The following is a 72089-nucleotide window of genomic DNA, read 5'->3' as shown; positions in this document are numbered from 1 at the left end:
ACCAGGATGCTGCCTGGTTTAGAGTGTATGCCATTATGATCAGAGATTAAGGGAGCTAGGGCTTTACTCTTTGGAGAGGAGGAGGATGAGAAGAGACATGATAGAGGTGTACAAGATAATAAGAGGAATAGATAGAGTGGATAGCCAGCGCCTCTTCCCCAGGGCACCACTGCTCAATCCAAGAGGACATGGCTTTAAGGTAAGGGGTGGGAAGTTCAAGGGGGATATTAGAGGAAGGTTTTTTACTCAGAGAGTGGTTGGTGCGTGGAATGCACTGCCTGAGTCAGTGGTGGAGGCAGATACACTAGTGAAGTTTAAGAGACTACTAGACAGGTATATGGAGGAATTTAAGTTGGGGGCTTATATGGGAGGCAGGGTTTGAGGGTTGGCACAACATTGTGGGCTGAAGGGCCTGTACTGTGCTGTACTATTCTATGTTCTATGTTCTAGATTATGAAAGATAGAGGAGACCCCAGGTAGCCTTCTCCCAGCGAAATGCTAAGACCAGAGGGCATGCATGTAAGGTGAGAGGTGATAAGTTCAAAGGAGATGTGGCGGGGCAAGCTATTTTTTTACAAAAACAGACTGCTGTGTGCCTGGAATGTGCTGTCAAGGGTGGTGTGGAGGCAAATATGGCAGAGGCATTCAAAAGCCTCTTATGCAGGTACATGATATGTAGGACATGAAAGTATATGGACATTGCTTAGGCTTAAGGGATTAGTTTAGTTGGACATTTGATAACTAATTTAATTAATTCAGCACAACATTATGGTCTAAAGGGTCTGTTCTAGTTTTGTACTGCTCTAAATTCTAAAAAAAAATCTTGGGTAATATCTGCATGTCTGCAGGTTCAAGCAGTTCTCAATATTTGAATTTTTCTGTTCTGATCACCTTTCCCAGTACACTGAGCGCCATCATGTGGCCTTTCATTTTATTACATTTGTTTTAAGTGACACATTAGCCAGTGACGAGTTATAAATTAGAAACAAAAGGAAATCTGCAGGGTCTAGAAATCCAAGCAACACACACAAAATGCTGGAGGAACTCAGCAGGACAGGCAGCATCTGTGGAAAAGTGTACAGTTGAGTACAGCCGAGACCCTTCATCAGGACTGATTGATTTAGATATAGATGCAGACTCGAAATCAAAAATAGAACTAAATAATTCAACCCAATTAAGATGACATCTAGCTGAAAATAAAATTATTAAGAGTAGAGAAATATTGCTCCCATTTCTGAGTGCCTCACTGCCCATCAAGAAACTTGTTTCCTCGTTTTCTGGAGATTTCTCATCTCACCAGTCATTTTATCTCTGACAGTACGGTTACGTTTTGTAACTCCAAAACACAAAAACAATCGAAAGAAAAACTAGGGAGCCTGAATGAAGTGCGTAAGCTTCGTTTTTACTTTTAGTGAGGCATGCACTTATGACATGGTTTGGCGTGAAGACGTATGCCATTTGTGTACCTTTACATATAAAATATAATGCATTTTTTAAACAAATACTACTTAATCAAACAATATATTGACAATATTACTCAAATATTACTGAAGTATTAAATACACAAGTACAATTCCAAAATTACGTCAATAGTCATGTAAGAAGCGAGACGAAGTAAGAGTGAGATTTTCGGTTTTATTCCATCTGAAAAATTTATATTTCCTCGTTATGCATAGGGCAAATTTGTCCTATTACCATATCCCTGAAAGCTGTATCGTTTTAGACCATAAGACCATAAGACAAAGGAGCAGAAGTAGGCCATTCGGCTCATCGAGTCTGCTCCGCCATTTTATCATGAACTGATCCATTTTCTCCCATTTAGTCCCACTCCCCCGCCTTCTCACCATAACCTTTGATGCCCTGGCTACTCAGATACCTATCAGTCTCTGCCTTAAATACACCCAATGACTTGGCCTCCACTGCTGCCCGTGGCAACAAATTCCATAGATTCACCACCCTCTGACTAAAAAAATTTCTTCGCGTCTCTGTTCTGAATGGGCGCCCTTCAATCCTTAAGTCTTGCCCTCTCGTACTAGACTCCCCCATCATGGGAAACAACTTTGCCACATCCACTCTGTCCATGCCTTTCAACATTCGAAATGTTTCTATGAGGTCTCCCCGCATCCTTCTAAACTCCAAGGAATACAGCCCAAGAGCGGACAAACATTCCTCATATGTTAACCCTCTCATTCTAGTGAATCTTTTCTGTACCGTCTCCAACGTCAGCACATCCTTTCTTAAAGGACATAGTCGGATTACACTTTTTGGCCTCATTGAGATCTCTGACCTCCTTATACACTTAAGTATAACTTTACCCATGTGTCTTTACTGTTTTGTTCTTGGAAGTCAAAGTCAGGGTCACTCGCCTTGGGATCATTCTAACTCATTATTATTGATCTTTACGGATGTCACATTTTGCTGCTTACCGCTGCATTAAGGAGGTCACCTAACTCCACACTCGAGGAGGCTTCACCATCTATTCCTTCAACCCAGCAGAGTGAGTATTATGGACATAAGCATTTGGACTCATTGCAAGCTTCCCCCAAAAGCAGGCCTATCTTAATCCACTGATAATTTCCTCTCAGGAGCGTTAGGCTGTGGCTCCGAGGGATCTCTCTGGTTCCGGAAGCAAAATATTCCAATTCAGATTTACTTATCACAAGCAACACACACAAAACGCTGGAGGAACTTTGCAGATCAGGCAGCATCTACGGAAATGAATAAGCAGTCGACATTTCAGGTCGCGACCCTTCTTCAGAAGTGGGAAGGAAGGGGGATGATGACAGAACAAAAAGATGGGGGAAGGGAAAGGAGGATAGTTAGAAGGTGATAGGTGAAGCCAGGTAGGTGGGAAGGCAAAGGGCTGGAGAGGAAGAGATCTGATAGAGGAGGAGAGTGAACTATGGGAGGGAAAGGGAAGGAGGGGACCTGGTGGGGGGGGTGATAAGTAGGTAGATGAGATAGGTGATAGGCAGACAGACAAAAAACTCTGGTGATGCTGGTAATCCAAAGTAACGGACACAACATTCTGAAAGAACTCAACAGGTCAGGCAGCATCTTTGAAAATGTATGAGCAGTAGATGTTTTGGGCTGAGATCTTTCTCCAGGACTGGAAAGGAAGGGGGAAGATGCCAGAATAAAAAGGTGGGGGAGGGGAAGGAGGATTGATAGAAGGTGATGGGTGAAGCCAAGTGGATAGGGCAGATAAAGAGCTGGAGAGGAAAGAGTTTCACAGGAGAGGAGAATGGAGCATAGGATTATTGTTTAACACATGTGCATCAAAACATACAGTGAAATGCACTCTTTGTGTTAACAAGCACAACCAAGGGATGCGCTGGGGCCAAGCATCACCACGCCTCCTGGTGCCAGCATAACTTGCCCACAAAGCTCAGCAGAACCACACAGAATGCAACAAGCCACAAAATAATAACAGTAAAACAAGTCCTTTTCCTTTCTCCCGTCCACCTATAAACACGGACAGTCCTCCAACTCCGAGGCAGGTCTCCGGTATTTGACCTTCAGGCTCCAATCTTTGGCATTGACCCCCTCAGATTGGTTATGATGGACCCCAATCTCCCAGCTTGAACTTTAGATGCACTGGCAGACCAGCCGTCCTACCTCCTGATCACATGGCCTTCAAGTGCAGAGCAGAGGTCTGAACTGTGGATGTCCTTTGTCACCTGTCGACATTGGAGGCCTTAGATCATGGGCACAGTTCTCCAACTCACAGGAAGACTCTACACTGTCCATCAATATCAGAGCATTCTTTGACTCATTACCAATGCTCCCACCATTGTTTTGATAGTGATATAGAATGTACCATTCAGAGCTCCATGAATTGATCGCCACTGCTGTGTCACATTTTAACTATGTGAGTGATGTGTTACATCAGTAGAGGAAATTAGGCTGAAGCCACCATATTACACATGTAAACCTGACTCGTGGCCAAGTGGTTAAGGCATTGGACTAGCGACCTGAAGGTCGTGAGTTCAAGCCCCAGCCGAGGCAACATGTTGTATCCTTGAGCAAGGCGCTTAACCACACATTGCTCTGCGACGACACTGGTGCCAAGCTGTATGGGTCATAATGCCCTTCCCTTGGACAACACTGGTGTCGTGGAGAGGGGAGACTTGCAGCATGGGCAACTGCTGGTCTTCCAGACAACCTTGCCCAGGCCTGCGTCCTGGAGAGTGAAGACTTTCCAGGTGCAGGTCCATGGTCTCGCAAGACTATCGGATGCCTTTACTTTGAACCTGACAGCTTTATTCTGTAAACACTGTTCGCTCTAAGCTACCCTGGTGCACAGCCATGCAGTAACCAAAATGCTCCTGTGCACATAGCCTTTATTGCCATGCAGCTGGAGTTTTTTTAATATAATGTTAATGTAATTTTGAAATCTATGTTAATATAATTGTGAACTACTTTGTAATTATGTATTAATGAATATAATCCATAACTTTTCTAAATAATAAACATACCACGACCTTTACTTTGAAGCATCTTACAGCTCCAACATATTTACATTATCAGTGTTTCAAGCTGCGACACTGTTACAAATTGTAACAATAAACACAAAATGGAAGTAGGCAGCTCATTGTTAATAAACCGCCGCCCCGCTGAATGATGACACGTCTACAGAGAAAAAAGATATTTAAAGTGCCTTGCAGTTTCATGGCGGTGTTAAAATTTCTTGCTCAGATCAATGATTGGTTCAAAAGGTTAGAGGAAACGTTGTCTGTCAGCCTTGCTTGTGAAGTTCTCACCTTTATGCAAATGTCACAAAACAGCATTGGAGTGACTCACCATAAGAAATGGAGCAATATCCTGTCCTTTGAACTTTTGTAGGATTTTTCACAACCTCAAGACCTTCCGAAGTCTGTTATTTTCAATAAACTGCTTTTAAAATGTAGTTGCACTTGTTGATTGGGAAACATGGTATCCAATTACAATTCAACAAACTTTCACAATAGCTATGTAGTAACAACCACAGTAGAATTAGTAGTGCTACTAGGACTTGATGTTTCAATCCCCATGGTAAGTCGGCACTCTCGATGTTGGCAGTGGGTTTGGAGTGGTGACAAGGAGGGAGGGCAGGTACATCATCGGGGTCATCAGGTGGGCACCCTCCTTCTTTGACGTTTCGTTGATAAGCCCATGACATCTCCAGAGGGCTCAACGGTGCTACCTGGCATCCCAGATACACCCCACCCCCCAGTTCCATGCCCTCCTGTCTTCATCTTGCAGCCCAGTTGTTGTCTTTCCTTTTAATCCAAATCCAATTGCTGCTTTCTTCTGCTGCGTTTGACAAGGACTTGATTGCTTCTTCGAGGGAGTGACCCCTCACCCCCATCTTCTTCAATAGACTGGTCGTAGATGTAGCAATGAATCCCCTGCATCCCACTTCTACAGGGAAAATCTTGGTCTTCCAGCCATTCTGGGCAGCTTCAGTTGCCAGTTCAAAGTACTTGGTCTTTTTCCTCTCATAAGCTTCTTCGACACCATCTTCCCATGGTACTGTCAATTCCACGACATAAACCCGTTTCAGTGATAATTATCAAGAGATGAGTATTGGCTAGGACTCTTTAGAAAAGTGCCAAAAAGGATCTGCACACAAGTTAAAAAATATATATTTTGGTTCAGGTCAGTTAATAATAACATATGCCCCTGGGTTTAGATGTGTAGTTTGTTAGGATGAGAGAAATTTCTTTTGCATCTCCTTCTAACAGGGTTTGGCACCCACCATGAGTGCTCTGTAAATTGACTAGTTCTGTTGAAGAGGGATTAAGTTTGTCTTTTGCACCAAGCAATAAAAAAATCAGAGAATATTGATCGTTAACTGCCCACATGACCTCCCTTCTTTATATTTTTTTCAGTGGAGCTAATTACCTGCACAAAGGTCACTGAGAGCTAATGGACAAACAGAAAACCTAGTGGTGAAGATTAATGAAAAGCTGGACACATGGCAGTCTTGATGAGTGTTGCTCATGACAATCAGCTGACCAAATTTATTTATTAAGGCATCCGCTAATCTTGCGAGACCATCTCTCCAGGGCTCAGGCCTGGGCAAGGTTGTATGGAAGACCGGCAGTTGCCCATCCTGCAAGTCTCCCCTCTCCACGACACCGATGTTGTCCAAGGGCAAGGGCCAATACAGCTTGGCACCAGTGTCGTCGCAGAGCAATGTGTGGTTAAGTGCCTTGCTGCCTCGGCTGGGGCTCGAACTCACCACCTTCAGATCACTAGTCCAATGCCTTAACCACGTGCCCAGCTGACCAAAATTGTGCCAATATATATACACTAAGCAAGAAGCTGTCCATCGCTAAGCAACCGCCTTCAAAAGGTGAAAGTTTCAGAGAAGGAATAAATTCATGCCCTGACAAATTTAACATAGTGGCGCGGGAGTTATTTGAACTCTGCTTGTTGCTACATTGAAGTATCATTTGAATGTCCATCCTACTGAACAAAAAGTATGAAATGTTTTGGATTGTTTGATAGTGAGTAGTGTCAGCTTACAATGAATCAAGGGTACTCTGAAACTTGGCTGTTAGTTGCATTTATCAGAATCGGATTCGATCGGACACACGTCATGATTTTTTTTATCTTTCAGGCAACAATACATAATATAGAGAAGAAAAAAAACAGGAATTACACTAAGTATATATTAAATTGTTAAATAAAATAAATAGTGCAAAAATAGATATACAAGAAAATAATGAGGTCGTGTCCATGGGTTCAATGTCTACTCAGAAACCAGAGGGCAGAGGGGAAAAGTCTGAATTATTGAGTGTGTGCCTTTAGGGTCCTGGTGGTAGCAAAGAGAGTGAAGCATAACGTGGCTGATGGGGGTCCTTAATGACGGATACCACCTTTTGATACATCGCTCCTTGAAGATGTCCTGGATACTATAGAGGCTAGTGCTCACGATGGAGCTGACTACAAACTAGCAGCTCACTTCGATCCTGCGCAGTAGCCCCCGACCAACCCCCCACCCCCAGAACAGATGGTAATGCAGCCAACTAGAATGCTCTCCATGGTATACCTGTAGAAACTTGAGTGTTTTTGGAGACGTACCAAATCTTCTCAAACTCCTAATGAAATATAGCAGCTGTTGTCCCTATTTTGTAGCTACATTGATGTCTTTATTTCAAGATACAGCACAGAATAAGCCCTTCTACCCCTTTGAGCCCTACTGCCCAGTAACCCCTTCCTCACAACCCAGACTTAACCCTAACCCAATAACGGGACAATATACAGTGACTAATTAACACACCTGATACATCATTAGACTGTGGGAGGAAATTGGATCACCCAGCGTAAGCTCACGCATTCCACGGGAAGGACATACAGTGACTCCTTACAGAGGATGCTGCGATTGAACTCTGAACTCCAACGCCCCGAGCTGTAATAGCATCGCACTAACCACTACACTACAGCGGTGTCCAATGGTGCTAGCTTGGAAAAGTAATGTGCATTATGCAGCCATACTGACAGAGAGGCTTTCATTTGCTGAAAAATGGTAAGAACCTGTCCATCTGCAGTCTGGCCAATGCATATCATTATTGATAATCACAGAGCTCATTATACAGTGAAATCAGCTTGGAGCATCTATTGACATTAGATGAGAAGGGCAATTGTGGGGTTGGGGTCGAGGCGAGAAGACTGCAACTAGCGGGGCACTGTCTACCTGCCAGCCTAGTCATCATATGGGAGCCCAAGCATGGGAGGATGAACCCTGGGCGCCCTCCCAAGACTATGGTCAACACGCTCCTGGAAGACAGCGGCGCGGCTAATGTAGATGAACTGAACATAGAAACATAGAAAATAGGAAAATAGGAAAATAGGTGCAGGAGTAGGCCATTCGGCCCTTCGAGCCTGCACCGCCATTTATTATGATCATGGCTGATCATCCAACTCAGAACCCTGCACCAGCCTTCCCTCCATACCCCCTGATCCCTGTAGCCACAAGGGCCATATCTAACTCCCTCTTAAATATAGCCAATGAACTGGCCTCAACTGTTTCCTGTGGCAGAGAATTCCACAGATTCACCACTCTCTGTGTGAAGAAGTTTTTCCTAATCTCAGTCCTAAAAGGCTTCCCCTTTATCCTCAAACTGTGACCCCTCGTTCTGGACTTCCCCAATATCGGGAACAATCTTCCTGCATCTAGCCTGTCCAATCCCTTTAGGATTTTATACGTTTCAATCAGATCCCCCCTCAATCTTCTAAATTCCAACTAGTACAAGCCCAGTTCATCCAGTCTTTCTTCATATGAAAGTCCTGCCATCCCAGGAATCAATCTGGTGAACCTTCTTTGTACTCCCTTTTTGGCAAGGATGTCTTTTCTCAGATTAGGGGACCAAAACTGCACACAATACTCCAGATGTGGTCTCACCAAGGCCTTGTACAACTGCAGTAGTACCTCCCTGCTCCTGTACTCGAATCCTCTTGCGATAAATGCCAGCATACCATTCGCCTTTTTCACCGCCTGCTGTACCTGCATGCCCACTTTCAATGACTGGTGTATAATGACACCCAGGTCTCGTTGCACCTCCCCTTTTCCTAATCGGCCACCATTTAGATAATAATCTGTTTTCCTATTTTTGCCACCAAAGTGGATAACTTCACATTTATCCACATTAAATTGCACCTGCCATGAATTTGCCCACTCACCCAACCTATCCAAGTCACCCTGCATCCTCTTAGCATCCTCCTCACAGCTAACACTGCCGCCCAGCTTCGTGTCATCCGCAAACTTGGAGACGCTGCATTTAATTCCCTCATCCAAGTCATTAATATATATTGTAAACAACTGGGGTCCCAGCACTGAGCCTTGCGGTACCCCACTAGTCACTGCCTGCCATTCTGAAAAGTTCCCGTTTATTCCCACTCTTTGTTTCCTGTCTGCTAACCAATTCTCTATCCACATCAATACCTTACCCCCAATACCGTGTGCTTTAAGTTTGCACACTAATCTCCTGTGTGGGACCTTGTCAAAAGCCTTTTGAAAATCCAAATATACCACATCCACTGGTTCTCCCCTATCCACTCTACTAGTTACATCCTCAAAAAATTCTATGAGATTCATCAGACATGATTTTCCTTTCACAAATCCATGCTGACTTTGTCCGATGATTTCACCGCTTTTCAAATGTGCTGTTATCACATCTTTGATAACTGACTCCAGCAGTTTCCCCACCACCGACGTTAGGCTAACCGGTCTATAATTCCCCGGTTTCTCTCTCCCTCCTTTTTTAAAAAGTGTGGTTACATTAGCCACCCTCCAATCCTCAGGAACTAGTCCAGAATCTAACGAGTTTTGAAAAATTATCACTAATGCATCCACTATTTCTTGGGCTACTTCCTTAAGCACTCTGGGATGCAGACCATCTGGCCCTGGGGATTTATCTGCCTTTAATCCCTTCAATTTACCCAACACCACTTCCCTACTAACATGTATTTCCCTCAGTTCCTCCATCTCACTGGACCCTCTGTGCCCTACTATTTCTGGAAGATTATTTATGTCCTCCTTAGTGAAGACAGAACCAAAATAATTATTCAATTGGTCTGCCATGTCCTTGCTCCCCATAATCAATTCACCTGTTTCTGTCTGTAGGGGACCTACATTTGTCTTTACCAGTCTTTTCCTTTTCACGTATCTATAAAATCTTTTACAGTCAGTTTTTATATTCCCTGCCAGTTTTCTCTCATAATCTTTTTCCCCTTCCTAATTAAGCCCTGAACACACTGATGAGGGAGAGGGAGAAGGGGAGAGTCCGTCATCGTGCCCAATGCTGGTCCCCTAAGCCTGAGTCGACGTAGTAGTAGTGGTGTCATTGGTTCTGGAGTGGATTGAACTTGCTTTGGAAGCAGCAGACTCTCATCTGCCATCGCCACCACAAGCAAATGTTACACAGGCAGTCTAAAAGTAATAATATTGATTAATTTTACTTCAGTTTTTCTAAACCATTCAATTCATTGGGATATTTATTTCCTGTACTGGAAGCTATTCTCATTCAGATCCCAGCAATCCACACAAAAGTAGACTGCAAAATGCTTGTAAAGTTATATAAGGTTTTGGTAACCTGTTTCATATTGCAATTCCTTCCAGCTGAGGAATCTTTCCTGCAGCCCTGTGTTGCAACAGCACTCAAAATATTGGGTAGTTTCATTGTATCCTTGTCAACGGTGTAAACATGAGAGAACACAGTGAGAACTCATGACACCATAGATGAGAAAAACAAAAATTCAAGATGAAATAGATTTTCTGGTTTTCCATGTTTAAACCATGAGCTGGAAAAACTGATGGCTTTCAATAACCTCAAATGATTCTTCCAATGACACCAATCCAATTTCCTCACATTACTCGATTAAGAGTCTGTCTGAACAGATCTAACCCTTGCCACAACTAATAAAAGACTGGCTTACTGGGCAGCATGGTAGCGTAGTGGTTAGCACAACCAGTGACCGCGGGTTCAATTCCCACTGGGGACTGTAAGGAGTTTGTACGTTCTCCCTGTGACTGCGTGGGTTTCCTCCCACAGTCCAAAGACATACCAGTTGGTAGGTTAATTGGTCATTCTGAATCGGCTAGGATTAAATTGGGGGATTGCTGGGCAGCACGGCTCAAAGGGCCAGAAGGGTCTATTCAGTGGTGTGTCTGAATAAATAAAATTATCAACTGCTGAGACTGCATTTTAATATTTATATTGAGATGTCGGATGGAACAGGCCCTTCCAACCCTTTGAGCCACGCTGCCCAGCAATCCCCTGATTTAATCCTCACCTAATCACGGGACAATTTGCAATGACCAATTAACCTATCAGCTGGTTCATCTGTGGACTGTGGGAGGAAACCAGAGCAGCCGGAGGAAACCCACGCGGTCACAAGGAGAACGTACAAACTCCTTACAGGCAGTGGCGGGAATTGAACCCGGATCATCTGAACTATAAAGTGTTGAGTTGACCACTATGCTGCCATGCTGCCCTAATTTGGCAAATGATAGAGCAATAATTTAGGAATAAAGAAAAATGCCAAAGTTGTCATACAGAAAATTTGGGCAATCAACCTTGATTTAATATTTAAAGTGACAAACTTACTGCATTCTTAAAATGTAAACTAAAGCATCCATTAGTCTTGCGAGACCATGGATCTGCGCCTGGAAGGTCTTCACTCTCCAGGACGCAGGCCTGGGCAAAGTTGTGTGGAAGACCAGCAGGTGCCTATGCTGCAAGTCTCCCCTCTCCACGACACCAATGTTGTCCACAGGAAGGGCATTAGGACCCATACAGCTTGGCACCAGTGTTGTCGCAGAGCAATGTGTGATTAAGTGCCTTGCTCAAGGACACAACATGGTGCCTCGGCTGGGGCTCGAACTCACGACGTTCAGGTCGCTAGTCCAATGCCTTAACTACTTGGCCATGTGCCAAAATGTAAACACATCCAAACATTAAATTGTTCCTTGGTATTCCCCTTTTTGAAGATCTAGAGCCAAACTTTATAATAATGATGCAGACCAGAGGGAGGGAAGTTGAGGAAAAAGACGAAAGCAGACATGACAGATAAGCTAGTAATAAAATCCTGTTTTTTTTAAAAAGCACACAGTTCTGCAGATACTGTATTTATTTAAAAAATGGCAGATCACAAGAAGATTGCTGACATTCCAAACTCCTTTTGTCACGGTTGGCTTGTGCCTTTACCTTCTTGCTGTCTTTTGACAAGGCTGCAAGACAGCAGCTTTAAGGTTATATAAGTGTTACATAACTGTAGTGTTTGTCCTCCAATTAATTGTAGGACTAAAACTGAAATACAATGACATTTTTACAGTCTGAATCCTATGGGTAGGTTTATTTTATGTTTTCCAATCAATTTTGTGCTTGAATATTGAAAGGAGAGCATCTGATACTTGCCAATAATCAGGAAGTCACTTCTTAAAGATTCCCAGATTTCTATGGTCTCTATTGACTTAGTAAAAGTCCTATTGAAGCTTTGATGGTCAAAAAGCTAAAATACAGTTTCAATACCAAATGGATCTCATAATGATAATGTACTTGTTTTTACAAACAACCTCCTGGGCACAAGAACAGCAGCTGCTTTCCATAATGTGCCAATAGTCAAATTCAGAGACTTAATGGTTAGTGACCATGGTGCTCCTCCCCTCTGTTCTTTCTTCCATGGCCTTCTATCTCTTTCACCAATCAACTTCCCAGCACTTCACTTCATCCCCCCCCCTTTCAGACTTCACCTATCACCTTGTGTTTCTTTCACCTCCCTCCCCCCACCCTTTCAAATCTACTCCTCAGTACTTTTTCCTCCAGGCCTGCGGAAGGGTCTCGGCCCAAAACATCAACTGTACGTTTTTTTCCCCAGAGATACTGCCTGGCCTGCTGAGCTCCTCCAGCATTTTGTGTGTATTGCTCTGATTTCCAGCACCTGCAGATTTTCTCTCGTTCATTCTTAATGGTTAGTGACAGGCACTTTGAAAACTTAACAGGGTCAACCACTTGAACTGGATCTGCCCATTTTTTCCCCATTGAATACAAAAGCAGCTGTTATCCAGGAATCTCAGATCCACCTCCCACAAATTAGCCTAGCCACAAGACTATAAGTGATGTACAGCAGAGGTTAAACACACCCATGATGACACCATTCAATGGTTCTCATGTGAATGCAACATCCGAGAGAGAAAGTTAAACTTTTAGAAGTATGTGTGACGCAGTAAGACTGGATATTTACCTCTAGCATCACCTTTGACTGGTTATACTTTTTTCTGTCTTTAGAGGGCCACAACCTTGTTGTGGTTTGGAGGCTTGCATGTCTGAATGACCCAGAGAGCTATGCTTGCTGGAGTCAGGGCTTTATGCTCTGGCTCTTGGTAGGGTCACCCATGCCAAACAGGTCAAAGGGTAGAGGCCAGACTAAGAGTGGTCCACCAGTTCTCCAAGTTCAGGGATTCAGCTCAGGGCTAAAAACCTTGACTGGTCAAACAAAATTGTTACAGAAACAGCAATGAAGAATCCTTCTACATCTGAGTACGGCAGTATTCCTAAGTCTCCACCGGGACTTGCATGACTGAAAACCGAGAGGAAACTACAGTCACGATGAAGGAAGCTATGAATGCCACCGGGGCCCGGTGGCATTTTTTTTTAAATCCTGATAAAAATATAATTGATTGCAAACCCTTACAGGCAGTTGATAGAGAAAAAAAGCCTTAGCCAGAAAGTATTAAGTGTAACCTATAGTAGACATTAATACAAACAAAAAACTTTTTTTCTGGGAGGGGTATTCATTGGAATGTAGGGAGAATGAAAATATTAGTGTCGGACTAGTGTAAGTGGATTCATTGGAATAAAAATGGAAAATGCTAGACGCTTTCACCAAGGAAATGTTGGTAGAAAGTAAGAGAAAATTACAATATTAGGCCTGAACCCCTTCTTCAGGACTGTGGTCCCACAACCGAACCATCTTCTCTGCTTCACTCCACACATGGAATCTGACCCACCTTGCCTGTGCTGCAAGATCCCATTTTTAAGCCAATCCAGGTAAAATTTTCAGCCAACGCACAGAGTTCACCACACAACCAATGAGAGACCTATATCACGATTGAGTTTCTGTAATGACGACCTATCAACTGATCGACAAAGTATATAAAAGCCAAGCATTCTGATGACGCACAAGTGAACAGCGCACTGTTGATGTCTCCTCGTATAGTGATGAAATGTTGGCAAATGGATTGCCAAAATCAATGAACAACCAACCCAACCCCCGACCACCTGAGCTGCACATTTTCTGGGTTATTTCCGACAGACTCTAAACACTGCAGCCAAAAAATTAAAGTTGTTCCTTATCAATGAAGATGACATCCATTTTCCGTTGGCTTTAAAATCTATACATGAGAGCAAAAGTTTTTTTTTTAAATGTTCTTTCAATTTATGCTGCTGGATTAGCTGATGTTTCATTTCCTGTCTCTTTTGCATTGGCTTGGCTGGTCAGTTCACTCATGCAAGTCTTGGCACAAGAATAATTTGTCCTTCCAACTGAAGAATTCATTTAATAAAGTTGAGTTGTGCTTATTTTGAAAGTTATTGTCAGATTGAAGCAACACAGATTCCACATGGATTATATCAGAACTGTTTTTTTTATTGCCACTTGGTAAAATGGAAAATAAATACCAACGGCCAAATTACTCCACTTGAGCTTTTTGCGTGGATGTAAATCCTTTAATCTAAAATGACACCTGGTAAATAATTTAATAAAAACATTCTCAAAAGTATTAATAGAATATGACTTCAATGTTCAAAGTAAATTTATTAGCAAAGTACATATATGTCACCATACACAATCTTGAGATTCATTTTCTTGCAGGTATACACAGCAAATCCAAGAAACAATATTATTAATGAAAGACAGTACTTTTAGGATGGACAAACAACTAACATGCAAAGGATAGTGAACTGTTGAAATATAAAATAATAATAAATCAGCAATAAATATTGAGAATATGAGTTGAAGAGTCTATAGGTTGTGGTAACAGTTCAGTGATGGGGCAAGTGAAGTTGAGAAGTTAACCCTTCTGGTTCAAGAGCCTGATGGTTGAGGGGTAGTAACTGTTTCTGACCCTGGTGGCGTGGGTCCACACCACCACGTAAAGCAAAGGTATAGGTGGCATAATTCCTTGATGTAAAATGTCATCATTTAGAGGATAATTAACAGAAACTTTGGTATGGAATGATGTTATAGCATTGGGCAGGAATGGATGGATGTACAGCTTACTGCACTGTGTCATCTTTCTCACTGGCGTAATAAGGTGGGCCATAGCTGAACATGTCAAGTTAGATAATTTACAATAAGGTGCAAGAATTCTACTCGTGCATTTTAATGAAACTTCAGAAAGATACGGTATATACCATTCACTTTTCCAGAAGCAACATGAAAATTACCTTGAATTCTGAGCGAATCTTGAAGAGAGTAACTGAGGGGAAAAGATAGGGTGGATGAAAATGCGGAGTGGGGTTTCTCCTAAGATGGAACATTTATTGTTTATTTATCAATACAATATTAAATAGGCCCTTTCAGTCCTTCAAGCTGCACTGCCCAGTAATCCTCGATTTAACCCTAGCCTAATCATGGGACAATTTACAATAACCCATTAACCTACCAAATGATAGGTCTTTGGACTGTGGTGGGAAACCGGAGCACCCAGAAGAAACCCACACGATCATGGGGAGAACGTACAGGCTTCTTACAGACAGTGGAGAGAATTCTTAATGTTTTTAGAAGGAAACTAATATGTTTTGGTTTAAAATAATTCACAGACTGTGAATGTCACTGGTATTTACTCTTCTTCCTCTCCCTCCACGACCCCCAACCCCACCATTGTCCCTGAACTTGGACCACAGACCAGGTATTTTGTCAGAATTTCTTTTTAAAAGGATGTGGATCAACTAAAGCTTCACAACAAACTGGTAGCTTCATGGTGACTATTACTGGAATTTAATTACTTTTCAATTCCCCATCTATTATTGAGGGATTTCAGTTCTTTTCTCAAGTTCAATGACCCCACACTCTGCCTGATATTCCAGTAACTAATTTGTCAACAAAATTTGTGAAACACTGCAACCAGCAATTATAGAAAAATGTCTGAGGAATTAGAAGCTTTGCAGAAAATGTTGGCAAGCATTTACCACCAACGCCTCTGTCTTTCAAATCTCTAGGATTTCTCTTCAGACCGCATTCTTCTGAGACAGGATTTTGATGGGGGGCGGGGGGGGGGGGATAAAAAAAAAATCACAGGTGGTTTGTCTGCTAAACAGGAAATGGCTCCATATAAAAATACCTACCAAATGAAATGCAGTTATGCTGGTTGAGGGTTAATTTTTGTTTTGTGTTTTCTTTGTGCAAGACTCATTAATGAAGTCAAACTATGTCCAAGGTCTTTCAAGAAATGTTTTGAAGCTCCAGGAAGACACTTAATGAACATTGTGTTCTCAACAAAACAGATTCAATCTGATCCTAATTCAGAGTAACAATTACAAATTGTGATGAAGACCAAACTTCCTTCACGAGAACCATAAAGTGAGCCAAATACTGAACAAGAAATACAAATCTACATTCCAAGAATCTACAATTAAGATCATTGTAAGAAATGTCAACACATTCCAATCTACGCTGGTTGTAGTTGTTTTATTAATCTGTCAAATCAATAAAATATTTAACAGTACAACACAAAAACAGACCATTCAGCCCAACAGATCTGCACTCACCATGCCAGTTTAACTAACCTTGCTGCATGTGCATGATTGCTTTATTCTGTGCCTGTCCCTATCTTTGTCTAAATGGCTCCATTGCATCTGCCTTTACCACCTCTCCAGCAGCGTTTTCTGAGCATCTGCAACTCTGTCCAAAAAAACCTTGCTTCATAACTCTCCCTTAAACTTTCCCCATAAAGCAACGCCTTCTGGTATTTGACATTCCCACCCTGGGGAGGAGGAAAAATAAGACCATCCACCCTACCTACACAGTTCACAATTTTACATGGTTTTAATAAGGTCATCCCTCACCCTCTGATATGATGCATTTTAAAAAATCTAAGTTTGCCCAATTTCTCCTAATAGCCAACAGTCTCCAATATAGGCAACGATCTGGTGAACCTCTTCTGCATCCTCTCTAATGCCTCCATATCCTTCCTGTAGCATAGTGATCAGAAGTGCACACAATACTCAACTCGCAGCTTATGTTTTATACGGGTATGCCTGCCAACTTTAACACTCAGTACCCCAACTGATGAAGGCAAACATGCATATGCGTTCTCTATCACCCTACCCTCCTTCCAAGGAGTTACGGATTTGCACAAGATGCTCCTGAACATCAGTGTTCCTAAGCATACTTCCTTCTCACATTTGGCCTCCCAAAATGCAAACCTTCACATTTACCTGGATTAAACTTCATCTCCCATTTCTCCACCCACATTTCCAACTGATTGATATCTTCCTGCATTCTTTGGCATCCTTCCTCACAATCCATAAACCCACCAGTTTGTGTCATCTTTAAACTTACTAACTGAACCCACCAATATTCTCATCCAGACCATATACATCTCAGAACTGATTCATGAGGAACACAGACCTCCAGTCAGAACAATATCCCTGTACCACTACCCTCTGTCTGAAGTGCCCAAGCCAATTTACCAACTCATTGTGGATCTCCCACCATGAGAGTGATTACAGTTAGAATGGGACATCAGAAGACAAATCAATGTCACGGTATACCACTCCTCCTCCTCTTGCTTGAGCCAGAGCTGAAGAGCAATTTCTGTTCCCATAAAGAACAGTTAGAGGTGGTCATGTGTAAAATTTGGGGTTAAGTGCAGTACAAATGTTGAAAAATCATGAAAACATTGAGTTGATTCATGGGACGATGAAATGCGGAAGGTTGTAAGTTATGCTTGTAAGAATAAGGGGATCTTATTGAAATCAACCAACTATTGAAAGACCTAGAGTGGACGTGGTGAGGATGTTTCGTATAGTGGGGTAATCTAAGACCAGAGTGCACAGTGTCAGAATAAAAGGGCGCCCCTTTACAACAGATAAAAGAAGGAATATCTTTAGCCAGAGGGTGGTGAATCTGTGAAATTTATTGCCACAGACAGCTGTGGAAGCCAAGTCACTGGGTATATTTAAAGCTAAGTTTAATAGGTTCTTGATTAGTAAGGATGTCAAAGGTCATGGGAAGGCGGCAGGCTTGGGAGGGATAATAAATCAGCCATGATGGAATGGCCGAATGGCCTGATTCTGTCGCTGTGGCTTATGGTCTTTATAAAAACTGCTAAAATAAGTGGTCATATAGGTGAAAGGATATTATCTCTTGAAGTTACTGGCAAATAGTTTATTTTCTCTTTTCCAAGTTACGGTGCAATTCAGGGAAGGCATACTTCCCCAGTGTTTGCATAGTACGCTTGCTAAAAAAAGTAAACATGGTTGTTGTTACCTCAATCCATCAGGCATGAAAATCCAACTGTATATTGAAGCACAGATGTAACACAGCGGGGGGGGGGGAAGAGACATGATTCTGTTTGGTTAAACCTCTTCTTAATAAGGACTTTAAACTATTGAGGGCAGGAATCCAATTTTCCACTTTGTTATGGCATCGTTAGAAGTTTTACACTTTAAAATACACACATTTCTTTGTCTTCATTCTACACCAACCACGCCCAGAGTACTGTGTCTGGCACTTACTGTATATTCTATGCTCCAAGAACATTTAAAATGCAACATTAGTCTGTGCTGTAAAACTTTACAACTGATTCGAACTAAATGCAATTGCTCCCAAATGATTTGAACAAGTTATCTTTCAATTTCAATTGTGCAGTGAACCAAGTACATTTATTGAATTTGCAAAATTATATTAATTTTTGAGGACTTCATCTTTCTTCGATACATGCCATTATTTAATGTGGCTTTAAAAGTAGTTTAAAATTGGATGTTACTTTTCATGCATGTTTAAGTTAAAAAAGACTAACTTACCTTGCACAGAAGTCAAAATAGTGAAGAGTTGAGGGGGCAGTTTGGTACAGCCAAAGGGATACAATAATGTTAGAGATCAGTTGTTAAAACTGTTTCTTAAATGATGGACATTATTAGTAGACTGTAGGAACTTTGCCAATCCCAATATTATTCTAGGGAAACAGCATCTTAAAGCACGCCTCTAAACTTCAAATAATTTGTAGTAGTTGAAAATACAAGAGACTGTAGATTCTGCTAACTGGAGCCAAGCTCCAAAGAACAAACTGCTGGAGGAACTCAGCAGGTCAGGCAGCATCTGTCGAGAAAGAGGGATGGCCAATGTTTCAGATCAGGACCTGATGCAGGGTCGCCAACCTAAAACATAAACTAGTCATTTGCCTCTGCAGATGCTGTCTGACTTAGAGTTTAATCAGCAGCTTGCTTTTTAAAAAAAAATTAAGATTTTAAAACTTTACTGCAAAAGAAGATCAAAACAATTTTGGTTATAATAAATACAGCATGTTTGTTCTACTGTTCGCAATGACACATTAACAAAACTCCAGAGGGTTATTGGCAAAGACCGTGCTGCATGAAAGATGCCTGTTAAAATATTCAACACCGTGCATGAAGTGGTAACCAGCCCACCTGTTTATTCAAATTTGGTAAAATGAGGTTTAGCAGAAGAGTTGCCATGAAAACCCACACATGCAATATGTAATAAACACCAACTACCATGCAGCCTATGATTGAACACATTACAGATCTTTACAACTTTATATCAAATATACTCCTCCTCCTTCACAATGGGGGGATACAAAATAAATGAAACCACAGTAAACTGGGAATGGGTTTAAGAGCAAAGAAAATCCAGAACACGCTAAATTGTCTTCCAAATTACTAAATGTATTATGCAATTCACTCAAGAATTTTCCCCCCATTAATTACAAAACTTGTTTACTGGAGAACTCAGCCTGTTGAGCGCACACTATCAAATAACTGAATTTTTATTTTATTTAGCAATACAGTACAGAACAGGTCCTTTCATCCCAACTAGCCACGTCACCCAGCAACCCACCTGTTTAACCAGAAGACAATTTACCAATGACCGATTAACCAGTAAGTCTTTAGAATGTGGGAGGAAACAGGAGCATGCAGAGGAAACCCACGCAGTCACGGGGAGACTGTACAACCTCCTTACAGAGGACACCAGAATTGACCTACGACACCGAGCTGTATTAGCGTTGTGTCAACCACTGCACTACCATGGCACCCCAATTTATTGGAAACCCAAGATAATTCACTTTTTTTTAGTAAAACTAAAGATAACGGTCAAGTACCTACAGGAAAATAGGTAGTACAAAGTAACACCTGCAATTGACTTAGAGGAAACTTACTTGATTTTTCTTTGCTACCAAATAGACGTGCTTGGCTCATAATTAAACAGCACAAAATTGATTCTGATAGAATATAAAAATTAAGATAGACATGTACTTCTAATATTAGAAACTGCTGCACATGCAAGTACTGGAAACATTTAGTCTAAAATCTTTAGAAACTAGTGGAAGGAAAAAAAATTGCAGCAATTGTCAAAGACTTGGGGTGATAAGACAAGTGCACGTCATGCAGTTCCATTAATTTACTGTGTATAGTTTAAAAGGAAACATCAGTACAGTTTTCCCCTACCCATGTATCCTTAGGGACAGTGGTTGATTAATACCAGATTGGAATAGGACAGTATCCAGCTTCTCTTCAAAGATTCCCCATTATACATGTTTCATATTTATCTAATTATGCATTTATTTATTGAGATACAGAGTGGAATCTGCTCTTTTTGCTCTTTGAACCACACTGCCCAGCAACCTCTGAGTTAATCCTAGCTTATTCATAGGCCAATTGACAATGACCAACTAACTTATCAACTGGTACGTTTTTAGACTGTAGGAAGAAACTGCAGCACCCACAGGAAACACAGAAACATAGAAACTAGGTGCAGTAGGCCATTCAGCCCTTCGAGCCTGCACTGCCATTCAGTACGATCATGGCTGATCATCCAACTCAGAACTCTGTACCGGCCTTCTCTCCATACCCCCTGATCTCTTTAGCCACAAGAACAATATCTAACTCCCTCTTAAATACAGCCAATGAACTGGCCTTAAATACAGCCAATGAACTGGCCTTAAATACAGCCAATGAACTGGCCTTAAATACAGCCAATGAACTGGCCTCAACTGTTTCCTGTGGCAGAGAATTCCAGATTCACCACTGTGTGTGTGAAGAAGTTTTTCCTCATCTCTGTCCTAAAAGGCTTCCCCTTTATCCTCAAACTGTCACCCCTCGTTCTGGACTTCCCCAACCATGTGGTCATAGGGAGAACATACAAACTCCTTGCAGGCAGAACTGAACCTGGGTCACCTGTACTGTAAAGCGTCGCGATAACCGCTACACTACCGTGTCACCCCATTATACACTGATATTCTCTGTCGTACATGTTTCATATTTATCTGATGAATGAAAAGTTGGTTCCCAACCCACAGCCAACTCAACGCATTGTGTAGCTCATGCGATATCCCGGTAAGAACAAACCTTTAATTATATACAGGAAGCAATTTGTTCTGTACGATAAAACCCAAACTTCAACTACAGTAAGCCCGGCCCACGATGGCTAACAGCATTAGAACCATTGGCTCAGGTACATAATAAATGCATTGTGTTACCTCATCAGCAAACAGTAAGAATGAACACTGAAAAACAGAATTTCTTCAAAGCAAATTAACCAAACTCCCAAATCCCAGGGGAAATAACTTGTGAATTATGAAGCATAAAACTTCAGCAGGCAATGTTAGCAGCACACAGCTAACAGACCTGATATAGTAAAGTCAGCAACACTTAAGTCAAGATAAAACATTTAAAAACAAACATTTTTATTATCTTGAAACATTTCAAAGTTAGTGTCATAGAATGGGGGGCTAATATATAGAATATATATAAATTTAGTGTATTTTAAACAAAACAAATATCTACATTTATGCATTCTTAATACAGTTGTTGACAGCAAATAGAATTGCACACATTTCTATTTCTCTAGAATTTAACACAAAATCAATCATGAATGACATGCATTCCCTTCTTCCTATTACTTTTAAACTTTACAAATATTTAATTCCATCAATCATGCTTTGGGAAAGCATTAAACTTTTAAAGTATTTACAAATAAAGAAAACAAGTTTGTCCATTCTCTTGACCTCAGGACATGCTGCAGTGCTTACAGTCAAGTGAAGTACTTTTGGAGCATATTTACTATCATTTGTACAGAGCAAGCTCCCAGAAACTGCTACAAGATAATGTCAATGTAATCTGTTTTAATAGTGCTGCAGGGGAAAAATGAGAACTTTTTGTCTCCTGACGCAACCATGAGCCCCTTCCTTCTCACCTCATGTGGCCTCAACAGTGGAATAAATTCTCTCTTTTCTGGAATATCAACTTTGATTTCTTATTTAAGTACAAATGTAGGTAAAAGCGAATCCTTTTACCTGGTGAATACTGGGCAAGCATACTTCCAATCTTTCAATAAGCTACTTTCTATTTGCATAAATAATTTTACTTCAATGCAATAAAACTTCATAAATCTGATATGTTCAGGTCTTGTAGTGTGAGACCAGATTTTCTGGACTTTTACAATCTATTTTTTTTTATTAATCCCTCAATAACTTCCAATATACTTTTCTTTTTTATAAAATAGTTCACTGATGTGTTGCTATCAGGGGCAGGGGGATCGGGACTCTGTCTAGCAGAAAGTGCAAGCATTACCTAGGATGAACCAGATACCCAAACCATCAAGATTACTGATTGGTCAGACAGTGGATTATTAGAGTTTACTGAAATACTGACAAATATATGATGAACTAGGCTATACACGTTTATTCACCAAATTAATAAACAGCTAAATCTTTCAACGTACAGAGTCAGTCAATAAAGTTAATCAGACAAGAGCCTAAAAATTACTAAAAGCCTTCCAAATAAAATCTAAACAGGTATCATATTTAAATGCACCTTGTTTAGGTTGCCGTTAAACACAGCATTTAGATTTGGGCATTAATATCAATGGGAGGAGATGCTTTGACAAAAAAAAAAGGCAAGGGAAACTGATTTTTCAGTTTGGGTGGAGAGACAGGACATCATACACCAAGTGTGTTCCCAACAGTGAGTTAATTTCATAAAGCATAAGGATGCTTACACTAGTTCAGATTATTAAAATTACTGGTTGTTTAGGACATGGGATGCCCTACCAGAAACAACAGTGGATGCATGGTCCAAACATCAAGATAGCTGAAAGGAAAAGCAGCCTATGTCTGGTTGTCATTCATGTGGCTTGGCTAATGCAAAACTGTGCTGGTTTTAGCTACTGAGTACATGCAGCCTTGTACCCTTCCAACACAGAGGGCAGGCAATCTCTGAATCCCAAATTAACATTAATTAGAAAAGTCCAATATGTAAATTTGGTAGCACAGTAGTTAATGTCAACAGTGAGGCATTCTGTTGTGTTTAGGGAGCAAACACACGACTGAAAATTTAAAGAGAACACTTAAGCAGTGAAGGATTCGCAAAACTACTGTCCCGGAAGAAGCAGCAATATTCTCTATGATTGAGGCACCAAACAGTGCAATACATCCCTTATTTATTAAAGCAATAAACTAATTAATTTAGATAAAACTAAATCTACAATTCATAACTCCTAATCTCAGGCTTGGGTCGGTATAGAAAGCAGTAATTACAATTGAAGCATCTTTGAAAACCTCAAATGTTAAAGTCAAATTAACTACTGAAATGTTACCTAAACAACTTTGATTGCTCAAATGAGAAAATAATCAGCGGGATTCAGAAATGACTTATCTTCTCAAACCTACATTTTTCATCTGAGATTTTGTATTTTTGTTTTTGCTGACAACACATCTTAAAATTAATTTTATCCATTTGTCTTTAAGGAGGAGGCTAAGCGACTGCAATAAATCTCACACAGTTTTTCCCCAAAATAATCCGCATCTTTATACGCTTCACAGCTTCTCTGCCAAGACTGTCGAATGTGATCTTTGCCATAATAAGCCCCGGCAATTGCACCTGCCATTGTGGCAATCGTATCAGTGTCACCGCCCAGTGAAATGCTGTAGATTATTGTCCTTTCAAGCCCGTTGTACTTTTCTGGAATTTCTGGATCAGGATTGATGCACCTCAGGAAGGAATAAATTGCCGTTGGCACTGATTCAAAAGCTGCAATTCCATTTCCTGAAAACAAAAGTTACACAGGCTCAGTACTCACAAATGGTATCTATAAAAGGTACAATGCACTGCAGAATACATTCAAGTGGTGCACTGGCTTGAGAACTACTGCAGAGACAACACAAGACTCTGCTGGAACGCCTGGCTACCAGCCTAAAAATACAGGCAAAGTAAAAATTCTCATGTGGACTGATGAAGGAAAGAAAAAAGATTATTAGGTGCAGACAAGAAAAAAAAAGTGCTTTTAGCTATATTTTAATGCTCAGTGAAGGGCAAATCATTTTAAAGATGTCAATAGAATTGCAGATACCCAAAGGATATTGCATTACAACTTAAAAGGTTAAAGTAACACCAATACGCTGCACGATTTCCCCTACTGTGCTTTCACAGCAAGGTGAAAGCTCCAGCATATATTTTGGGAAAAATATGGCAAGATTTGTCCAGCATCTCATCAATATAAAAATAATTGTGAACAGTAGTCTCACAAAGAAAGGTTTCCATGTGAGTATTTTTTTTGTACAAAAAGCTATTTAAAATGGTCAGAAAATGAAACAAACCAATTAAATGGAGGTTGAGCAACTGCTGCTGATAAGGACCACACAAATCTAAATCATGCCATTTCTTGAGTAAACAGGAATAACTCTGAATCAGAATGTCATGAAGATGACTCACTGCTTTTGAGACATGTAGAAAATAAAAGCTGGACAATAATTACAAGTCTCAAAGCATTAAAATAGAGCCAAAAGAAAAGTCAAAATGCAGATCGGCAGAGAGCAGCTGTTTTTTTCACTTCAGATTATTACTGTTTCCCTTTCCTTCCAATACGCAAAGATAAAACATACTTTTAAGTTAATATATTAGAAAATTAATAAAACTAGAGGTAAGCACACACATTTATAGACTACAGAAATAGTACTCTTACCCAATTCATTAATGACCTCTTCCTTTGAAACATCTGTTCGTGACAAAAAATCTTTCATTTTCCTCAGTCTATTGCAAAAGGGAAGCTCTTGAAAACTGAGGAGAAAATGGGAATAAAGTGTTTGTTGAGGGATCCAAACAGGACAAATACAAACAACAGAAAATCTGCAGGGGCAAATACCTTTTTAGTTTTTTTTAGATCAACTATTCTGAAGTATTATATTGCACTTACACAGAAACAACTGCGGCCATCTCAACAGTAATAGATATTGTGTATTAGTTCCTAATAGTTATCAACTGAGGAATTCATCTGCCATTTTCTTATGAATTTGAATGAACAAAATCGGCACAAACACAGCACAAATAATAGATTATGTTCATACACTACTTCAGACAATTACATCCTCCAAAATTCCATTTTCATTGTAACAATTGAGATACCCTCAAATTCTTCATAATTCATAACGTGAAGTAATGAAATTGTTTTGTTTTCACTCCCAGCTGCTTCTGGCATCCCCAAGCCTGAATGCATGAAACTGTGGTGGTAAACAGTTATAAATTGTCTTACTGCTCATTTCTCACCAACTATTAGTGACAAAAATCACTGCTTTTTAAAGACAAACACATGCAACTGATGCTATTTAAAAACGGATTGCTCTAAGCAAGGTGTAGTATATGAAAGCCACGCAAGCGGCTGATGCTAGTTAAGACATACAAGAGTATAGTGGCCTCAGACCACCAAAGCCAGTATTTGCTCTCAGTGAAAGACAAATCTCAAAAGCCTGTGGGCCCAAAAGTCCAGAACAACTGTCCATTAGTTTCTTTGTAATAAAACTCAATCTTTAATAGAATATATTCAGTATACAATATTTTCTTTTGCAGGAATTCATAGGTTTTACCCCCAAAGTGATTAAAACAACAGATTATCACATTAAGATCCATTGTTGACACTGCACTGTGTAAACAGATGTCTTTCTTAAACTATTTTCACAGAAGAAAATATAAACAGGATGTTTTAAGAAATAACTCCAAGGGTACTTCAGAACCTCAACCCTGAAACATAAAATTACAGTACATTCTATTCTAAACATTGCTTATTTCAAAGCTGAATTTCTGTGATTCACAGTTTTAATTATTTTTAAAGTCACTAGAAGTAATTTCACTAAGGAATTTCCTAAGAACTATTTTCTTAAATGAAAATAATCACAAATTATGTGCACAGAATCCCTGCCACTAATTCTGTTTAAAAGCCCATTTGGAGACAATCCTTCACTATCCAAATTGTGAAAATTTCTCTTGTGCATAAGAACAATCCATCATACAAGTAATGACAGATGCAATTCAAGTTGCACTCCAATAAATACTTGATTACTTTTAGTGATAGTGGTGTGCATAATTTACTTATTATTAATTGAGTGTACAAACTCCTTACAGGCAGCTGCAGGAATTGAACCCACGTCATCTGCACTGTAAAGAGTTGTGTTAACCATTACCCTACCATGCCGCCCCAAAATAATCTTCTCATTGCAAAATGCATATTTGGATACAAACTACAAGTGTGTATTTCACTTTTCTTCCAAGCTAAGAATGTGGTTATCCCACAGCAACAATTAACAAACATGTTCTATGCATGTTCAAGGAGCAATCAACAACAGGATTGAACAATCTCCCTCAGATCTCGCAGATATTCACAAAGACCATTGCAGCTCAAATTGAAGCAAATGGCTTGCTCAGATTTTTCAAAAGAATCACACTAAAATTAAAACAACAAGAAAACAGCTGTGGCATCACATTTACAGACTGAAAACACAAGTCACAGTTTATTAAAAGCATTTGTAGCTAAACAAAAAAAAATAGAATTTTAAATCTTCTCTTGCTTTGTTGTCCTCACCCAATAATCTTGTCACTTAGATTTCATAATCCCCTGGATTACATTAGAAACATTCATTTAAATACATGGTTTGGAGATCTCATCTCAGAAAAATATTTGAATAAAGCAATATTGTTCCTACTAAGCTTGTAAAGACAGCTCATTTTAACAGCTATCTATTCTATTAAAAGAAATAATATAGTTGCAGCTATATAGGACCCTGGTCAGACCCCACTTGGGAGTACTGTGCTCAATTCTGGTCACCTCACTACAGGAAGGATGTGGAAACCATAGAAAGGGTGCAGAGGAGATTTACAAGGATGTTGCCTGGATTGGGGACCATGCCTTATGAGAATAGGTTGAGTGAACTCGGCCTTTTCTCCTTGGAGTGTCGGAGGATGAGAGATGACCTGATGGAGGTGTATAAGATGATGAGAGGCATTGATCGTGTGGATAGTCAGAGGCTTTTTCCCAGGGCGAAAATGGCTGCCACAACAGGGCACAGGTTTAAAGTGCTTGGAAGTAGGTACAGAGGAGATATCAGGGGTAAGTATTTTTTAATGCAGAGAGTGGTGAGTGCATGGAATGGGCTGCCAGCAACGGTGATGGAGGTGGATACAATAGGGTCTTTTAAGAGACTTTTGGATAGGTACATGGAGCTTAAGAGGGCTATGGGTAACCCTAGTAATTTCTAAGGTAGGGACATGTTGGGCACAACTTTGTGGGCCGAAGGGCCTGTATTGTGCTGTAGGCTTTCTGTTTTCTAAGTTTTAATTGTGAAAACTGGATTTTGCAGTAAAATTCACAATGGATTATGACAGTATTCACATTACACCTTGAATGCTGAAAAACAAGTTACGAGGTCCAATTCCACCAAAAGTCTAAGCCAAGATTTCATATACACCGAAAACCAGTTTTAATCCAATAGATTCAAAGAATTAAACAAGTGACCACAAAGTAAACATACTTATTCTTTTCCTTGAAATTCTTTCAGCACCAATTCTGGCATGTACTGGAAAAGCTGTAAATAAATCAAGTTGGGTTGGCAGTAAAAAGAGGAATTTTTTTTTAAGTTAACGTTGTGGCGCAAGTTCAAGAATGATTAGAACTTTTTCCTTGAAGCATAATTTACACTCCCATCCCTAGAGGAGCAACACTATTCCGCCTTTTCAAACTGAGAAAATCATATTCAGCAAACTAATTAAAAGTTAATAAGTTCAATGGTTTAATTTGAATTTGCGGCATGAATAGCAATTTAAAAAGGCTTGCATTCAACCTATACATGTTCTGAATTACCGCCTTTAAGAACCCACCTATATAACTCCGTTTCTGATTTCTATGTAAATTTATAGGTCGCCAGCTCCATACTACTGGAGAGAATGATGGTCTTCTCAACAAATTCCTTTTAATAGCAGATTGCATAGGTCTCCAAGAAGAGCATATTCAGTGCTGAAGGCAATTTGCAATTTACATATAGAAGAATTGAGAGAGACTACAGCATGGAAGTGGTAGAATTCATACAAAACCAAACTAATCCTTCTGGTCACCAGTAAATACAACCAGTGCCAAGCACATAGAAAATTGGGCCTAGAAGTCATAGAAGTCAATTACTACACTCAGCAACTATGGCTTAATGGTTTGCTTTAACATTTACTTTTAATAACCTCAAGCTTATTTTCATGCTCCTAAACCTTTTTGCCCTGGAGGAACCCTTGAAATAATTTTCAGGTCTCAGGGAACCCTGGCATAAAAATTATATCTATAGTTCACAGTACAATAGTGTGATCAGTAAGCTGCAGATAAAATAATCTAAAAAGTATCAATTCTCTTTTGAGTACAGAATTTTTGAGCCAACTTTTCTTAAAAAGTTAGTTAAGCTTGGCTGTATGGGTCCTAGTGCCCTTCCCCGGTCAACATCGGTGGCGTGGAGAGGGGAGACTTGCAGCATGGGCAACTGCCGGTCTTCCATACAACCTTGCCCAGGTCTCAGCCATTATTGAAGACCAATGGACAACCGAAGAAGCTTGGCTAACCTTTCTTGAAAATAAGGTTCTTTCCCTTTCATAATTTTCAAAAACTCATAAGGCAAACGTAATAAATTTCTGTTAAGTAACTGGCTTAAGCCAAAATGGGATTTAACTTTTCTAAAGGTAAGCTCGGTAGATTCAATTTAAATAAAGGTTGTAAATTGATTTTAACTAATGTTATTTACAACATGAAAACTTACTGACAAATTTATTGAATAGTAAAGTTACTAAAAACCATAAGCCAAAGCAACATGAATAAAAAAAAATATAGCCCAGGACTCAATTCTATACAAGACTGTTGAAACATTTTTTTCTTACTAAGTGACATGATCAGTTTGTTCACTCCCATAAGTCAGTTGGCAACACACAAGGAGAAGTTGGGGGAGGTAATTCAGGAGGGAGAGGCTGACATCACAGCCCAAGTTGGGCAAGTTCATTCAATGCTCGGAAAATGCACTTCACGCTCATCAGCCCACTGTCCTTCTCTCTGCGCATACAGCGCTCACCAATTATCAATAACCTGCCTTACCTCACATCAAAAACTGAGAATTGACTCAACCAAATAAACATGTTCCTACTGCGCACTACCATACTGGCATAGAGGCTGCCTAGATGCTGTAGTCTGTCTCTCACTGCTCACCACTGACAGCGCCAACATCGCACATCGCGTGAAGTTCAAGCTATGCTTTTTTTTTAAATCACGATCTCTCGTGGAACCCCAGCTGAGAAGCTCTGCTCCTAGATGGCTTGGTTAAAAGGCAGCCACCGCGTTAATAATAAGTCAACTCAATACAAATTCCTCATGAATTAAACAAAAAACACTGAAATCAATGTGAGACAAATTAAACATCAAGTTTATTTTTTTTTAAAAATAGGGCAATAAAAATCAGATGTGGACCCATAAACAAAGGACATGCTAACTAATATCAATGCATTGCACACTACAGTTATTTTAGTATTGCAATACACTTGTATCCTTGCCCCCAAATTGACTTTTTTTTTAAAATAATGCCTATATCACCTTGGGACTACATTGATGCTCTCTGTTCTACTACAAATGCCAGTCTTCTTCCTAGTCAGAAATACAAAGAAAGGGGTGTCCTGGAAACTCAGGGCATCAAAAGTATTATGCACGGTTACAATAGTTTCCTTTGCGTTTATTGCACACAAAACCCCCTTTTACCAGGGTGCCACTGAAGATGCAGCTCATTAGCCCCTCACTAACAGCTGATGGACTCAGCGATGAGAAAATCACCCTTCTCAAACTCCATACTTCTAGGGTCAGTATGACTTGGGTCCCACCAAAACCGGAAAGTCAGGATGTCTCAACCACCCAAACCAAGAACTGTGCAAATACTGTAAAAACTGCCCTCGTGCAATTAGCTGTCAGCAAGAAATAACAGATCATACACTGCATACAATTATAAAGTATATTTACAGATTTCAGCTTTATCAGTTAGTAGGAAAAAGAAAAGAAAGTGCCCATTACAGTTAACCCAGTCCAGAAGTACACACAAGCTGGAGCTCATCTTGAAGTTGCCTTTAACTCACGCGCTGGACCCACCGTCTGCGTGAAAGCCCAAACCACCTTCCAACTGTCGCTCGAAATATATCTCAATTAAAACTGCGTTGGGCACGTGGCCAAGTGATTAAGGTGTTCGTCTAGTGATTTGAAGGTCACTAGATTGAGCCTCAGCTGTGGCAGCGTGTTTGTGTCCTTGAGCAAGGCACTTAATCAATCTGTGCGAGGAGTGGTGCCCCACACAGACTTCCAGTCTGCACCTTGTAAGGCATGAAAATGCCCGATGCAGGTCTCTCATGGTCTGAGTCAACGTTCCCTCGCCCCCCCCCCCCCCAAAAAACGGACTCGGCCACGGGAGTATTTGTCCTTCCTCCTTGAAGCCATTCATCCGCACAAAGCACCTTGTGCAACAGGGACAGCACCCTCAGATATCTTCCCTCCTGTCTTCTCCTAGCTCCTGCCAAAAAAAGACCCTGACCCACACCAGCATTTGTCACAAAAACCTCTCCACTCAGCTTTCTCCAGAACCTTCTCCCAACTCCACCATCCTGATTCGCTGACACAACATTCCTAAGTTGAACAACATAGCCCCTTATCTTTAGCTCAAACCCAAACATGCTAAAAGCAGAACAGATTGCTCTTACAGAACTGCTAAGATTAAAAGCAGTCCCATGCTATCTTACAGCATAGGAGTAAAATTCTTACTTCGGGTGTTACACACATTATGTTCAATTCTTAATATCCTCCCCCAAATTGGCATGAAACTAGCTAAGACAATTTGCTCAATGGGGGGGGGGGGGCGGGGGGGGTGAAATCAGTGGATAAAGCAGACCTGCTGAAGGCAAAAAAAACTGAAATATGCATGACCTGTTTACATAAAACGTTGTCAGATTTCTTTTAAGTGACTTGATTAAAATTAGCCATTTTAGGGCCAGCTGGTGGCGCAATGACATCAGCACCAGACCCTGGAACGGAGGTTCTCGGGTTCGAATCCAGTCGGGTCTGCTCCCGAGTATGCTTTCCATCCGTGCCAGGTTGAGTGTCGAGATGGCAACTCGACCTTGTAAAATAAAGGGAAAGAATACTGCAAAAATGTCTGTAGAGTGGCGCGCCACACAGTCTCTCTCTCTCTCTCTCTCTCGCTCCACGCCTTGTAAAAGCACGAAGAAGACATCATCGTGCACACGCACAGACACGCAGATGCACACGCCAAAAAAATGATTAGCCATTTTAGTAACATTTAGGGCATTCTTAACTGCAGTTTCTTTTTGGTGATGGTGGGTCCAATTTTCCTAAATGATAGTCTTCCAATCAAAACATTTGGAGTTTAAAAGAGTAACTCCATAGTGATGCTAAGTACTTAGATTTATATTCCAAGGTTTAATTCTTTCTTCATGCAAAGTTGGGCATCTCCTATTGCAAGGTAAGGTAGTGCTGCTGTAACCAACAAAAGTCTTCCAGAGTAGGCTAAAGATGACATCAGTAAGCTTTTCCACAGTGTGGTAAATATAGTTGGAAACAGAAGGACACACACACACACTTTTCCTTTGAATTCTAATACCCAGTTCAAAACCTGGACTTAGAATTGGGAACATGGTAGCAGAGGACTCAGAAGACAAAGAAAACAGAAGCAGAGCAAAAACCTAAAACTATTACAAGTTAGATGTTTATATGATTCATCCTGAAAGTTCAAATTTCTTAGCTGACAGAGAACTGGAAGTTAACCAACTTTTACTATAGTTAATTCCAGTTTTTGACAGCTGATCGATTTCTGCCACAAATCAGAAACACTTTCATGACAAAACTGAATATTTTAATTTTTTAGCATTGTTCTTCTAACATCTACTCACAAGGCCAACCCTAGTTTATATGCACAAGATCATTAGAATTTCTTATATGACACTACCAGAGAAATGAAGTGGTGCCACAAGGGGCCGCCCTAGTACTTACTCTTTTGCATCTGAAAGAGATTTCTCATCATTCTCGATCAACTGCATTTCCCCAATGAGATGATCTAAGTACTTGTCCTCCTTCAACTCCCCCTGCAAGGCGTGATGGACAGCAAGGGCCTGCAGAATAGCTCCATTGTAGCCCAGTGAGGATGCATGTGTAACTTCTGCATTTTTCTTTGCAAACTGTCCCATAACAAAACAAAATATTATTGTAGAAGATAACCCTTAATTGATAAAGACTAAATCTTAAAGATGAAAACTTTTCACTTTTATCTTTTCCTGAAAAGTAAAAATGAATGTCAGATACAAGGCTTTTATGGGACATACTAAAATTATCAATATGTAATTTCTTTACTTTGGAATATATTGTTTGAAATTACAAATTTCACTGGGGAGGAGGTACAGGAGCTGGAAGACTCACACTCAAATGTTTTAAGGATAGCTTCTTCCCCTCTGCTATCTTGCTTCGAGTCAGATGGTGGTGCGCTCGGACACAGTAGCCTCTCTGGGTCTAACTAAAAGGTGTAATTGGTTGTTCTTTATATCTTTGTTACCATACGAAGACACTGCTGGCTATCAAGAATGTTAAGTTCTGCAGGTCTACTCCACTAGCAAGCTGATTTGATAGCGGCAGAGCTGGACTTGTTGCACACAGGGAAGAAGGTGGCAGAGGTGACGCGTGATCTGAAAAATGGTGCGAGTAATTGTCTTAGACCTTGTTGGATATTGGTAATGTGGAATACTGAAATTTCAATTCAGTGGTGAGACCAATGATGGTGGAGCCATGAGGCCTCAATCGTAGCCTGCTATGGGAAAATGAGGAGCTGAGAAATAGGAGCTACAGGGAAGTGGTTACCCTTAAGTTGCAGGAGACAGGTAAATGAGTGACTGTCAGGAGAGGGTAAGGGAATAAGTAGCCAGTGCAGAGTACCCCTGTGGCCATTCCCCTCAATAATAAATGTACCACTTTGGATACTATTGGGTTGGGGGGGGGGGGTGATCAACCAGGTGAAAGCTGTAGTGACCTAATCACTGGAACTCAGTCTGTTTCTCTGGCTCAGAGGGAAGGGAGGAGAAGAGGGGTGCAGTGGTAATAAGGGATTCCATAATAAGAACAGACAGCAGATTCTGCGGAGATGAAAGAGATAGCCAGATGGTACGTTACCTGCCAGATGCCAGGGTCAGGGATGTCTCAGATAGGGTCCACAGCATTCTAAAGGGAAAAGGTGAACAGCTGGAAGTTGTGGCACATATTGGTACCAATGACAATGTAGGTAGGAAAAGGGGGGAGGTCCTGACGAGAGAATAAAGAGAGCTAAATAGAAAGCTAAAAAGCAGGACCTCCAGACTACCTGGAGTGCTGCCTGTGCCACGGCCAGTGAAAGAAAGAAAAAGATAATTTGGCAGATGATTGCGTGGCTGAGGAATTGGTGCAGCAGCAGTAAAGTGCAATGCATAAAATTACTACAGTACTGTGCAAATGTCTTAGGCACACTAGCTATATACATGTCCCTAAGACTTTTGCATAGTATTATAGGATCAGAAGATGTAGAATCCTTATGGACAGAGTAAGGGTAAAAAAGACCTTAATGGGAACTATATACAGGCCTCTGAACAGTGGCCATGATGTGGGCTACAAAGTACAATGGGAAATAGAGAAAATAGGCAAAAAAGGCAACTTCACGATCGTCATGGGGAATTTCAATATGCAAGTAGTTTGAAAAATTCATGTTGGTGCTGGATCCCAAGACAGGGAGCAGAGAATGCCTACAAGGTGGCTTTTTAAGAGCAGCTTGTGGATGAGCCCAATAGAGGAACGGCAATTCTGGTTTGAGCATTCTGTAATGACCCAGATTTGATTAGAGAGCTTAAGGTAAAGGTACCCTCAGGAGACAGTGATCATAATATGACAGAATTCACTCTGCTTTTTAAGGAGAAGCTAAAATTTGATGTACCGGTACTACAGTGGAGTAAAAGGAATTACAGAGGCATGGGAGAGGAGCTGACCAAAGCTGATTGGAAGAGGACACTAGCAGGGATGACAGCAGAACAGCAATGGCTGGAGTTTCTGGGTGCAATTCAAAAAAGTACAGGATAGATACAACCCAAAGATAGAGAAATAGTCTAACAGAGTATAACGCAACCTCGGCTGAAAAGTCAAAGACAGTTCAAAAGCAAAAGAGAGGGCATATAGTATAGCAAAAATTATAGGGGATTGCGAAGCTTTTAAGAACCAATAGAAGGTAGCTAAAAAAGCCATAAAGAGAAAAGGTAAAATATGAAGGCAAGCTAGCCAAAAATACAAAAGAGGATACAATTTATTTCCGGAAAAAAGTAAAAGAGAGATAAGAATGGATATCAGGCCACTGGAAAGGTAGTAATGGAAGACAAAGAAATGGTGGATAAACTTATTAAGTATTTTGCATCAGCCTTCACTGTGGAAGACACTAACAGATGCTAGAAATGCGATAGTGTCAGGAGACAGAAGCAAGAGTCTTTGCTATTACAAAGGAGAAAGTGCTTGGGAAGCTGATGGATCTGAAGGTAGGTAAGTCACCTGGACCAGATGGACTACACGACAGTATTCTGAAAGAAGAAACTGAAGAAACTGTGGAAGCATTAGTAATGAGTTTTCAAGAATCACTAGACTCTGGAATGGTTCGAGGACTTGAAAATTGCAAATGTCACTCCACTCTTTAAGAAGAAAGGAAGCAGAAGAAAGGAAATCGTAGGGCTATGGGTAACCCTAGTTATTTCTAAGGTAGGGACATGTTCCGTACAACTTTGTGGGTCAAACGGCCTGTATTGTGCTGTAGGGTTTCTATGTTTCTATGCCACATAGCCTGACTTCAGTTTGGGGAAAATGGAGGAGTCTATTATTAAAGATAACGTTTCAGGGTACTTGGAGGCACATGATAAAGTAGACCAAAGTCAGCGTGGTTTCCTTGAAGGGAAAATCTTGCCTAATAAATCTGTTGTAATACTTTGAGGGAATAACCAAAAGGATACACAGAGTTAATGAATGGTGTTTATTTAGATTTTCAGAAGGTCTTTGACAAGTGCCACATGAGGCTACTTAACAAGATAAGAGCCCATGATATTATAGCAAAGATACTAACATGGATTGAAGACTATCAGGAGACAGTCTTCTGATCTGAAAAAGGAGGAGTCTTCTGAAAGAAAGGAGGCCTTTTCTGTTTGGCTGCGAGTGACAAATGGTGCGCCGCAGAGGTCAGTGCAGGGACTGATTCTTTTTATGCTACATATCCATGATTTGAATGACAGAATTGATGGCTTTCTAGCAAAGTTTGTGGATGATACAAAGATAGGAGGAGGAGCAGGTAGCGTTGAGGAAGCAGGGGGTTGATTGGGAGAAAAGCAAAGAAGTGGCAGATGGAAGGGCATGATCATGCACTTTGGTGGAAGGAATAAAAACATGGGCTATTTTCTAAATGGAGAGAAAATTCAAAAATGAGAGGTGCAAAGGGGCATGGGAGTCCTCGTGCAAGATTCCCGAAAGATTAACTTGCAGGTTGAGTCAGTGATATGGAAAACAAGTTAACGTTAGCATTCGTTTCAAGAGGACTAGAACAGAAAAGCAAGGATATAATGCTGAGGCTTTATAAGGTACTGGCAAGACTGCATTTGGAGTATTGTGAACAGTTTTGTGGCCCTTATCTAATAAAAGATGTGCTGGCATTAGAGAGGGTCCAGAGGTGGTTCATGAGAATGATCCCAGGAATGAAAAATTTAGCATTTGATGACTCTGGGCCTGTAATCACCAGAGCTTAGAAGAATGAGGAGGGATCTCATTGAAACCTATCTAACATTAAAAGACCCACATAGAGTGAATGTGAAAACGATGTGCTGCAAGTCTAACACCAGAGGGCACAGCCTCAGAATAGAGGGACATGCATTTAGAACAGAGATGAGGAGAAATTTCTTTAGCCAGAGAGTGGTGAATCTGTGGAATTTATTGCCACAGACAGCTGTGCAGGTCAAATCACTGGGTGTATTTAAGGCAGAGATTGATAGGTTCTTGATTAATCAGGGCATCAAAGTTTACAAGGAGTAGGCAGGAGAATGGGTAGGGAGCAATATAAACCAGCCAATATAAATGATCCTATGGAAATGGAGGTGCCACCCAGAGGGGCAAACACCAGTGGTGGTGTAGTGCGCCATCCACGCTGCATTGAGGACTGGTCCCTCCTGTTGGCACTGCCTTCCAGAGTTTGCTGAGTGGAGGACCAGCTGGATTGCATTCGTCTGCAGATGCACTTTGTTTAAAAAAAAGCACATGAAGATCGGACTGCTGTGGGCATGTTCTTGCCAACATCCCATGCACCATCAATCTACAGGACATGACACCAAGGGGTTTGGACAATCTTTTTTGTGTGACTGCATGTTCAATGCCATCTTACATTTGTGGTACATGTGCCTTGTGTGGCATAGGACTGCTGGTGCTGTGTTTTGCACCTTGGCCTTGAAGGAATGCTGTTTCATTTGCCTGTATCCATGGGTATTCATGTATGGTTCAATGAGAATTAAACTAGAACCTGAACTATTTTTGTGTCTTACTGCAGTCGTTTCAAGTACCTATTTACTTTGATCAAAACAACAAATTAATGAAGTACTTACACCTCATTTTCCAAGAAGCAATATAACACTAACACTTCACTATTTGTGAAGAGATTTACAACACACTAATGAGCTTTCCTCTCAAGTGTTTTGTAGCCTCCCAGCAACACATTCTCATCCACAGCAATTATCCAGGAAATTCAGTCATACAAATAACTCCTAGGCTTACATCTCATACAAATGCCATACGTAGTATATAATGCAAAACAACTTAAATTTTAAAAATGCAACTGAGAAGTTATATTTCAAAAAAACGTTCTGGCAATAAAGACATTTTGAAGGAATGGCTCACTTGTTCTGGCACAGTGCTAACTTGACTGCTATTAGACCCATAACCCAAAAGCTCCATCTTAGATGCATATTTTGGACACTTCAAAAATGTAAGTACCATCAAACTTACCATAAGAAACGCCCCTGAAATTCACAAATACAGATTAATACTGACAGATGAAAAACAGCGTATCATTAGCACAAAATCATTTTTTAAAAGACCAGCTGAAGGAGCTGCTCCAATTGTTGATGCTACAGGATGTATTTCATTTTCCTAGTGGGTTGATTGCTAAACTTATGTGGTCAATAAGCTCAAGTACATTATAGTAAACACAGTTTTAATCTGAACAACTGTGAAAGAAGGGCAAATGTTGGTAGAGAATAATAATCACAAAATACACACATGATGAATTATTCTGCAGGGCTAGAGGACAGGAAGAATTGCAAGTGGAAAAAAGGAAGAAGAATCAAAAATAAAGTTCTGTTACTTAAAAGTAAACGATCTAAGATCTATCAATCTGACCTTTATAACATCGTGAATATCAGGATATGCCAGTGCAATAGGAGCAATCCTCATGGCACCTCCATTTCCATAGGAGCCCTTTCCCTTGAACTGTTCCCTTGCTGGTTTAAAAACATCATTACAGTTTGAGCCAAGAAGTTTCTTAAATACACGAACGACACCACTTCCATACCCACGGTGCGGATGTATTTTATATTCTTCAGCAAACCTAAGAGGTTGAATAACACAGAAAGAAAGGTTTTATTGGTGTCAAACACATTGCCAAAGACAATTGTGTTATAATTTTTTTTTAAATCATTATATAAATTTCATCCAATTATGAGATGGGCATGAAATCTTTTCAGCTTAGTCAAATTATCTTGCATTTAGAAATGTAGACTCACATATCAATTTGTTCCATTTTTGCCACTGTTGACTTCAGTTCACCATCACACCAGTAATTCTGTAGAGCTTCCATTAATGTTCCAAAGTAAATTAGCTATGTCTCCCAAGTTGACATATGCAAATTTTGATACTTTTTCCAAGCTAGTATCCAAATTGATGAAGGACATCACTTGCCCCAGAATTCACTGATTCCCGTTCTCAACCATTCAGAAACTGATCTTCATATTGTTTTATTTCATCGAACTCTCTCATGACTATATTGTGTATATCATGTCAAAGGGTTGCTTAAAGTCTATACAACAGAACATCTGTACTTTAAATTTCAGAACCTGTTCTAAAATCATGTGCATTTTTGACGTCTTAGCATCCTTGACTCAATGTGAAGCTATTCAGCAAAAGCAGCATTTACCCATTACGTGAACAGGTAATTCCATTCAGATATCTTGTTCATAAGGCCATTCCAGCCTGTACCAGCTCTTCACTGGACCAATGACTGATCCTGTGCCTCAATTCCTTCCTGATGTTTGATTTCCATGTCCTCCAATTCCCTTAGCGGCAAAATTCTTTCAATCTCGGCTTAAACAGTCACAGTGACTGGGCATACAGAACCTTACAAAATACACAATTCCAAACTTTTACAGCCCTATGCATAAAGAAATCTTAGTCCTAAATAGTTAACGCAATGGATGTGTGGGGGGCGGGGGTGTGCGCGCGTGCATTTACGCTTGACAGAATTAACTTTTTCAAAACACCACTCATTGATGTTGTACTTTCAAGTGTGTTCATAGTTTATTCAACTTTACCTTAAGTAATTAGGTTGAATAATATAATATAATGAAATAAACTGGGTTTCAAAGTAATTTTTTTCATCCATTATTGACTTGGGGACTTGTGAAAAGCCAACTTTTTAAAAAGCCAAGGAAGATGCTTTCCAGAAATTAAAATCCCAAAACTAGGCAAGAACTTCTAGAGTTACTTTTCAGCAATATTATTTCCATACTTGGGAAAAACATCTGCTTTTCTATCCTATGAAAGTGAATAAAACTATTTTCTTCCAGCTACCACAATATTATGTTAAATATAAACAAAATTAATTTGTCCAGACTTGTGTGAAATGTTGAGAATTTCTATTTCAACTACTCTTTTAAGCAAATTACATGATTTTGTATATAATGTCCACCAATTCAAATTTGAGATTTTTCCAAGAATAATTATACTTTTTGAAATTCATGCCACTGCTAATTATTTAACCAAATATAGAATAAACAGACTATAAAATGGCTGGTAAATGCTGAGTCATTTCTTCCTCACAGACATGGATCTAAAAATTTTCTCTGTTCATTACAGATTACTCACCATCCTTTTCAGCTACTTCAGGGTTCAATTTTCTTCCAATATTGTTATTTTTCATGACTTAAAATACTTACTAATTTTTTTAACAAATTTTTGATTAATGAATTCATTTTGCAGGAGTCACAAGGTAATTTTGCCAATTTGTTTCATAGTGACATGCTTTAAAATATTTTTCTATTCCTTTCATTGCTTTTCTATTTCCCCACCTTCTCCTTGTTTTAAAATGAATCTTGGTTTTTACCCCAGTTATTCATTGAAGAGTAGCTTTCTTCCTTAAGATGACTTTTTTGTGTATACTTATGAAAAGAATTTAACAGAACTGTTAAAAGTCCTGCATATTGTATCTAATTTTATCCTAATAACAGCACAGCTCTCATTGACAGTGCTCTCTGAACTCTTCTTTCCCCCCTTTAAAGATAAATCTTGAGCAATATCAGAGCAGATCTGTTAAAAAGCTGCATACCTACATTTAGTTTTTCAAATTAATCTGCTTTCTACTCTAATAAATCATAGCTGTATTCTAAATACTTATATTCCTTAATTGCTTAAAATCTACCCATCTCAGTTTCAAATAAAATCAAATACCAAGCCTCCACAGCTCTCTGGGTTAAATTCCAAAGGTTCACTATCCTTTGAAAGAACTTCTCTTCATCTTGATCCTGAATGGCCTTTATTTTGAATTGTGCCATCCCAACTGTAAATCCCTCATTATAGGGAAGCATCCTCCTCATATCTGAAATACTGCAGATGTCAATGGTGTCTGTGCTAACTGCATTCCAATATTAGCCAAATCCATATAATACTCATGATTCATGTTTAGCAATAAATATTTTATGTTACAGAATATATTAAATAATAACAATGGGTCATACACTTATGTGCTTAATTAGGTGCTCTATACCACGGAGTATTATTTTATATAACCCAAGGGAATCTTGCACAAATTAAGTTCACATGGCACTTTTGAAGCCTGCCCACTCAACTGGGTGGCAGGGTGTAGATACGTCTCTACCAAAGGAGATGCACGACACTCCATCCCTCCACTAGCCTGCAGGTCACCCTTAGTCAAGGTATAGCACCTGCTCAGCTCCCCGATCGGGGTAACATGAAGCCATGGGAGCAGGTGGTGAATGGTCGTGTGAGCAGCTGGTCCATATCACAAGTCCTGGTTATGCGACCAGTGACACCAGGCAATCTCTGAAGAATATTGATAATGGCTGGGGACTCCTGTCCTGTAAATTCACTGCCCAGTAGGCAATGGCAAATCACTTCTATAGAAAAATTAGCCAAGAACAATCACCCAAGTTATAAGACGTGGCACAAAATGATGATGAATCCACTCAAAAATGAGGTTCTGGAGGTGTGGGCAGGAAGAAAACAGACTATGCACTATACTATCCTTCATAAATATTAAAGCTAACTGATACTACACTACTTTAGCCACTAGTTTTATTCTTGTTTGCAAACTATCCAAACAAATGTTATAATAATACAAGACATCTTATAAGCAAAGGTTGTAGCTAATTCCTTGCAAAAGCATGTTTTCAAACAGGCAACAATTTTCTGATTTCACTAATGTAATTTATTAGGCAAAGCAAGTCAGCTTCAATAAAATTCATCACTTAAGGAAACAATCAACACCACTTGAGCCATGGAACAAAACTAAATTGATAAGAAGCACAAAGGGAGGGGGGGGGAGAAAAAGAAAAGCTGGGTCAAGTGCATATTATTTTCTGTTGTATCAAAAGCTATTTTGAAGGGACGGCATCCAGCATGAATGAAATGTGGAAAATTGAAGGTGCCATCAAGCACAGGAGTGAAGACGAGGAGTTTTGTGGGGTGGAAATTGAGGAATTTAAGGTTGGATAAGAATATGTGGTTGTCTTCAATCTTCAAGCTGATCATGGAATAATCAGTAGATTGGCTGAGTATGGCACACAGTAAAGCACTGATGATTAAGTAATGCCTACTTGAAAGATCAAAGTTGGGAGTTTGCCAGAACTCTGAGGTAGAAAGTCTTTGATTAGTTCAACAAAAGGATCTTATAGACAGAGACACAGATTTCAGGGGAGCTGGGACAATTCAGATGAAATATAGGAGTTAACCAGCATGAGAAATAACCTGGCCCAAAGACTGACAGAACAGGAAAAAGAACCTTCAATAAGGATATCAACTTGTATCATGGTCAAGGCCAAACAATTTGAGTACTTCAATGGAAGCTTGAGAAAAAGAAGAATACATCATTTGTGTTGTTAACTTTGTAATAATTTAGTTTTAGTAACTAAGCAAAAGAATCATTAAAAACAAATTCAGAACATTCTTCCAATTCACTCAAAATGACCTCTAAGGTAGTTATTAGGTTACCTTTGCTTGTGTAATATAAATCACTACCTGTCTCCTAAGCAGTATGCCCCATGTACAATAGTTAATCACTGCCTAACTAAGAATACTAGAACCTAGTTTTAAAAAGTAGGCTATGATCAGGGATCTCCAACGAAGTCCTCAGAGACCTGTCATTTATCTGCATTGAGACCTGTCATTTATCTGCATAGCATTGAGACCTTAAAAAAAGGTGCAAATACTGATTTAACACTGGTGAATTTTCATTCTAACTACATATTCCAAATATAAATCCACTTCCAAATATAGTGATAGAAAAAAGTTGGTTAAAGTATCTAAAGACTAATTAATTCAAGGGGGAATAAAGCTCTGATGAAGGTAGCAGAACAAATTTGGAAAATGGATTTCACTGCAGATAAATGACAGATCATCCATTCAAGATCTAAAGCAGTTGTGTGTTCAAAATGATAAAAAGCTAGAAGAGCTGAGAGATGCAAAAAAAAATGCAGGTATCCAATGTCATGGATCATAAAAATATCAAGGTATGGAAAATGAATAAAGGCTAATAGAAGTTGAATCTTTTGATATGAAGTTGGCTGTTTGAAGGACCAAGGAGTAAAATTTATACTATAGCCATACAATGCGCTGGTTAACCTACACAAATATAGAAGCCAATATGGCCACCAGGTCCAATGAGGGGTTTTGCAGGAAACAAAACTTGCAAGAAAATAAAAGATTCACACACAAAACTCTGGAGGAACTCAGGTCAGGCAGCATCTACGTAAATGAATAAACAGTCAACACTTCTGCCCGAGACCCTTCATCGGGACTGGAAAGGAAGAGAAGAAGTCAGAATAAGAAGGTTGGGTGGGGGGAAGAGGAAGAAGTACAACATGGCAGGAGAGGGAGTGAAGTAAAGAGCTAGGAAGTTGATTGGTGGAAGAGGTAAGTGGTGGAGATGAGGGAATCTGATAGACGACATAAGACCATAGAAGAAAGGGAAGGGGGAGGAGCACCAGCAGGAGGTGATGGGCAGGCAAGAAGAGAAGGTGTAAGAGGGAAACACAAATGGGGAACAGAGGAGAGGAGGGAAGGTAATTACTGGAAGTTCTAGAAATCGATGTTTATGCCATCAAGTTGGAGACTACCCATATATTCCATCTGGCTCCTCCATCATTTTGTGTGTGTTGCTTTGGATTTCCAGCTTCTGCTGATTTTCTTGTGTTTGTGACAAAACATCAAATTATCAAAATGACGCCTGCATTCCAATTATTAAATTATGAGGAGAGGTTATTATATATTTTGGAGTTTGTAAAATTAATGGACGACTCAGCTAGAACCTCAAGATATTTTGAGAAACCGACAGGGCAGATAACCAGATATTCCTCCCCGATAGGGAAACTTTAGACCTAGGGGAATGTATCTGAAAACCTTTTGCCAGATATATCAGAAATGAAGTTGTGATGCATTCAAAAACTATTAGAATCTTTTAAGAGTCCACTGAAACTGAATCTGAAATTGACAGATTTAAATATAACAAGGGACATGGGACAAAAGGAGTTTACGGAATGACCTCACAGATCAGCCACTATTGCGATGGAAGGATTTACAAGTTTGAGGGACTATGTGGCTCCACTATTTGCTCCTTCCACTGCACAAAATTGTATGTTATTGTGCTGAAATAGCAGACTTTGGGAAGCCAGCAAACTAAAGGAGCTAACCCAGACCTCAAAGTAGCTTAGTGAACATTTTCAGATCGACTTCCTGAGACAGGAAAACATGTTGGCTGTTTGTATTCAGTACACACTAAATACAGGAAGAATTAAAGAGTTTTGCTTCAAATCGATGAGTATTCATAAAGGTAAAAAATATTTTTATTAAGAAGAAGATCTAATAACCTTACTAAATTTTTCTCTGGAGCGTTGAAAGATGAGGGGTGATCTGATAAGAGTGGACAGAGAGCATCTTTTCCTCAGGATAGAAATGTCTAACACCAGACGGCATACATTGAAGGTGAGGGGGGATAGGTTCAAAGAGGACGTGGGAAGTTTACTCAGAGAGTGGTGGACGCCCGGAATGGTGGTAGAGGCAAATACATGACAGACGTTTAGATAGGCACATGAATACAAGGAAGGTGAAGGGATATGGACATTTTGCAGGTAGGAGGAATTCATTTCGGTTTTTTTTTAATTTAATTTTTAGCTGGTTCAGCACAACATTGTGGGCTGAAGAGTCTGCTCCTGTGCTGTGCTATGTTCTAAATAGACACGTTAACAAAATGTTGAGAACTGTACTGGGTCAAGCACACACAGTAAACAGGGGAGTTTAAAAACATTATCTGTTACTCACAGGTTTTCAACATCATTACAGATAAGTGAATTCACATATTTCAAGAGTGGTGATAGATAAGAAACATTACAGGAAGTTATATAATTATCATATTTACAATTGGTGTGGCATGATAGAATACACAGGAGAATTTAACAAAAATCAAAGTTTAATTTAAATTTCTTAATTTCAGTAACACATTACCTTTTAGCCATATCCACTTCATCAAAATCTTGTTTACTGATCAGTGATTGTGCCACACACCTGGTCATTGCCGTATCATCTGAATATGTTAATGTACCTGAAAATAAAATACATTGTCTTAAGGAATCAGCTGTGAGAGACCAACTGAAAACAGATATAACAACAACAGCAGTGTGCTGATACAAGTCAAAATGTCCACTATAAATATGAGCATTCACAGAAATAGAAGACATTTTTTTTACCTAAAAGCTTTCGCTGGCTGTCGTCTTTGATATACTAGCATCAAAGAGATGCTACAGAGATGTAGCAGAAATATCACCGATTCAAAATAGTAACTCTTACCCCCACAATTTAGTACTTTGTTCAGTTCTGGTCGCCTCATTACAGGAAGGATGTGGAAACTTCAGAGGAAATTTACCAGGATGCTGCCTGAATTGGAGAACATGTCTTTCAAGTATAGGTTGAGTGAGCTACAGAATTTCTCCTTGCAGTAAAGGAGGATGATACATGGTTTGATAAAGCTGTGCAAGATGACTAAGAGGCATAGATCAAGTGGACAGCCAGAGACTTCCCTCCCAGGACAGAAATGGCTAATTCCAGGGGGGCATAATTTTGAGGTGATTGGAAGAAATTACAGGGCAGACATCAGAGGCAGATTTTTCTTTTTATTTTACACAGTAGTAGGTGTGTGGAACATGCTGTCAAGGGTGGTGGTAGAGGCAGATACATTATAGACATTTAAGAGGCTCTCAGATAGGCACATGGATGATGTTGAGTTCTGTTCATTTGAGCTATGTAAGTATTTAGTAGGGGTGCACACTTTCCCTGTTATACGCATGCATGCCAGAGAAGAATGGAGGAGGGATTGTGAGGATAAAAGGTGGAGGCCTTCATGTATTGAATGGAGACTTTGAAAGTAAAGTTGTTTAAAAAAAAGAAACACTTGTCTTTGTTGTTTGAACGTTAACAGATGAAAGAATAATGGAGGGCTATGAGAGAGGGCAAGGGTTAGATTGACCTTGAGAAGATGAAAGGGCCTGTACTATACTATGTTCTAACACTAACACACACACAGTTGCCATGTGTTGCCAAATTTTTGCTTTTTAACTTAAAAGAACTAATTGATCTGTTCAAACAGGGATACGGAGTTTTGGCCCGAAACATCAACTGTACTGTTTTCCTAGATGCTGCCTGGCCTGCGGAGTTCCTCCCACATTTTGTGTTTGTGTGTTGCTCACATTTCGGGCTTCTGCAGATTTTCTCCCGTTTGTGTTCACATCATCAATAAAGGTGGAAAAGGAAAATAAAACAGCTGGCCCAACAGAGTCTCAATGACCACAATATAAAGAAGCTAAGCAGCTGAGTCTGGGTGCATCTCCACTTAATCTAATGGAATGATCACTGAACAAAAGCTAAAAAAAAGGAAAACAAAAATTCACCACAACAGGCAGAGCCTGAGGGCCAGTCAACTGAATATTTTGAGCTATTACAATAAACCAACCTAGCAAAGCTTAACAGCAATTAATTATATCTGTATACAGTGGGTTCTGATTAATTGGGACACATCGGGACCAGTACCTTTTGGCCCACTTAAGCGGCTGCCCCATTTAGCCAGTTTCATAGAAATAGTTAAAAAGGTATAAAAAGGACAAGCTGAGAAAAAAATTATTTACTGTATTTAAATGAAATACAGAACAAATTCAAACACTATCAATACTACTACAATACTATAAACACACAAAATGCTGGAAGGACTCAGTAGGTCAGGCAGCATCTATGGAAAAGAGTAAACAAGCAACATTTCAACCCAAGGCCCTTCTTCAGGACTGAGGGGGAAGGAACCAGATGCCTAAATTAAAAACTCACTCTTCCTTCAGTTAGTCCTGACGAAGGGTGTCTGCCTGAAACATCGACTGCACCTCTTCCTACAGATGCTGCCTGGCCTGCTGCGTTCACCAGCAACTTTGATGTGTGTTGCCTAAATTAAAAGGTGGGGGAGAAGGAAAAGAGACTAGCTGAGAGATGATGTGAAGCCAGGTGAGTGAGAAAGGTCAAGGGCTGGAGAAGAAAGAATCCCATAGGAGGGGAGAGTAGACAATAGGAGAAAGAGAAGGAGACTCAGGGGGAAGTAATAGGCAGGTGAGAAGAAGTAAAAGCCAGAGTGGGGAATAGAGAGGGGAGGGGGGTAATTTTTGTTTACCGGCAGGAGAAATTTTTATTCATGCCATCAGGTTGGAGGCTACCCAGACGGAATATAACGTGTTACTCTTCCACCCTGAGGGTGGCTTCATCTTGGCACAAGATGAACGGGGATTGGAATTAAAATGGTTGGCCATCGGGAAGTCCCAATTGTGGCAGATGTTGTGGAGGTGCTAGACAAAGTAGTTCCCCAGTTTATGATGGGCCTCACCAATGTGGAGGCCACATACTTCATACTTTATTTTCGCCAAACAATTGACACTAGAACGTACAATCCTCACAGCGATATTTGATTCTGCACTTCTCGCTCCTTGGGATTACAAATCGATAGTAAATATTAAAAATTTTAATTATAAATCATAAATAGAAACCGGAGCTTCAGGAGCACTGTACACAATAGATGACCCAACAGATTTGCAGTTTGACAAAGGACTGTTTCGGGCCCTAAATGAAGATGAGGGAGGTGCTGAATGGGCAAGTGTAGCACTTAGGCCATCAGATAGCCTGGTCCCCCACCCACCCCCCAACTTTTTAAATTCAGACATCTCACCCCTCCCTCTCGGCCCAAAATGTTGACTGTTTACTCTTTTCCATAGATGCTGCCTAACCTGCTGAGTTCCTCCAGCATTTTGTGTGTATGGCACAGTACTATAAAACTGTGTATTCGTTCTGAATAGTTATCAACAGAGGAATTATTCCAGTGAACATGTATGCTGCCATGTTCTTTTGATTAAACAAAATCAACGCAGACACCTTCATAAACAACAGGAATTCTGCAGATGCTGGAAATTGAAGCAACATACATAAAAGTTGCTGGTGAACGCAGCAGGCCAGGCAGCATCTCTAGGAAGAGATGCAGTCGACGTTTCAGGCCGAGACCCTTCGTCAGGACTAACTGAAGCAAGAGTGAGTAAGGGATTTGAAAGTTGGAGGGGGAGGGGGAGATCCAAAATGATAGGAGAAGACAGGAGCGGGAGGGATGGAGCCAAGAGCTGGACAGGTGATAGGCAAAATGGATACGAGAGGATCATGGGACAGGAGGTCCGGGAAGAAAGGCAAAGGGGTGGGGGGGGGGGACCCAGAGGATGGGCAAGGGGTATATTCAGAGGGACAGAGGGAGAAAAAGGAGAGTGAGAGAAAGAATGTGTGTATAAAAATAAGTAACAGATGGGGTACGAGGGGGAGGTGGGGCATTAGCGGCAGTTAGAGAAGTCAATGTTCATTTCATCAGGTTGGAGGCTACCCAGACGGAATATAAGGTGTTGTTCCTCCAACCTGAGTGTGGCTTCATCTTTACAGTAGAGGAGGCCGTGGATAGTCATGTCAGAATTGGAATGGGATGTGGAATTAAAATGTGTGGCCACTGGGAGATCTTGCTTTCTCTGGCGGACAGAGCGCAGGTGTTCAGCAAAGCAGTCTCCCAGTCTGCGTCGGGTCTCGCCAATATATAAACGGCCACATCGGGAGCACCGGACGCAGTATATCACCCCAGCTGACTCACAGGTGAAGTGTTGCCTCACCTGGAAGGACTGTTTGGGGCCCTGAATGGTGGTAAGGGAGGAAGTGTAAGGGAATGTGTAGCACTTGTTCTGCTTACACGGATAAGTGCCAGGAGGGAGATCAGTGGGGAGGGATGGGGGGGACAAATGGACAAGGGAGTTGCGTAGGGAGCACACAAAAGTTGCTGGTGAACGCAGCAGGCCAGGCAGCATCTCTAGGAAGAGGTGCAGTCGACGTTTCAGGCCGAGACCCTTCATCAGGACTAACTGAAGGAAGAGTGAGTAAGGCTCCCGATGTGGCCATTTATATATTGGCGAGACCCGACGCAGACTGGGAGACCGTTTTGCAGAACACCTACGCTCTGATGTGCCAGAGAAAGCAAGATCTCCCAGTGGCCACACGTTTTAATTCCACATCTCATTCCCATTCTGACATGACTATCCACGGCCTCCTCTACTGTAAAGATGAAGCCACACTCAGGTTGGAGGAACAACACCTTATATTCCGTCTGGGTAGCCTCCAACCTGATGGCATGAACATCGACTTCTCTAACTTCCGCTAATGCCCCACCTCCCCCCTCGTACCCCATCTGTTACTTATTTTTATACACATATTCTTTCTCTCACTCTCCTTTTTCTCCCTCTGTCCCTCTGAATATACCCCTTGCCCATCCTCTGGGTTCCCCCCCCACCTTGTCTTTCTTCCCGGACCTCCTGTCCCATGATCCTCTCGTATCCCCTTTGCCAATCACCTGTCCAGGTCTTGGCTCCATCCCTCCCCCTCCTGTCTTCTCCTATCATTTTGGATCTCCACCTCGCCCTCCAACTTTCAAATCCCTTACTCACTCTTCCTTCAGTTAGTCCTGACGAAGGGACTCGGCCTGAAACGTCGACTGCACCTCTTCCTAGAGATGCTGCCTGGCCTGCTGCGTTCACCAGCAACTTTTATGTGTGTTGCAGACTGCTTCATACAATGCTATCAATGACTGCATCTTCCAAATCTTCATTGTCATTGCAACATTCAAGATGATTGTCGATGCCTCCAAATTCTTCATAGTTCCCAACTTGAAGTAGTGAAATAATTTCCTTTTCACTCCTGGGTCTTTCTGGCATCTCCAAGCTGAATAGTTGAAACCACAGTGAGCAAAACAGTTCTGAACTGTCTTAATGCTTATTTCTCGCCAACTATCAGTGACAAAAATCACTGCTTTTTGAACACAAGGGCATGCAACTGACGCTAATTAAAAACTGCTCTCTCCAACTGTGGTGTAGTGTTCAACAGACACACAAGTGCACACATCTGACGCTAGTTAGAAACTGCTTGGCAACAGTCTCCTATCCCAATTAAGTAGCATAGTGCCCCATACAAAGGGAATCCTGATTATTTTTTCAATTAGATTTTGTTCTTCAAGAGTTGTCCCAAATAAACAGCTGCCCTGATTAACCGATGGACTAATTAATCAGAAGCCACTGTATTACAAAAGGACATGGCTTATCAGCACTAGGAATCGGAGGGCCTACATCCAAAACATTAACTGGTCTGTTCTCTACAATCAGAGCACTTCTAACAAGTTGTGTTTTTGAAACCACAGCTTTCCTGATGCATCTCCTGCATCCAATTAGTTCTAAACAGTAAAATCATGCAGTCATAGACGTTTGCACTACTCAAGCCCAGCTAAAATCACCAGCTCTCAAAATGGTTAATTCTGTCTGAGAAGCAGCAGTGATATTAATAAACAAATTCCATGAGCAAATTATGTGATTGGTTTCCAGAAATGTGCAAGCATTTAACATAAAGCCACTTATAAACTTACCTACTTGACCAAGTGAACAAAGATGGCTGAGGCATTTCCCCCATTCTTGGGACAAATTCGTCTGGCAAAGTGACCTCTTATTTCCCATCTCTAAAGTAAAGTATTGAACTGTCTGGTACAAACATGTGTCTTACTAGATTAATTCAGAGGGCAGTTAAATATCAACCATGATGCTCCAAGGCAAACTCTATGCAGCAAAGATCGAGCAAGTAGTGGTAATGGGACATCAAGTGAGCATGTTGTATTATTACAAACACTGACAGCTTCTTGGACACTTATTAAAATAAAAATCTCAATGCTTGGCTTCCAAAACATACTCGGTAGTAATCGAATCTGGAAAATATTAAAGTGGCCTCTTTAATCAATTTACTGCAGGTTAATTATGTAGTTTTTTTTATTCTTTTATTTATTATAAAGTTGCCTGTGGCAATTATTTCTATCATTTATTTCTGCTTTTGGACACTTAACTACCAGAATTACAAGATGATTAAGCACATTAGCTACCTTAATCTCTATACACAGGTGCAGTGACCTTTGTACAAGGGCAAAATTTCTCAAGAAAACTTAATCATGCAGAAAAAAAAATCAATTCAATTTTCCTGAAAAATTAATTCTAGTCATTGTTTCAGATGGTGATGAGATACTTCATCGATTTCAATGATAACAATGATATATCTGGCTAGGAAGAGACTTGGAAGCAGCCATAGTTGCAGGGCTGGCAACTGTTTTACTTCTCAGCAGTAGAGGTTGCAGATTTGGGAGCCTTTGTGAAATATACACATATATCCCTTTTCCCAACCATGATTCCCCTCTCCCTGCCCCTTCTCACTCTCAGTCCATAATAGAGACCCATATCAGAATCAGGTTTATCATCACTCACATGTCATTTGTTTTTTTTTTGGCAGAGGTACAGTGCAATACATAAAATTACTACAGTACCATGCATAGTTTGAACACCCATTAGAATATGAATGATTCAAAAATGCTAGCAATGCCTTTGGAAGATACCATTCATGCAAATGGTCATTGCCAGATGGGAATCTTGCTTGCTACATCTTCCGCCCCACCATTCAATATCATGATGGGTGTGCTGCAGGCATCTCTCATCTGTGCCAGTTTCCACAGCGCTCAATTCAGTGACCTGTCAAAATCAGATTTACTTTCTCTTTAAACGTCCCCAGTGATCTAGTGATTTAGCCTTCACAGTCCCTTTGCGTCTTCAGCAACTTACGTGTTTAATTCCAATTTAACAATGCTAGTTTAAACAATAGGTCATCAGTTTGAAACAGAGCTGCTGCCTGACCCATGTTTATATTTCAAATTGCCAGGATCTGCCTTTTCTTTCCTGATGAATTTTATATATGCATACTCTTGCATGAACATCTTCAAACCATTATGCTAGGCTGCACGAAACAAAATTTTAAATGGTTTGTTAAATCTAATTTAAAAATTAATTTCAGGTAATAGGAGTTTGAAATTTGCTCTAATAAATATGAAACAATATTTCAAAGAATGTGATACTTCAACTTCTGTTAAACCATGCAATTACTAACTTTATTTGTGCAAAATCACATTTAAAACAGTTCAAGTGTTTGTTTCAACAACCAACGGCAAGAGGACGTGCTGGAGGCAAGTGTCATTCTTCCATCGCCAACATTGCATGCTCACAACTTCCTAATCCCAATGTACACATCTTTGGAATGTGGGAGGAAACTGGAGCATCCGGATGAAAACCATGTAGTCATGGGAAGAACATGGGCACCACGGTAGTTACTGTGAAGCTGTTATAGCTCCGGGTGTCAGAGTTCAATTCCAGCACCTTCTGTAAGGCACTTCTACGTTCCCCCATGACCGCATGGGCTTCCTCCCACACCCAAAAGACATACCGGTTAGTAGGTTAGTTGGTCATTGTAAATTGTCCCATGATTAGGCTAGGGTTAAATAGGTGGGTTGCTACGAGGCGCGGCTCAAAGGCCTGCTCTGCGCTGTACCTCTAAACAAATAACACATGCCTGCCTTAACCAAATATCTCTTGATTCTATTAATACCTATCAACCCATTTTGAATATATTCAAAATCTGAGAACCTCTGCTCGTTCTACGTGAAGAATTTCAAAGATTCTCTCTTCAATTAGTGATGAAATGTTTCATCTCCATCCTGTGTAAGTCTCAGGATTGGGAACTCTCTCTCTCTATATATATATCTATCTATCTATAATCGGGTGTGTGTGTGTGTATGTATATGTATATGTATATGTATATGTATATACGTATATACATATATATGGAACTCTTATAATATATATATATATATATATATATCGGGTTCCCAATCCTGAGACTTACACAGGATGGAGATGAAACATTTCATCACTAATTGAAGAGAGAATCTTTGAAATTCTTCACGTAGAACGAGCAGAGGTTCTCAGATTTTGAATATATATATATATATATATATAACAACGCACTATCTTTAGAATGATATCAAAGTTGCTGGTAAACACAGCAGGCCAGGCAGCATCTCTAGGAAGAGGTGTAGTCGACGTTTCTCTTACTAACTCTTCCTTCAGTTAGTCCTGACGAAGGGTCCCGGCCTGAAACGTCGACTGCACCTCTTCCTAGAGATGCTGCCTGGCCTGCTGCGTTCACCAGCAACTTTGATGTGTGTTGCTTGAATTTCCAGCATCTGCAGAATTCCTGTTGTTTGCATCTTTAGAATGATTTTTTGTTTCACCATCTCTATGGCAATTAGACCCTAAACCTGAACAGTTCATTCTTGGTGCAAGACATCTCTGCTTTCTCGTACCCAAATCTCCCAGTAATAAGGCCCAACACACCACTTGGCTCTTTAATTGTTTGCACATTAACTTTCAGCACCGTTCATGTCCTTCTGAATACCAATGCAGAAAATATATCCTATTTAAATTTTTTCTCCACTCTACATGGTATCATATTTCCCACATTATATGCCATCTGCAGTATCAACTATTCACTAAGCCGGTCTTCCCTCATGGTCCCACCCCCACATATTCTCTGAATCCTCCTCACAAACCCTACTGTGATCTAGCTTTTTGCATCATTAGTAAATTTGGATATTGAGTCCTTCATCCAAGTTATTGATATATATTGTGAATGGCACTCAATCAATCACTCTCACTTCAAAAACGACCTGCTTATTCCAACTTAACTTTTTATCTGTTAACCACACTTTAATCACATTATACCCCCTCTTACTTATTGAGATACAGCACAGAATCAGCTCTTCCGTTCCTTCGAGCCGCACCGCCCGGCAATCCCCCAATTTAATCCCAGATTAATCATGGGACAACTTTACAATAACCAATTAACCTACCAACCTTTGGATTGTGGGAAGAAAGCAGAGTACACAGAGGAAACCCACGCAGTCATGGGGAGAACATACAGGCACCTGTGGGAATTGAACCTGGGTTGCTATTACTGTGAAGCGTTGTGCTAACCACTACCCTACCGCGCTGGCCCACTACTAAAATGTCTGCTGAAAGCCCAAGTAAATCACTATGCTAACTATAATCACAGCATTAAGAGATCCCAGTACTTTCCCCATCACTGATGTCAGTCTAACTCAGTCTTTCCCAATCTGGGGTCCATGGACCCCTCGGTTAATGGTACGGGTATATGGCATAAAAAGGTGGGAACCCCTACTCCAAATGGTCTGTAGTTTCTGATTTTCTCTCCTTTCTTTCTTAAATAATAGGATTACATCTGACACCTTCCAAACAGTCAAACCAATCCGTGGAATTTTGAAATTCATGCCTTAATCATTTCTTGTGTGATGCAACTCATCAAGCCCCAGGGATATTTTTTTAAATTCTGATAATTTATTTCAGATAACTTATTGAGGAAAGAGGAAAAAAATTGCAATCCACAACACAGATTGGCAGATTTCTTAGAGCTGCTTTTGAATTTGTAGACAAGAACCACTTTCTTGCCACTAACTCCATGCTAATTGATAGGGCAAACAAATTTCTTTGAAATGAAGGATCTGAGGCCTCACTTACCTTGAAAACATTGTTACCTCAGGTCCACACAAATATACAACATCAAGAACAGAAGTAGGCCTCAACCCCTTGAAACAGCTCGTCTAATTAACCTGCACATTCTTGTCCACCCATAATAACCTTTCATCCTGCGCATAACAATTATCTACTTAAAATAGCATTTAAAGACTACTTCCATCGTTCATTAAAAAAGTAAGCTCTAAAAACTGACACACTTTGAGGGAAAAATAAAAGCCCTCTCATCCCTCTTAAAAAGGTTACCCCTTATTTTTAAGCTGCCACCATTTCTCAGGGTTATTAAAAATTTAATTAAGCTGTGTGCATTCTACAAGCCTGGCTGTGAACACAATGCTGATAAGCAGCAACAAATTTATATTGGGCCTTAATCAGGTGATAGCTTGGTGATATCAGTTGTTACTGACTGGAGTCACTGTTAGTAATCATTGATTTTAATCAATAATTACACAAATTGTAACTGAAAGATTTCAGTGAAAGAAAGCTGTAAAAAAGTTAAAGTAATTCTTGCGTCCCTTCATAAAATGCAAACTCATATTGACATTTTCGCTCAGTGGCCACTTTATTAGGTGCCCCGTACTCCTGTTTGTGAATGCAAATATCTAATCAGCCAATCATGTGGCAGCAACTCAATGCAGAAAAGCATGCATGGTCAAGAGGTTCAGTTGATCAGACCATACTCAGAATGGGGAAAAGAAATGGGACCATAGTGACTGTGACCATGGAATAATTGCTGGTACCAGACAGAGTGGTTTAAGCAGCCCATAAAATGCTAATCACCTGTGATTTTCACATATGACAGTTTCAACAGTTTACAGAGAATGCTGTGAAAAACAAACAAAAACTCTAGTGAGTGGCAGTTCTGTGGGTGAATATGCCTTGTTAATGAGAAAGGTCAGAGGAGAATGGCCAGACTGGTTCATGTTGACAGGAAGGCTACAGCAACTCAAATAACCACACTTTACAACATTGGGGTGCAGAAGAGCATCTCTGAACACATGACACACCAAACCTTGAAGTGGATGGGTACAGCAGCAGAAGACCACACCAGGTGGACACTATTAGGTACAGGAGTGTGTTAGGTACTACATTACTTTTACCTGCCAAAGTTTTACACATTAGTTGGCCGAATTATTCATTTCCATTTGATTTTTTTTTGCTTTTTGCAAGTCACAAAAGAGGGACGCGGTTAGACCTCTTCCCCAGGGCACCACTGCTCAATACAAGGGGGCATGGCTTTAAGGTGAGGGGTGGGAAGTTCAAGGGGGATATTAGAGGAAGGTTTTTTTTTACTCAGAGAGTGGTTGGTGCATAGAATGCACTGCCTGAATCAGTGGTGGAGGCAGATACACTAGTGAAGTTTAAGAGACTACTAGGCAGGTACTGCATATGGAGGAATTTAAGATGGAGGGTTATATGGGAGGCAGGGTTTGAGGGTCGGCACAACATTGTGGGCCGAAGGGCCTGCACTATGCTGTACTATTCTATGTTCTATAAAATGGAATACTAATGTTTACTGAAGGTTCAATACTTATCACAAAACGAAAAGAAACTCAAGTGAACAAACATACACTTCTTAAAATATGGAAGCAGTTTCTAATTTAAGACATTTTCTCACACACCTTTCAAAGAAAAACAAAGAATCCAAAAAAATAAATGGTTGATAACCTGAATGAAACATCACACAAAAGGCCAACAGGCAATAACTGTGACAACATGACAGCTTTGCACACCAACGAGAAACACATTGCAGGGTAGAAGTACGCAAATTAAGTACGATAGAGTTTCTCAAAGATAGCAGTTTTGGGAAAGTGATAAAAGATTAATGCTGAAAACGTAGCTGGCTGCAAAGCGGCGAGCTTCTGGCGTGCCGCCGGGTTGTCGGTGCTCCGCTTGCAAAGCCCAGCAACCATGGCCTTTACCTTCTTCCTGCCTTTCTAAGGCTTGAACGATTTCGATCACATCCTGCATTCTGACCCGTTCCTTCCCCTCGAACTCCCCACCGATACAGTCCCCCAGCAACGCCCCGGTCATCGCGCCACAGAAGCGGGATAGACTGGGCGGAGTCAAGGCCCTGCTCACGGCCGACATCTCGGCTCCACGCTGAGCCGGGCGAAGAGAGCGAGAGGCGTTGATTGGCGTCGAAGGCGTCCTATCACAGCGAGGGGCCGGTCCGCAGTCGGCCGGGGTGTGGACAGGAGGACGAGCAGCAGGGAGCAGCCAATCAGATCTGCGAACTGGACGACGAACTGGCCAATCACAGTGCGAGGGCTGTCGGAGCAGCGAATGGTGCCGCGGCTTGAGCCGGTTCTGCGAAGCAGGGAGATGCTCTCGCTGGCATTTAAACCAGATGCAGCTCGCCGGGAGGTCCCACAGTTAAATAGGGATTTTGTTGATCCTTTTTGCATGTCATCCAGACCAAGTGACACATCTTCACCGAGGAGACGCTTTGTGTGATGCTGAAGCAACATACAAAGCGCTGGAGGAACTGACGGGGCAGGCAGCATTTATGGAAGGAAATGGACAGCCAGTGTCCGATTCCCTCCATAGATTAGATTATGAGGACACCCAGTCCTCGTTTATTGTCATTTAGTAATGCATGCATTGAGAAATGATGCAATGTTCCTCCAGTATGATATCACAAAAACACAAGACAGATCAAGACTAAAACTGACAAAAACCACATAATTATAACATATAGTTACAACACACCTTCACCATCCCAGTGCGCTAGTCTCTTCCCCTGCACAAAGCAATGGGCATCGATGTGTTGACGGACTCCCATACCACTAGAGCTGGTCCAAAGTTCAAAGTAAATTTATTATCGAAGTACGTATATGTCACCTGAGATTAATTTTGCGGCCATTCACGGTAGCTAAAAGAAACACAATACAATCAAAGATAAACTACACACAAAGACAGATCATATTCTTTCAGTTAGTCCTGACGAAGGGTCTCGGCCCGAAACGTCGACTGTACCTCTTCCTAGAGATGCTGCCTGGCCTGCTGCGTTCACCAGCAACTTCTGTGCGTGTTGCTTGAAATTCCAGCATCTGCAGATTTCCTCGTATATGCAAAAGAAGACTGATTTTAAAAAATAAATTGAGAACAGGAGTTGTAGAGGTCTTGAAAGTGAGTCCATAGGGTCCGATCATTGAAAGGTAATAACTGAGTCTGAACCGGGTGCTATGATTCCCAAGGCTCCTGTACCTCCTTCCCTACCAATGGCGGCAGTAAGAAGAGAGCATGGCCTCAATGGTGGCGTCCTTGAAGATGGGTAAATAAAGCTGCGGATGCTGCAATCTGAAACAAAAGATACCAAAAGAATTCAAGCCTGACAAGCAACATCTGTGAAAAGAAGAAAAAAAGAGTTAACGTTTATCCTGAGTTAAGAGAAAGGCTCCCCAACCCGAAACAGAAACCGTTCCGCTGATGCTACTGGCTTGCGGAGTTCTGACAGTGTTCTTTATAACAAGTCTACATTCCATGTCTCAGCCTAGCATACTGCATTTTATTCCTCTCAAGCAAGGAGGCAGATGATGCATCATGTGTCCACCTAAAGAGAAGAAGAGTAGTAAAGGTTTCTCATAGATTCCCAATAGGTGAACAGCCATTGCAGTGCTACTAAATGCCGGCTTCCCTCAGAAACTGGACTATGTAGCATCTTTTAAGAGTAATGTAACCCAGTTGCATTACAACCTGAAGAAGGTTGTGCCAAGAAAATCATGTCAATTGCAAAGCCGTTTTGAGATCTTCCAAATCCAATCCACATAAAAATCATAGAGTGTATGATTCGTTGTAGAGTATCAGGCCATTTGGCCCATCGTGTCTACCCTGGCCTTCGATCGGAGCACCCACTGTAGTAAAACTCTGATGATCTTGTATCCAGTCATTTGAAAATTGTGATGATTCAGTATCTGTCTCATTCATTAGTACATTGTTATCTGCAGATGGATTGCCTATAGGCTTACGTGGTTGCCATGTGAGCGATGTACGGCTGGATCTGGGGAAGGGTACTGCAGAATCAGGAAAATTTGTGACTAGACCACGGTCAAGCACACTGCCTTGATAAACAGAAACTGGACTCCCTTTAAGCTTAAAATGTTCACAGAGCACTTGATACAGAATGCGGAAAAAAAAAGCGAAATAAACATGTTGGAGTAAAATCCAACGGTATGAAAAATCTGTTAGTTTGGTTCCAACTGTGTCTATTGATAAAGCCCAGAATTCTGTTTGCATAATTAACAACTGTTTTAAACCGCTCTACCTCTCTAATGAGTTATGCATGCATATCCTGATGCCATCTGCTCTTGAACCCCTTTTAGAGTAGTATTCTTTATTTTCTCATGCCTTTCCTCATTTTCCTACTAAAATAATTCACCTCACATTTCCCGGCATTAAACTTCACCTGTCATGCATATGAGGAAGGTATACAAAAAATATGCGGGATACAGATAAGATAGATAAAGCCAAACATTTCTTCTAGATTTGGGTTTAATGTAAGGTAGGAGATTTAGAGTGGATCTGAGGAATAATTTGTTTTGCCTAGATGGTGCCTAAAATCTGGAGCTCAACTTCAGGGGTTGGAAGATATAAGGACCCACACAACACTTAAGTACTTAACGAGCACTCACAGGCCTGGTATTGGAAACTGGAAGTGATATAACCAGTGGAGTGGACCAAAGGAACCTCAGTGCTTGGTTAGCATTCAATGAACACAACCTTACTACTTTAACTCTCTTTTTGCACTATGAATTTATCTTTTTTCTTATTGTAGTTTTTATAGTATATTTTATGCATTGCACTGTGCTACAGGCACAAAAGAACAAATTTCATGACATATGTCAGAGTAATAAACCTGATTCTGAGGTCTTGATGTAACTCTCTATAATATGTGTCCCACGAACATACTCTGCCATGAGAAGCCTGTTGGGCTTAACTACTATTAGCCTAGGGGGCCGGTGTCGGGCACGATGACGGACTCTGCACTTCTCCCTCTCCCTCATCAGTGTGTTCGGTTCATCTACATTAGCCGCACCGCTGTCTTCTAGGAGCGTGTTGACCATAGTCTTGGGAGGGCGCCCAGGGTTCATCCTCCCATGCTTGGGCTCCCATGTGATGACTAGGCTGGCAGGTAGCTCGGGGTGGCGTAGACAGTGCCCCGCTAGTTGTAGTCTCCTTGCCTCGATTTTAGTGGAGAGCATCGGTAGGTTGTTATAGAGCTCAACGTTCGTCATGTGCTATTGCCAACTCACATCAAGAGCCATCCGGAGCATTCGTGTATAGCAACCATCCAGAGAATTTCGCATTGTCTTGGTGAGTGTCCACGTATCCCATCCGTACGTGAGAATGGACTCTATGACTGCTATGAAAATCCTCTTTTTAAGCCCTCTGGTCAGGTTTGACTTCCAGATTTCCTTCATGTCGTTCATAGCCCTCCACGCCAGCGCCTTCCGTATCTTTATGTCCTTCTCCAAACTCATCATTCTTGACCCGAGGTACTTGTAGTCAAGGTACTTGTCGTTCTTAGCAGAGAAGTCAAAACCAGGGTGTATATTAAAAATTAGAAAGGGAGGTGACGAGTAACCTTCCCATCTTCAGAATGGTACATGGCTGAAACTCACTGTCCGGAAGGACCATAGAACCTGATGACATCAACAGTGCTGAGGTCAAGAGGGTTGGGAGCTTCAAATTGCCAGGAATGAACAACACCAACAGCCTATCCAGGTCCTATCAGGTTGACACCATGGCCAACAAAGCTCACCAGCACCTTTACTTCCACAGGAGGCTGAGGAAATTTGGCATAACCCTTTTGAATCTCACGTATTTTTATTGATGCACCATAGAAAGCATCCTCTTTGGATGCAAGCAACACACATCAAAGTTGCTGGTGAACACAGCAGGCCAGACAGCATCTCTAGGAAGAGGTACAGTCGACGTTTCGGGCTGAGACCCTTCGTCAGGACTAACTGAAGGAAGAGCTAGTAAAAGATTTGAAATTGGGAGGGGGAGGGGGAGATCCAAAATGATAGGAGAAGACGGCGGGGGGCGGGGGGGATGGAGCCAAGAGCTGGACAGGTGATTGGCAAAAGGGATATGAGAGGATCATGGGAGAAGGAAAAGGGGGAGGGGGGGAAACCCAGAGGATGAGCAAGGGGTAGAGTCAGAGGGACAGAGGGAGAAAAAGAAGAGAGAGAGAAAGAACGTGTGTATATAAGTAAATAACAGATGGGGTACCAGGGGGAGGTGGGGCATTAGCGGAAGTTAGAGAAGTCAATGTTCATGCCATCAGGTTGGAGGCTACTCAGACGGAATATAAGATGTTGTTCCTCGAACCTGAGTGTGGCTTCATCTTTACAGTAGAGGAGGCCGTGGATAGACATATCAGAATGGGAATAGGACGTGGAATTAAAGTGTGTGGCCACTGGGAGATCCTGCTTTCTCTGGCGGATAGAGATGCAAACAACTTGGTATAGGAACTGGTCTGCCCATGACCACAAGAAGCTGCAGAGAACTGTGGACACATCTCAGTACATCATTGACAACAGCCTCCCCTCTGTAGATTCACTCTACACTCGGTAAAGCAGCCAACATAATCAAAGACCTCATCCACCCCAAATGTTCTCTCTAAAGCCTGAAAGTACGTACCACTATGCTCAAGGACAGATTCTCTCCCATTGCTATGATTATTAAACAGTTCCCTAGTACAATAGATTCTTAACCTCATGATCTACCTCATTATGACCTTGCAACTTATTGTCTATCTGCACTGCACTTTCTCTTTAATGGTAACTTTATTTTCCACTCTGTTGTTTTATTATGTACTGCCTCATGGCCTATTGTAGGGAACTGATTTGTATGAACAGTACGCACAGCAGGTTTTTCATCATACATTGGTACATGTGACAATAATAAAACAGTTTACCAGCTTACCAATCATTAAGGCAGAAACTCCCAGCACATTTAAAAGTATTTGAAGTGCTGTGGACTGCTGTGATACAGTTGTTGTGACTGTTAACAAAGTCACGGGAGTTACAATGAAGCTGGTGGATATAGAAGTCTATATTCAACAAAGCTGGAGATATCTTGGAAGAAGAAGCCTCTTGACCCAATATTACATGACATTTTGATATGCTAAAGATCAAAGGTAACAGCAGGACAACTCGAAAGTTACAATGTGTCTACAATGCTTCCATTGAATTACATATAATTTTCAAAACCTAGACTTTCACACCAACAGTCCAGATACCCAAAATGAATATTAATCACCATTGATTCTGGGCTGCATTCATGCATATGCAGACTTCTCAAGTCAATGGCATGTTTCTTGGTTTGCAATCAAACCCAGTCTACAGCTCCAAGAACACCATTGTTCTGAACTGCATTTTAAACTCAATCTACAATCCACATTCAGGTCTAAAGACTGCTTGCTGTTGAAGTTAATATTTCACTATATACCATAACTCCAGAATATGCCCTAATACAAGTGATAGCCAATGGAGTTAGGTTTGGTAGCTCTTTTTCAGTCAGTGCATATGATAGGTTGAATGTAGTATTCTCTATTATTCCATGATTCCATTCAAACTGTGACAGTGCCAGTCTCTGGGTTGGTGCTTTGGGCAGTTAGATGCAATGAAACTCTTTGTGCGTCATCTCATAATGCTCCTTGCCCTCTGGCTCCAATCCCCCTCTACTCCGCCAGCTCTGATATCATAGGCGGTGGAGTAAAGTAGGTCTCTGATGACACCCAGCACTGATAAAGCAGAGGATGATGGCATTTAGAGGTTTTGCACCAAGCACTGTTATGCTGCAGTGCAGGAGGTGTGGGATGTGCGTGGAGCATGGTTTGGGTATGTGTATGAGCAAGATGCCAGGTGCTCCAGCCTAGAGGCATATCCGAAAGGTATTTGGGCTGGTAAGGTAATTGGCCACTGTAAACTTCCCCCAGTGCGTAGGTGAACAGTGGAATCTGGGGGGAGTTGAAAAAAATGTGGAGAGAATTTTTAAAAAGTGGAATGTAGAACTTGTGTACAATGGGTGGTTGATAGATTATGAGGACTTATGGGCTGTAGAACCTGTTTCTGTGTTATATCTGTCTATTTAGTGCACGTTACACCACTGGCATTTAGGGCAGCAATGAAGGTCTTCAGTCTCTGGTGATGTTCAGGGCTCCTTTCATCGTGTCATCAGCTTCCTGTCGGTTTTCGCTACTGTCAGTCATTCAAGTCCCAGGTGGAGACTCAGGAATACCATCACACTCAGATGTAGAAGGATTCTTCTTTGTTGTTTCCGTAACATTTTGTTTTACCAATGAGGGTTGTTAGCCCTGAGCTGAACCCCCAAACCTGAAGGACTAGTGGACCACTCTTAGCCTGGCCTCTACCCTTTGTCCTCTTTGGCAAGAGGCCAAAGCATAAAGCCCTGACTCCAGCCAACATTACTCTTTGGGTCATTGAGGCATGCAAGTCTCGAAACCATGACAAGGTTGTCGTCGAATTGGAAGTTGTGTCCGTCCATGGCTCTGTTACTCAGACAGCCGTGGCAAGTCCTCTTGAGGTTGCTGCCTATTCCATTTTCCAGAGAGAGAAGATGAATTCGACTCTGAGGAAGAATAGATGAGGTCAGTGATCTCCCAGCTGATGTGATGTGCAACAAATGATGAAATGTTGCAAGAGTTCCCATCGGCAGCCTGGGAGAAGCCCAAGGGAAACAAACCCACGGCCACTGGATCTGGCTGCCACCAAGAAGACAGTCCTGATCCTGACCGAGTAACCAGTAACCATTCCTTCTGGAAGGAGAACCTTCTGCGACATTTAAATAACAACATTCAATAGGCACTTGGGGAAATACATGGATAGAAGGGGTGTAGGAGGGGTATAAACTAACTAGCTTGATGTGCCCTATGGTCAGCATGGACAAGTTGGAGCAAGGGGCCTGTTTCCATGTTCTATTGCTCTTCAAAGTTCAAAGTAAATTAATTATTAAAGTACGTATGTGACACTCTGAGATTAATTTTCTTGCAGGCATTCACAGGAACAAAGAAACACAATAGAATCAATGGAAACCTGCACACAAAGACTAACAAACAATCAACGTGCTAAAGAAGATAAACTGTGCAAATAAAATAAAAAATAATAAATAAATAAAACTGAGAACATGAGTTGTAGAGTCCTTGAAAGTGAATCCATAGGCTGTGGAATTCGTTCAGTGCTGAGGTGAGTGAAGTTATCCACCCTGGTGATTGCGAGGTAATCACTGTTCCTGAACCTGATGGTATGGGGCATAAGCCTCCTGTACCTCCCTCCCAATGCCAGCAGCGAGAAGAGAGCATGGTCTGAATGGAGGAGGTCCTCGATGATGGGTACTACTTCCTTGTGGCTAAGCTCCTTGTATGTCCTCAGTGGGGGGAGAGCTTTGCCTGTGATGGACTGGGCTATATCCACTATTTCTGTAGGTTTTTCTTGGGCATTGGGGAATAGAGGCACTGTATGGCTCTATCACCCATCCCACGGATGCAGATAAGAGAAGTGATCCTGAACATCCTCCAGCTAAATTTGTTTCTGCACCTTTTGTTTTTCCCTCTTCTAGTAAGTCCTGCTCTGTGGGTTTCCCTTGTTTTATTTTCCTTTCTGAACTCCGATATCCAGCTTTGGCTGAAGGTTTGAGTCAATTTTTTAAAATGGTGACTCAGCCAAAGTATTGCCCAAAGAACTTAATTTTCCCGGATCTCCACTATTTAAGCTTAGCATCTTTCTTCAACCAACTACCCTATTATTCATTCTGCAGTTAACATTCAATTAATTGATAATTAGTTCAAACCGTGTTTGAAATTTCCTGAACCTTAAAACATTGTAAGCACAAGAGATTCTGCAGATGCTGGAAATCCAAAAAGTAGCAAAAATCTCCGACTAAATGCTTGCATTTGTAATTTGCGCATGCGACTTTGAGAAGTTGTATAATGTGGACCAATCTTGACCCCAATATTTCTGAAGAAAATGCTGGCAGAATATATTGGATGAGGTTCTCTTAGATTTATGATATCATTAAGCATTGTACTCAGAGGAAATCTTTCCCTTGCATCAATAGAAAATATATAACAACATGATCTTTGCTGCAATCACAGATAGGTTAGTATTTTATCATCTTAAATCAAGAATATGATTAACTTGTCTTTCCTGTTTGTATCAGAACTGATTAGTTCTGCTGTAAGTTCAGTAGTCTGTGATATTAACTCAGGCTACGTCCACACTAGACCGGATAAATCTGTAACCGAAGCTTTTCCTCTTCGTTTTGACCCTCTGTCCACACTGAAACGGTGCTTTCCTCCCCCGAAAACAGAGCTCTCCAGAGTGTTTGAATCTGAAAATGCCGGCTGGGCGTTGTAGTGTGTATGCCACCGGAGGTTTTAAAAAACCTGTCGTCCCTTTCATTGGTGAAGAGGCTATGGCTGTAGGAAATGTTTCCAGGGTGACCCCTCTGTGGGAGTGGGGGAGATGTTGGTGGGGCCACCCGGGTGTCTGTGTGTCCGTATGTGTAGCTATTGTAGTGGCTGTGAGACTGGTATTGTGGCAGTGAAAAGTACTGGGGGGGAGCCATCATATTCCTCATCATTGCAAATCCCTCTGCAACAGAGTTAGTCAGTTTTTCAATGTTCGTCGTCAGCCAGGTCATACTGTCCGTGAACTCCCTGTCAGTTGCCTCCATGTGCTCCAGTATTTGTTTTTCAGTTTTAAGTCCTCCTGCACGAGAGCCAACAGCTGTCTGTCGTTTGGCAATTTCCTTCTAAGTTTTTCTAGTCTGTAACTGGACAAACGCGCACCAAGTATACCGTTTCCTCTTCGCTTGTTTTCTGTAGATGTGTCCTGCACATGCCCAGTAGGAGGAGATTCGCCAAAATACCCGTTTTAATGTGGGCGGAGTGGATGGAGGTATTTTCAAAAACACCTGGTGTGGACGCCTATCATTTTTACGCGAAACCAGCGTTTTCAAAATTATCCGGTCTAGTGTAGACATAGCCTCTATGGGCTTTAGTTACGGCTTCACATTTTCAGCATGTCTCTTCACTGTTTCTCTCTCTCTCTCTCTCTCTCTCTCTGTACCTCTCTCTATCTCTCTCTCTTTATCTCTTATCTCTATCTCTCTCTCTCTCTATCTATTAATCTAGTAACCTGACAACTCTCTAAACACTGGAATCATCAGGACTTCCCGACTCCACCCTATCAGAGATATTCCCTTTGTACCAATTACATCCCCACCCCACCATCCTTCAGGAAACTTAAAACCGACTCAGTTTCTCATTCTTCTAGTTATGACAAAGAGTCTTTGTCCCGAAATGTGATTTCTCTTTCTTTCATGCTGCCTGAATTCCTGTCTGCTTCCAGCATTTTGTTTGTGAAGGTAAACATTGGCTTGACAAAAGCAGAGCATACAGTATATGCGGTGTTGTTTCTCTCACCCCACATGGCAAGTTTCTGCAGGCTGATTATTGCGACTTAAGTAAGCGTAATTGTGTGTTTTAATTTGTTAGTTATGTTACGAACTATGACTAGTCAAACAATGCTAAAATGCAGTCTGTAATTTGGTCACTCCATGATTTATTCCACGATTGCATTCACATAACATAAATTCTACTATGATTCTGACATTAGGGTAGTAATTTACAACGTGATTTAAACAGTTATTGGAGGTGTTAGAAAAACACAGTAAATCCAGTCAAGGTCAGAGTGGTCCTAGGCCCTTCAATAAAGCTGTGCAAACATTTAAAAGGCAAAGTGACAACAAGGAGATTGGGACGTGGATAAGTACAGCCCAGTGAAAGGGGCATTATATAAATAATGTGATCTTGGGATACATGCACTGGGAATATTATGCTTCACTGTTTGTGCATGCCAGTGGTGCATCTCTCATGACCTTCTACAATAATGTGAGGCAAGTCTATTATAATAAATACATACCACTTCCAGCAGTTGGTGTGTGACAGGCAGTGATTGCCATGAGGTTAAGAGGCAGATTTTAGGATATCATCAACTCTTAAAAGACTACAGTTTTTTTTAAAGCTTCTGAAACAAAGGATAAAATAATGACTTGAGACAGACACAAGGAAAAACTACCTGTTTAATGTGGCTAATTTAGAGGGCATTCAGAGAAGGCTGGGCTGTTTTGGAAGTTTGGAGTATCAGTAATGCTAGAGTAGAAACTATTCAATTTATTCTTAACTTTAAAGAGCCAAGTAGCCTATGTAGGTCATAATCTCGATATGTCAATGAATGGAAGCCATTTGACCCCTAATAACCTTCGTATAACATCTGTAACATAGAGAACATTCCAAGACATATTTAAAGTTACAACATGATGGTGGGACTTCAATTTTACTAACTGCTCTGATTAGTGAACCAGGTTTAGCTTTGTAGCATCATCATAATATAAATGACTCATCCAATCCCAACTAGGTTAATTTAGTAAAAATCCTGATACAGTCAGTATCCTCTGATTTTCATTCCATTATCTCCTTATTAATTCCCCTACAAATAACCATACATTTAAGCAATTCAGTTTAACGTGCTGTAGTCCCTTGTGAAGTAAGGCTATGTTTCAAGGTGTATCTTTCTGCAAACACTATTAAATATGTTCTATTCCTGCAGGTTCCCAGGAGAGGAACTGCCAGAGCTTGGCTTCAGATGAGTGCCTCATGACAGCTTGTGCTATTCAGTACGTTAATGGCAAGTACTGGTACAGAAAGAACGATTATAAGAAGGTCACATAAGGAATTGTGGCAGGGATGTCCTTGGGCATCTCCACTTTAAGAACCCGTATTATTGCGTCAGAATCAGAGTCAAGTTCAATATCACTGGCAAAGTTGACTTTGTGGTAGCAGTACAACACAATACATGATAATAGAGGGAAAAAACTTCTTGAATTACAGTAAGTGTATATATATTAAATAGCTAAATTAAATAAGTAGTGCAAAAATAGAAATAAAAAAAATAATGGGGTAGTATTCATGGGTTTGATGTCCATTCAGAAATCAGATGGTAAAGGGGAAGAAGCAGTTCCTGAATCATTGAGTGTGCGTCTTTAAGCTTCTGTACCTCCTTCCTGAAGGTAGCAATGAGAACAAGGCGTGACCTGAATGATGGGGCTCCTTAATGATGGATGCCGCCTTTTTAAGGCATCGCTCCTTGAAGGAGTCTTGGATAGTATGGAGTCTGGTGCCCATGATAGAGCTGACTAAGTTTACAACTGTCTGCAACCTACTTCGGTCCTGTACAGTAGAACCCCCTTACCAGGCGGTGATGTAGCCAGTTAGAATGCTCTCTACGGTGCATCTGTAGGAAATTGCAAATTATCGATGGACAGCAGCATAGTTTGGGAGCAAACTTTACATTCTAGTACACCACGCTTGATACACCTCCTTGCCCTAGTGCACATGAATAGAAGATTGGCTGATGCAAAGAGTATTATGGCCTCCTCCCTATCACAGACACTTTCTTTGTTTTCTTCCACACTGCAACTTAAAACATGTAACTTCTAATATTCCCTGTTCTGATCGAAGGTTGCCAACTTGAATCAATAATTTTTTTGTTGTCTTCATATCGCAAGATTGATTAAACTGCTAGATGTTACTGATGTGTCTGCTCTTAGCTAACACAACACTGGATGAAAGCTAGAACTTCATGGTACCACACCATGTAGCTAGATAAGGGGTGAGAAGTTCAAGGGGGATATTAGAGGAAAGTTTTTTACTCAGAGAGAGTTTGGTGCGTGGAATGCACTGCCTGAGTCAGTGGTGGAGGCAGATACACTAGTGAAATTTAAGAGACTACTAGACAGGTATATGGAGGAATTTAAGGTGGGGGGGTTATATGGGAGGCAGGGTTTAAGGGTCGGCACAACATTGTGGGCCGAAAGGCCTGTACTATTCTATGTTCTATGTTCTATGTTAGAAATATAATGACTAGAAGGTTGAAGACTGTGGTAGAGAATGGGAAGCAGGATAGGGTGGGATGGGTGGGTTTCAAGCGTGAACTGGAGAAGGAAAACACAGACCCATTAAAGGCAATTTGAGTTCAACTAGATTGAAATTTTGCTGAGGTAAAAGAGAGAATGAATGACAGTAATAATTATTACGTATGGAGATATTAAACCTGTATGAAAAACTGAAGCCCTTGTGATAAAAGAATCAAAAACACCATGGATACAAAGTGGTTGTGAAATGAAAAACAGGAAGGTGAGGAAAATGACTTATTTGAACAAGAAAATGTTGCCCTCAGTATTAGAAATGTTTCCAAAAGGGTGGAACCAGAGTGGCTGAGGGGATAAGCTGTCATCATCATCATTATGTGCTGTGTCATATGACATAGGCGATAATGGTCTATACATGACCACGATTATTCCTGGCAATTTTTTCTACAGAAGCAGTTGTCATTGCTTTCTTCTGCCTGGTGTCTTTGCAAGCCGGGTGACACCAGCTATTATCAATACTCTTCCGAGATTGTCTATGTGGTGTCAGTGGTCGCATAACCAGGACTTGTGATATACACCAGCTGCTCATGCAACCATCTACCATCAGCTGCCATGGCTTCACGTGACCCTGATTGGGCGGGGGGGCGGGGTGGCAGGGGAGCTAAGCAGGTGCCACACCTTTCCCAAGAGCAACCTGCAGGCTAGTAGAGGGAAAGAGCGCCTTACACCTCCTTTGATAGGGACCTATCTCCATCCCACCTCCTGGTTACTGAGTATGCCTGCAAGAAAATGAATCTTAGGGTTTTATATTATGAGATATATATACTTTAATAATAAATTTATTTAATAATAAATAATAATGACTTTGAACTTTGAATATGGTAGACTGTCACTTCACACAAGAGAAAATAAAACTGATAACATACAAACGTGGAATTAATCACTTAGAGGACAAGAGTTGCCTTCAGCTTTTTGGAATGAATTTAACAGCTTCTGTAAAATCCAAAGTTTATTAAGGTCATCAAAATAATATCTTTGTGGAGACGGTTTCCAAGATATTTTGTCACTCTAAATAAAACCATTCTTACAATTCAGGTTCTGTCACTAGTAAGATTTTTTCAACTGAAGAATGAGAAAAAGCATTTTAGGTAGCGTTGAGAGTTAGGGGTCAGGTTAGATTTAGAGACAGGGATGAGGGAGACTTAGAGATGTGAGGCAGTCAATGAAGAATCAGGGGCAGGTGTTTGGGCTCCAAGTTGGAGAACTCTGCAGGCGAAGGTCTGATCGCAGAGGTTGGGTTGGCAGGTGATGAAGAGGTCAATGATTTCCATGTCAACAAGCCCTGGGTCAGAGATCATACAGGTATGAATCATGAGGGCCAGTGACACCCCCTCCCCGACTCCCTGAACACTGGGGTTGAAGGTCCGTTTGAGTCCAGAAGTCAAAGGCCGAAGGTCAAACCCATATTCAGCGAATCCTAGCGTCTATAGTCCAGAGCTCAGCAAGCCTGCAGTAGAAGCCTGAAGATCAAGATCAAAGTCAGTGAGTCCAGAGGTAGAGACTGAAGGTCGAAGGCCCTCAGTTGGCTTGTCTGGAGGTCAGAGGCCCGATATCTGCGAGTCTGCATGTCTAGGTCCGAGAGTGGAAGTTGGAGAGCTGATGTCTGAGAGTCCAGGGCCAAGAACTGGAGGCCTGGAGGTGTCTTGGCCCTGGGGGTAGAGACCTGTGTGTGTGTGTGTGTGTGTGTGTGTGTGTGTGTGTGTGTGTGAGTTGGTGGGAAAGGGGCTATTTGTTGTTGTTGTTGTTGTTGTTCTTGCTGCTGCTGCTGCTGCTGCTTGTGTTGTTCTGTGTAACACTGGCAACAATTGCAGGCTTCTCCCAGCATATCCTTGGGTAAATTGGTTGTTAATGAAAATGGAGCATTTCACTGTATGTTTCAATGTACATGAGAAAAATAAATCTGAATATAAATCTTTAGTTTTAATGATCATTTGGGCCACTAACTCTTTCCTTGATTGGTGCATTAAAGCATGTCATATTTGGATTATGTTGGCGCGTGGCCAAGTGGTTAAGGCGTTCGTCTAGAGATTTGAAGGTCACTACTTTGAGCCTTGGCTGAGGTAGCGTGTGTGTCCTTGAGCAAGGCACTTAACCACACATTGCTCTGCGAAGACACCGGTGCCAAGAAGCTGTATGGGTCCTAATGCCCTTCCCTTGGACAACATCGGTGGCGTGGAGAGGGGAGACTTGCAGCCTGGGCAACTGCTGGTCTTCCACACAACCTTGCCCAGGCCTGCGCCCTGGAAACCTTCCAAGGTGCAAATCCACGGTCTTATGAGACTAACGGGTGCCTATAAAAAATTTGGATTATATTTTTCTGAGTTATTACTTTAACAGGTAATACATATGTCCTACAATATATTATAAATGTATCACAGCAACTATTTAATTAAATTACTAAACACCATTTTCCATAAGTAAATAAGATGCATATTTGCAATTATGATCCATTACCAACCTTAATCACTGCGGTATCAGAGTGCTACTAGTCTATAGCTGGAGAGATTACTACGTAAAATTGGCAATAAATTATCTAAAGCAACACAAACAAAATGCTGGAGGAACTCAGCAGTCAGACAACATCTATGGAAATGAATAAATAGTCAACGTATCAGGCCGAGACCCTTCTTCAGGACTGAAGAGGAAGGGGAAAGACGACAGAATAAAAAGGCCAGCACATCCTTGGGTGTGTTGGTTGTTAATGAAAATATCTTTCTGCACCACCGTTCCATAAAGGCCACTGAGGAGGAAAATTATAATTTACATGAAATGCAAAAGCAAATGAAGTGAACAAAGTTATTCTGGTAATCCCAAGAGTGGTACGAAGGATATGAATGACTTTATAGTTTATAGGGTCTCTTCCTAGATGTTTTATTTTGGTTTACTCACTGCATAAAACAAACCTTTGTGGAATTATGAATGTGTCAACTTTTATAGAGTGCAAATATATTACTGTAAAGTAACTATTCTACCTTTTGATATCTGCAAGCTCTTCTTAGGACTGTGATGCCACCAACACCCCAGGGTGATTTATGTTGTAGAAGCAGGGATAATGAAATCTTACTGATGTAGAAGGATATCAGTCTCATTTGTATATTATCAAGTCTTTCGTTCGCTTACAGTTACTTTATGCTCCCCCAGTGTTTTAAAATTGAAGGTTCAAAGTGAATTTACTATCATTATAGTACACATCACCTACTAACATGAGTTTCATTTTTTTGCAGGCATTCACAGCAGAAGAAAGAAATACCTCAGAACTAATGAAAAACTACAAACAAATATTGACAAACAACCAATGTGCAAAAGAAGACAAGCTTTGCAAATACAAGAAAAAATAATAAATAAGTAAATAACTAATACTGAGATCATGAGCTGTAGGGTCCTTGGAAATGAGTTCGCAGGTTGTGGAATGAATTCAGTTTGAGGCGAGTAATGTTATCAACACTGGTTCAGGAGCCCGAGGGTCGAAGAGTAATAGACAGAAGGGTTGCCTTCTGCATATCGGTGAGACCTGACATAGATTAGGAGACCACTGAGCACCTACGTTCTCGCCTCCGGAAAAAGCGGAATCTTCTGGTGGCTACCCATTTTAATTCCACTTCCCATTCTCATTCTGACATGTCAGTCCATCTACTGCCGCGATGAGGCCACACTCAGCTTGGAGGAGCAACGCCTTATATTCCGCCTGGGTAGCCTACAACATGACGGCATGAACATCGATTTCTCAAACTTTCGGTAATTTCCACCCCCCACCCCCCTTTTACTATTCACCATTCCCATTTCCATCTCTCATCTTATCTCTATCTCTTTACCTGCCCATCACCTCCCCCAGCGCTCCTCGCCTTTCCCTTTCTTCCATAGCCTTCTGTCCTCTCCTATCAGACTCCCCCTTCTCTAGCCCTGTTTCTCTTTCACCAATTGACTTCCAGCTCTTTTCTTCAGTCCTGCCTTGCTCCCAGTTTCACCTATCACCTATGACCTTGTACCTCCTCCTCGCCTTCTCCCGCCTTCTTACTCTGACCTATCATCTTTATTCTCCAGTCCTGATGAAGGGTCTCGGCCTGAAAAGTCAACTGTGCTCTTTTCCATAGACGTCGTCTGGCCTGCCGAGTTCCTCCAGCATTCTCTACGTACCGGTTGAAGGGTAATAACTGCTTGAAATAATTCTCCATATCATTTTGTTTTACTTATTCCATCAAGACTCTTGTTTTAAACAGTCCTTGTCTTCTCTGAGATACTTATGACACGGAAGCCATTATCTGTCTAAAACTTACTGATGGAGCAAAATCAAAGAGGCATAATGAAAACCAATAATGCCTAAATGTTCTGTCGGTCTTGTTCACTCTGGAAAAAGGTTTACAGAGAAGAAGTTCGGAATAAAAATGGACATTGGTGCCTTCC

The 72089-nt window shown here is 41.0% G+C and overlaps 1 protein-coding gene across 1 annotated transcript; it reads right to left on the bottom strand.

Moving 5' to 3' along the window:
• Positions 1 to 21430: 21430 nt before the first annotated feature.
• adprs (ADP-ribosylserine hydrolase) lies at positions 21431 to 55794 on the bottom strand. Its single transcript, XM_063033731.1, has 6 exons — positions 55589 to 55794; positions 44104 to 44200; positions 37495 to 37702; positions 32062 to 32246; positions 24694 to 24788; positions 21431 to 23777 (listed from the first exon to the last, which is right to left on the bottom strand). The coding sequence occupies exons 1-6, from the start codon at positions 55755 to 55757 to the stop codon at positions 23461 to 23463; spliced, it is 1071 nt and encodes a 356-aa protein (XP_062889801.1). The 5' UTR covers positions 55758 to 55794; the 3' UTR covers positions 21431 to 23460.
• Positions 55795 to 72089: the final 16295 nt, after the last annotated feature.

Source organism: Mobula hypostoma, chromosome 26 (assembly GCF_963921235.1).
Source record: "Mobula hypostoma chromosome 26, sMobHyp1.1, whole genome shotgun sequence".
In the NCBI taxonomy this organism is placed as follows: domain Eukaryota; kingdom Metazoa; phylum Chordata; class Chondrichthyes; order Myliobatiformes; family Myliobatidae; genus Mobula; species Mobula hypostoma.
Note: the sequence above shows the minus strand (reverse complement) of the source record. Positions and strands in the feature narration are given on the sequence as shown.

What these genes read in the sequence shown, in the direction of transcription:
- adprs (XM_063033731.1), bottom strand. Translation starts at nt 55,757, where the DNA reads ATGTCGGCCGTGAGCAGGGCCTTGACTCCGCCCAGTCTATCCCGCTTC. An exon ending in CTTAGAAAGGCAGGAAGAAG is followed by an intron (nt 44,201 to 55,588) that starts GTAAAGGCCATG and finishes TTTTATTTTCAG; the next exon opens with GTACATTAACATATTCAGAT. An exon ending in ATATTCACGATGTTATAAAG is followed by an intron (nt 32,247 to 37,494) that starts GTCAGATTGATA and finishes GTTATGGGACAG; the next exon opens with TTTGCAAAGAAAAATGCAGA.